The sequence below is a fragment of the Camellia sinensis genome, chromosome 9 (assembly GCF_055761805.1).
Source record: "Camellia sinensis isolate YWXY chromosome 9, ASM5576180v1, whole genome shotgun sequence".
In the NCBI taxonomy this organism is placed as follows: Eukaryota; Viridiplantae; Streptophyta; class Magnoliopsida; order Ericales; family Theaceae; genus Camellia; species Camellia sinensis.
In genome coordinates this window covers 130,853,274-130,925,362 of record NC_138969.1, presented here as the reverse complement: position 1 = coordinate 130,925,362, position 72,089 = coordinate 130,853,274, and the positions used below count along the sequence as shown (strand labels likewise).

The 72,089-nt window shown below is 38.7% G+C and overlaps 1 non-coding gene and 1 pseudogene across 7 annotated transcripts; one reads left to right on the top strand and one right to left on the bottom strand.

The window, feature by feature from the left end:
- Positions 1 to 34,459: 34,459 nt before the first annotated feature.
- LOC114319077 (mediator of RNA polymerase II transcription subunit 4 pseudogene) lies at positions 34,460 to 57,186 on the bottom strand (annotated as a pseudogene). The gene is made up of 2 exons (XR_014340312.1): positions 56,824 to 57,186; positions 34,460 to 36,115 (listed from the first exon to the last, which is right to left on the bottom strand). The product of XR_014340312.1 is annotated as a mediator of RNA polymerase II transcription subunit 4 pseudogene (transcript).
- LOC114319078 (uncharacterized) lies at positions 50,173 to 55,447 on the top strand. Of its 6 annotated transcripts, XR_014340313.1 has the most exons (7): positions 50,192 to 50,427; positions 51,714 to 51,851; positions 51,945 to 52,012; positions 52,739 to 52,834; positions 52,941 to 53,031; positions 53,949 to 54,184; positions 55,036 to 55,447. It is a non-coding gene; the product is annotated as an uncharacterized LOC114319078 (transcript). The 6 variants fall into 6 exon arrangements; XR_014340314.1 differs by lacking the exon at positions 51,945 to 52,012; XR_003649271.2 differs by lacking the exon at positions 55,036 to 55,447 and having other exon boundaries at positions 53,949 to 54,366.
- Positions 57,187 to 72,089: the final 14,903 nt, after the last annotated feature.

Genomic DNA, 72,089 nt, shown 5'->3' with positions numbered 1-72,089 from the left:
TGGGGACCGCCACTCATCATTTGCGTGCAATTGTCGGCTACTTGACAGGGGACGGGGAGGAGGCTAGGGCTGCTGCAAATCCCTTGCTGGGGTTCATTGAGGATGTGGCCATACGAGGGGTTGCTCAAGTCACAGAGGCAGACTTTATGAGAGGGCTCTGTTCGGCGCAAATGGAGGCAGTGACATTGGCGGCCGCGTTATTAAGTAAGGGGTGGAGGCGGAACCACTGAAGGCCCAATTGGAGGAGGCGTGGGCGTAGTTGCAGAATATAAAGGTGGAGATGTCTAGTTGGAGGAAGACAACACGAAGTGCCTGAACGAAGAGGCTGGCCTACGCCCAGAGGGCGAAGAAGATGAAGGTGTTGGCGGTGGTGCAGGGTTACTTGACTGAGCATGCCAAGGTGGACCAAACTGAGGCCAATGTTGAATTGTCAGTCGCTAAGGCGGAGTTGAAAGCGATACGTCGTAAGGCAGTGTCACTGGAGTTTGAATTGGCGAGTGAGCAAGAGATGACTGATGAAGCCCAGCAAGCCTGTACCACTGCCAATGTGAGGTTGGAGGAGGACCTTGTAAACAACGAAGAGTTGCGTGATCTAGCCTTGAAGGATAAGGAGGAGGTAGATACGCGAGTGACTGATTTAGAGAAGGCACTGGCTGCAGCACAAGGGGCTTTAGAAGAGAAGAGAGAGAAGCAGTGAGCTGACCAGGACTTTACAAGCAGAGAGGGCGGCCTACCCAGATATGTATGTCGCAGCTATGGAGCAGTACAAGCAAACCCTAGAGTTCCAAATAGCCATAGATGCGGCGGTGGCCACAAGTCTGGCCAAGGAAGGAGAAAGTGAAGTTGGGCCTTCTAATGTGGCGGCAGGGGAGTTAATAGAAGGGTAGACCAAGGGGGAGATAATACAAAACTTCCAGCATTTCGACTTTTACAAGCACGAGTTGAGCATGTGCTAGGACAGTGGCTGGATGAGCTTTAAGTACAGGGCACAAGAGTTCTTTCCAGACATTGACTTCAACCTTATGAAGCCAAAATAGGGAGCTATTGCCCAGACCCCACTGGATGAGGGTGTGGAGGAGGAAGACTTAGTGTCTAGCGAAGAAGATGAGGGAGGAGCAGACTGAGGACTGGGCCTAATCTGGCTGTTGTTTTGTTTTGTTTTGTTGTTTATTTTTTATTTTTATTTTTTTGTTTGGTTATTGTTTTAGGTTGCTTAAAAGGTTGAAGTTGTGTTTGATAAAAAGTTGTACAGCATTAATGAAATGATAAAAGCTAGCCTTTTAATTCTGGCGAAGTGTTAATAAATTGTCCCTGTGTGTGTTTTGCCTTCAAATTTGCCAGTCAAGAATTCACTTGATTTTGAGTTTGAATGTCTCGCATGTAAATATTGTATTTTATGTTTTATTGTTAAGTGTGGACATACAGAATTGGTCGTGAGCTGTGTTTATTGAGATACTTAAATGGAGTGGTAGACCTAATCGAATTGAAGCTTGCTTGTCTTGATTTGTCTGAGGATTGTTTGACTCAGTCTGGTTGAGCTCTCCAGGCTGAGTCTAGCTGAGGCTTGGAGGGCTCAGTATGGCTGAGGCTTTGCTTGACTCAAGCTAGGTGAGTTCTTCAGGCTCAATCTAGCTGAGGCTTGGAGGGCTCAGTTTAGCTGAGGCTTTGCTTGACTCAGTCTGGCTGAGTTCTTCATGCTCAGTCTGGCTGGGGCTTGAAGGGCTCAGTCTGGCTGAGTTTTTGCTTGACTCAGCTTGGCTGAGTTCTTCAGGCTCAGTCTGGCTGAGGCTTTGAGGACTCAGCCTGGCTGAGTTTTTGCTTGACTCAGTCTGGCTAAGTTCTCTAGGCTCAGTCTGGCTGAGGCTTTAAGGGCTCAGTCTGATTGAGTTCTTCAAGCTCAGTTTGGCTGAGGTTTGGAGGGCTTAGTCCGGCTGAGGTTTTTCTTGACTCACTTGGCTGAGTTCTTCAGGCTCAGTTTGGCTAAGACTGGAAGGGCTCAATCAGCGTGTCACACCACTAATTTGTACAACATACATAAATAGATGGAGGGGAAAGTGTTTTTCATTGATTTGTAGTGGTGCCACTGTCGGCTTATACATTATATTGGAATAGCAAAAATGAACAAGTTGACAAAGTGGTAAAATAAACAAAATAACAAGAAAGGACTCCGTCTTATTGGAAATACCACATCAAGTGTTCAACGTTCCATGGGTAAGGGAGATCTCTGCCGTCCATATCTTGTAAACGTTAGGTGCATGGGCGTGGCCTGGATTTGATAATGTAGAGTCATTCACACTTAGCAGCTAGCTTCCCTTCAGTCGAGTTTTTGATAACAACAGTGGCTTCTCGCAGTTTTAAGTCTCCTACTGCGAATTCTCTAGGTCAGACTCGGCGATTGTACTGTTGTCATACTTTCTGCTGGTATGAAGTTGATTGGACAATGGCGGTGTTCTGCAGTTCTTCAATTTGGTCCAAATCGACTTGTTAAAATTCTTCCTTCAGTTGTAGATCAGGACTGGTGATCCGGGCAGTCTGCAAGCCAACTTCAACAAGGATCACTGCCTTAGCGCCGTATGTTAAGCGAAAAGAGGTCTCCCTAGTAGGTGTTTTGGTAGTCGTTCGACAGGCCCAAAGAACGTTCGGCAACTCTTTAGCCCAGAGTCCTTTGGTGGCTTCCAACTTGGTCTTAATTATTTTCAATAAAGAGCGATTGGTGACTTCCACCTGGCTGCTAGCTTGGGGGTGGCCAAGGGAGGAGAAGCGGGGCTTGATGTTGACCTCTTCACAGAATTCTTTGAATTTGGCATTGCCAAATTGCTTGCCATTGTCAGAGATGATGGCTTGGGGAACCCCGAAACGATACACTATGGACTGCCAAATGAACCTGGTGGTGTTCCGCTCGGTAATCTTGGCAACGGACTCGGCTTCCACCCACTTAGTGAAGTAATCAATGGCGACCACGGCAAACTTTACTTGGCCTTTGCCGGTCGGCAAGGGGCCTATGAGATCAATTCCCCACTTGGCGAAAAGGCAAGGAGTATTAAGCGTGATCAGCTCGGTTGGAGGGGCATGAGGGATATTGGCGAAGCGTTGGCACTTGCCATATTTTTGTACAAAGTCGATGACGTCTTGGTTGAGTGTGGGCCAAAAGTAACTTATGCGAAGGATTTTATGAGCCAAAGGTTGTTCCCCAGAGTGGTTCCCACAAACCCCTTCATGAACTTCCCTCATCACATAAGTGGCTTGGTCAGCATTTAGACATCTGAGGTGTGAGATCCCTAACTTTTGTAAACCTTATTAGGTCCCTAAATTTTGAGTTACTATAACAAAGCCCTTAACTCATTGATTGCTCGCAAATTAAACCCTAGAGTCGAAAACGTATCACGGACGAACCTATACAAACCCTAATCGACCCTGGAAACTTAGAATCATAACACTCTAATATTAATTATTTAACTCTCAAATTTTAGATTAATTTCTCTAAACCCTAACTTTCGGTTTTTACAGTCTTCATTCAGTTATTTACCTTTAAATTCAAAGCAAGATAATACAAATCGAATTATTTTTCCTAAACACTAATTTATTAACTCTTCACTTGAAATAGTTATTTTAATTGAGCCCAAGCCCTCACATTTTTATTAAATCACAATTGACCTCAAACAAGTACCATTATATATTTATATATACACTTGTACCCTAAAATCTTTTTTTAACATTATGTTTTACAATTTCTAAGATTTGTACACTAAATAAATAGGAAAATCTCTCCAAATCTCGAGGACATGACTGGCCGTCATCATTATACTTTTGTACAAAGAAATCCCTTGAATCTTGGAGCAATAATGACTTTGGTACCAATAAAGATTTGCTATGAGTATTTAAATTAGCCCTAAACCTAACTAGATCATAAGTAAATACATAAATAAGGTTCCAATAGATGAGTTTAATTCCAAGCCCTCATTTCTTTTATTAATTTCAAGAATTACCCCAAAAATAGTACATGTACCCTAATACTATTAGTACCATCAATCAATTGAAATCTATATATATGCATACATTGAGAAGTGTGCCCCTAATACCTAAAATGATTAAAATAATAACCCCATCACCCTTCCCAAGGCCAGCCACCATAGGGAAAAGAGAAGAGCCAATTTTCAAGGTTTATGATCATGATATTCTAGGAAACTCAAGACCTAGTACCCTACACCTAGGGTGATGTTTTCAAAACTAGTTTTCTTCCAACTAAGCATCAACCAATTGTTGCCTAATCCTATGATTTAACTCCCAAACCACCCCTATCCCACTTGATTCCAAGCAAAATCCTAACCTTTCCATCTATTTCCAACTAGAGGGCTTTTATGTCCTTTTACACCAAATTCTCTATAAATACCAACCTCCCCTAGCTTAGCAAGCACATATAACACACCACACCCACACACACATTTCAGCTAGAGAGAGGGAGGAGAGCAAGAGAGAGAAGTCTAGAGAAGAAGAGGGAGGAAGAAGAGAGCCTTCTTGTGCAAGCTTAGTAGGTAAGCCACTAACACAACCTTCTCTTCATTTCCTTTTCTAATGCATGTTCTAAAGTTTCTGAATAATGTTCCAAATCTGTTATTATCAATTTCTTATGTCAAAAAATGCTAAGGGTTGTGTATTGATTTCATCCCTCTTGTATTTTTCCCATTTTGGCACAAACCATCTTCTTTTTGTACAAATCTCTCAACTTTTCAAGGGCATTCTTTCAAACAAATTTTCTGAGTTAAACATGTGATAGTTAGCATATTTTCTTCACAAAAGAAATGAAACTTTCCCATGGTGGAACCCCTTTTTTATAAATTTTCTTGTTTTGGGCATTCTACCTTAAAACCTGTTTTTGTAGTCAACTTTCAAAAATTCCAGAAAAATGTACAAAAATATTCTGAACCTCTATTTTATTTCAAACCCTTCCTCAAGTAGTTAGATTTCAACTAAAATTGGTTTCATCAAAAAAAATTAAGTGGTTTGCAAGAAAATCAAATTTTCGCAACGGTCGACGGGTCTGGACAGAATCTGGACAGCGCCGGAATGTTTTCTAAATAACTTGAAATCTGGAAAAGCAATCCCATTTCCGAAAAATGTTCTAGAAACTAGATCAAATTCTCTGCGAACCATAGGAAGGCCAAGTCCGGTGAGGGATCTAAAATAGTCCTTTCATTTTAATCTTTATGTGATATTAAAACTGGAAATTTTGTTATGCATGAATGTTTTATGCCTTTGTATTCATGAAAATGTTTAATTGATTATGATCATAACTTGGCATGATATTGTATGTGTTATGTTATGTTCTTCAACTTCTTTACCTTATTGATGCATGCTTGTGTGGATATTTTATCTTGTTAAGTTGTCTAACCTTGATGTAAAACATTTAACTCAACAGGAAACCTAATTGGGAGGGTATTGGGTTTTTGAACACTTGAGAAATGAAAAAGATGAGAATATGTGATATATGTATTTTTGGGATGCGTTCCCTATTTGAAAGTTAAAGTCTTGCGCAAGCAGTTGTCGCGTAAACCCTGGAATGGAACGGACGTATTCGGACTCCTTACGACGGTTTGAATGGTGAGATAAGGTTGGGTCCGGATGGGACATTCAGGATGATAAAACGTTTTCTGGAAGGATGAGGTTGGATTCAGGAGATAAAACTTTTTCTTTTCGCTGTCCCTTTTGAGGCCCTGCGGTTGGGGCTACGCGGTATATAACCGTTGGTAGGCATCCGCGGTTAGTTCTGCAACAAAGCAGCAAAAAGGGGAGTTCCGAGTAGTCTGGTGTCCAATTCTTGTGGTTGGGAGGATGAAATCTCTTTGGGGGATTTCTAGAATACTAACCACTAACATTATAACCTTGTTATCTATTTGAATGACATGCTCCTTTTCTCTTCTATTACTATTCTTGGCTTGGATATCATGCTCCACTACTTGTTTGCCATAAATGTGATGGTGTATTGGATTGGGAAAAAGGGACGGGGTGTGTGTGTGTTTACTGGGCATTCAAAGCTCACGGCATGTTATGCCAGGTGCCGAAGAGGAGCTTATAGCTGGAGACGACAAACCTGAAACCTTCGAAGACTTTTGGCTATCTTAGGAAAGTTAGAAATTCCTTTTGATATTTTGTAAGACTCATATGAAGATTTAAGTTTTCTCTTAGGATGTAATGTAATGGATCAAGCTTTTGAAATTAATGATATTCGTGGTTGTTATGTACTTATATTTTAATATTTATACGTATACACCTTATCGTTGCTTATGAGACCTTGTGTCAATACCTTTTAAGATCTGTCAAAAGGGTAGTGCGCTGCCTAAGAAAGTCGAACTTAGAAGGGAGGCTAATTTGACTCCTCCGGCGATCTGGGATCTTACTTGGTTATTGACCATAGGACTCATTAGTGACTCTCCCTTGACTGCAACCAATAGTGTAGGTTCGGGGCGTCACATGAGGAACGGACGTGAGAATCCTCGTTTGTATAAGATGCCATCAATAATGACATAGTTAGACGACCAAGCTTTGATCTTGTCAGCCTCGTTTTTATTCTCTGGTAGGGCGCCCTCTTCTAAGAATGGGATGATGTCTTGCACCTACGGGATAGGCTCGTTTTGGGGCAGGTGAACCTCCTGTTGAGCTGGTGAAATTACTGGGTAGGTCAAGTATTCAATTTGGACACCGTGGCTGAGGTCGGATTGGTTTGCTAAGGCCAACTATGCCATTTCATATACTCGGGAATTCTCTGACCTGGGGACATGCTTGATATGAAAACTATTAAGAGACAAATGAGGAGAAGAGCGATGTCCCTGTATGATCGCATTATTTTCTCCTTTGCATCGAATTCGCCTGTTATCTGTTCGACGACCAACCGAGAATCACTAGACACACAGAGATGGTCGACCCCAATGTCCCTAGCCAGCCAAAGACCTGCTATTAGGGCCTCATACTCAGCCTCATTGTTACTGGCGGGGAACAGAAATTGGAGAGCACATTTAAAGGATTCACTCTCGGGGTTGGTAAGGATCAAACCAGCTCCACTACCTTCTTTGTAGGATGAACCATCAACGCTGAGAGCCCAGGAATGGGGGTCTTCTATATCAGGAATGACGTTTGCTAGTGTCGGGGGTATGTCAGAAGTGAGGTTAGTGAACTCTAAGATAAAATCTACAACAGCCTGGCCTTTGATGGTTGTTTGGGGTCTGTAAGAGATCTTATACTGGCTTAGCTCAACGGACCTTTGCATGAGTCTGCCTGATGACTCTAGTTGTTGCATAACCTTTTTCAAAGGCTAGTTAGCGAGGACCACTATGGAGTGGGCTTCGAAATAAGGGCGGAGGCATCTGGAGGCAATGACCAAAGCTAAGGCCATTTTTTCTAACAAGGGATAGTTTTGTTTATCCCCCCGAAGTGCACGGCTAATGTAGTAGACTGGGCGTTGGACTGAATCTTCTTCTCTAATGAGGGCAGCATTGACCGCAGTGTTGGAGATAGCTAAGTAGAGGAAGAGGGTCTCTCCTGGCATTGCTTGAGAAAGGAGATGGGGGTTAGCCATACATCGTTTTAGTTGTTGGAAGGCCTCCTTGGATTCAATGTTCCATTCAAAAGCCTGCCGAAGAACTTTGAAGAATGAAAGGCACTTGTCGGTTGCTCGCGAAATGAAGCTGTTAAGGGCGACAACTCTGCCAGTGAGCCGCTGGATTTCTTTTACTGTTTGGGGGAATTGCATTTCGATTAAGGCCTTGATCTTCTTTGGATTGGCCTCAATACCTCTGTGGCTGACCATAAACCCTAAAAACTTATCGGACCTAACACCGAAGGCGCACTTTTCTGGCTTCAGCGTCATCTTATACTTGCGTAGAGCTTGGAAGGTCTCCCGTAGGTCGGCCAGGTGATCGGAAGAGAGTTTGCTTTTGACAAGCATGCCGTCGATGTAGACTTCCATATTTCTACCTATCTGGTCTTTGAAAATGGCATTGACCAGGTGTTGGTAAGTGGCCCCGCATTCTTCAGACCGAATGGCATTACACGGTAATGATAAGTTCCTCTGTCAATAATGAAATAGGTGTGCTCCTGGTCAGCTGCATGCATTAAGATCTGATTATAGCTTGAGAAAGCATCTATGAAGCTGAGCATCTAGTGCCCTACCGTTGCGTCAACCAAGAGATTGATCCTGGGTAGTGGGTAACTATCCTTAGGATAGGCTCAGTTGAGGTTAGAGTAGTTGACGCAAAGTGTCCATTTGCGATTATGTTTGCGAACCAAGACCACATCGGATAGCCATTTGGGATAGTCTATATTTCTAATGAATTGGGCCTTCAATAGCTTGTTTACCTCGGCAGCGATGAGATTGTTGCGCTCTGGATGGAAAATACACTGCCATTGACAGAAGAGCTGGAATTGGGGCTCAATACTGAGGCGATAAGTAATGAGAGAAGGGTCAATACCTGGCATGTCAGAGTTATTCCAAGCAAAGACATCGTTATGCTCCGCTAAAAGGGCTATAAGGTCGGCTTTGGCTAGGGGGCAGCTGGCTGCCAATTTTGGCTAGCTTTGTCAGGTCAGTGGATTCAATGGTTACTTCAACTAGTTCTTCCACAGGTTCCCCTCTGATTAACTCCTCCTCATCTCTAACATCAAGGCCTTCTATGATCATGGTGTCCCTTATTCTAACCTCCTTTAATGAGGCGACATAGCATTCTCTGGCCATCGTCTATTCACCCCTCACCGTGCCGACACCTTGATCAGTCAAAAATTTCATGGCCAAATGGTATGTGGAGGTTATAGCTTGGAGGGCATTAAGAGCTATGTGTCCAAGTATGATGTTGTAGGCAGAAAGGCAGTCGGCGATGAGGAAAGTGAGTAGTTCCGTGGACTATCGTGGATACGCTCCGATGGTGATTGGGAGCTCGATGGAGCCTATGGACGTCACCCAATCTCCAATGAAGCCGAGCAAAGGGGTTAGTAGAGGAGACAGCTTTTCTTTCTTACCTTTGAGTTGTCGGTCAACATTGAGAAAGATAATGTCTGAGGAGCTGCCATTGTCGACAAGTACTCATCTGACTTTGTAGTTCGATAACAGAGCAGAGATGACCAGAGGGTCGTCATGGGAGTATCGAATGCCTATGCAGTCTGCCTCCATAAAGGTGATCGATTCAGACCATTTCTTGGGTTGTTTGTAAAGGCGGTCCACTGTCGTGACGGCCTTATCAGAACCTTGCCTGATTTTGCAGAGCTTAGCTCCCTGTGCCGATCGAGAAGGTCCGCCATACACGAGGCCTTCGGCAATGACTCTGATTTCGCCGATCGGAAGGGCGGGAGCACCTTGCGCGCAGGGTTATTGTGGAGTCTAATCATCATGTTGTCTATGTTGTTCAAGCTATCTAAGGGAAGTGTGTCAGCCATTGTGCCTCGGGAGGTCAGCCCTAAGCCTTTGATGGGGATGGGCTACTGTGAACCGATTGAGGCGCCCTTGGCAGGTCAAACTCTTGACTTGGTCCTTGGGGTTGATACATTCTTCAGTGGTATGGTCGTTGTCACGATGGAAACGGCAGTATCTGGACTGGTCCCGTCTAGTGGATGAGGATTTCAATCGTTGGGGCCACTTGAGGTCGTAGTCATGCTAGATTTGGTGCAAGACCTGCTCTACAGGTGAGTTAAGAGGTATGTATCATTCGAACCAACCAGGTGGTCGGGTAGGAGCTGGTTGGTCTGAGCATGGGGGTTGGTCTGTATGGTGCGAAGATCGGTGAGTGTATTGTGAGTGCTTGGGTTCAGGTTCTTTTCTCTTTTCCCTAGACTGCAAAGCTTTGAATATGGAGTCTTGGCGAGCCACCAGGGAGTCCTCAGCATTTATGTATTTCTAGGCTTTGGCAAGAAGGGTGGCCATAGCGGTCGGGGGGTTTTTGGAGAGGGAAAATAGAAAATCCAATGGGCACAAACCGGCCATAAAGGTTATAAGAATGACCTTGTCATCATTTCCCTCCATTTGTAAGGCCTCTACATTGAAACGGGTGACAAAACTGCGCAGTGACTCCCCATCGGTCCGCCAGATGTTTAGCAGTTGAGTCGCCGGGTGTTGTTGGCGCTGCACACCGATGAAATGGCTCAGGAAAGACTTGTTGAGCTAGTGAAATGAAGTGACAGAGTCTAGGGGAAGTTGGTTGAACCAGAGTCACACCGACCCCTTCAACATGACGGGGAAAGCGCAACACATGATTTCATCTAGAAAGACATGAAAGATCATAAGTGTCCGATATGCTTCCCCGTGGTCGATCGGAATGGTGGTACCATCGAAAGTGCCAATCGATGGCATTTTGAACTTAGAGGGTAAATTTTTATCTCTGATTAAAGCAATAAAAGGGGAGTTGACGGTGGAGGACAGTTTATGCTGCATGTTCTATATGACCCCTTGTAGCTAAAGCTTCATGGCCCATAATTCTTCGTCCTAAACGGGAGCATTATCTTCACAGGCATGAGCTGGGGGTTAAACACTGCTAGCCTTGCCTTCATGGATGGCGGCGTGGTGCAGTGGTGGGTGGTTATGGAAGAGCGGTGGTCCCTCCTAACGGGGCTACGAGCCTAGAGGAGGGGCACGCAGATCGTCAAGGTTCAACAGTTAAGGCTGTGGGACAAATGGAAGAAGTATTCCTTGGGACACATGTGGTGGGAACTGGTGATGATTGTGGGTTTGTTCTTGGTTAGAGGGGACTATTTACGATAGTGAAGGATGGATGGGTAAGTTGTGCTGGAATGTTGATTAGGGCTTGGTTTTGTTCGGTCAACCGGTTGATGCTTTTGGTGAGTTCTACGAAATATGGAGGTGGGTTATTTGGGTTAGAGGACTCGACTTCTAGGTTACTAGCATTGTGTTGTGAAGCCATGGACTTGGTCATGACTATCCATCCTAACGTAGGAGATGGGTGTTAACGGGGTTCCCTCCGGCGACAATGAACACAACTGTCGACCAGAAGAGAATTCCCACAAATGGCGTCAACTGATAATGCCATAACTATTAATGGAAGATGGGTTGGACTGATCCACGCTTCCAACGGATCTACTGGTCTTAGTGTCCTCAAAGCGTGCCTGTAAAAAGGTCCAACGTGGGAAATTAACCCCCAACGGACACTCCGATGATCAAGTTAGGTTAGGATAGGTTAATTTTGGAGAGAGCGAGAAAGAGAGAGAAGCGAGAAGGTGAAGACTTAACCTCTAACGTATCTCAAAAGCTTCCTTATATCATTTGCTCATCATTTCCTTGTCTATTCTAAGTTGTCTTGTTGGCCGAAAGTCTATGGCCTAGTTAACATCGTTCATGGTGATTCCGCATACACCGGTGTGAGGGGTCTTACCGCATTTAATGCTACAGTGGCCTCATTAAATGGCTAATGTATGGGTGCAATAACTTTGCAGGATCTTTGTTTGCTTTACGTGGCTGATTCCTTGCTTGACAAGTGTTTAGATGCTATTGGTCTTGAGCCAGCATTGGTTTCTCAAAGTTATTGAGCTTTAACACATGGGCCGTGAGCTGGGCCCTGAGCCGTGGGTTGGGCCCCCTTGGGTGCCCATCAGTATCAATTAGGCACTTACGTCAGATATCAATTTTTTGAAATTTTTAGGCCAATAAATTCAAGCTTAAATTTTTTTGGGTTAAAATGACATTAATCTATTCAAAAGGACACTTATCTGTTCAAAACTTATCTATTTGTCTCTCTATCTAAATATCATCTATCTATACACGTGTCACTATCTGTCCAAATGTTACTTATTTATTCACATATTTGTTCAATATCACATATCTGTGCACCTCACCGCCACCAACAGCTGCCGATCATCGTCTACTGGCCACTGATGACTTTTCGACGACTTTTTCAATGTTGTAGACTTTTTCAACGACTATTCAACATTGTCCTTATCAAAGAATAAGATTAAACCTTGAACCAAATAATATATGGCCCTATTGGTGTGGACTTTTCACTAATTAACCCTTGCTTATTTGTGATTTTAAGAAATTTAAATTATCTTTGTCAAATTATTAAAAATAGATATAAGAGTGAAAAACTTTCTTTATAGAATTATGTAAATTATTTTATAGGTGGCACTCATAGCCCCCACATTTTTTCCTAAGGACCTCTCATTTCTTTGAACCCCCACTTATGAAATTTAAACATTAATGAAAATTTTAAGGACCTCTCAAATTAATACCAAAACTATCTCTCATCCAAAATATTACACACCCACGTAAACTATATATCCACCCATGCTGCCATTACAACCTCATACTAGTTTTTCCTTCAATATATCATCAGCATAGAGCCCATAAACAAATGAGAGTGAAGAAAAGGAAAAGAAAATCTTGAGAGATTGAAACCCAAATAATGAAACTGAGGCTTCTTGACAGAGAGATGGGAAGTTTCTGAAGGTGGTTTTCCCTTTCTATATATAAAAAAAGAAAAAGAAGAAAAGAAGCCTATGATTTCATCTTTATCTCCAAAAATCAACAACCCTTTGAATGTGTGTATTTTGTATGTACGCAGGCCCCATTTGAGAATAGACTATTTTAGTTGATTATTTGATTTTTAATAAAAAGGCGTGCAAAAAAGTAGAGAGAGTAATGTGATGGAATGTTTTGTTAGATTGACTATTTTAGCCTGAGATGTGCTATTTCAGTCCATCTTAAACACATTTTCAGTACTCTGTACTGTGTATCTATATATATATACACATATATGCATAGCTCTGTTTGGTTTTGAGTTGGGTTGGGTTTGGTTCATCAAATTCGAATCCTCCACCATGACAATCATTGTGTATAAATCATCATTACCCTAACCTAAGAAAACTGACCAAAAATCACGACAAGATTCATCAAAATGTTCAAAATACAAGTACGTTTGGTTGAGTCTACAAAATTTGTTAGGAAGAATATGGATTATGGATTTAACGATTCTAGTTTAGACCCAACCCATTTGTTTCTTTTGGATCTATGAACCCGTGTGTTCAACTGTTGTTCAGCTCATTTCCATTTTTTTGTTTGTTGAGTTTGCCTATTGGAGTTTTGGTTATGATTGAAACAAGTTTGGAAGTTAGTTTTTCAAAGAGTTGTTACTCAGAATTTTCCTTTTTCGCTCGAGCGACCATTCCTACGTTCAAGCAGTCTTTTGCAGTTTGCAAAGTTGAACGAACTTTTGGTCGCTCGAGTGGTGTCTTTTTTTTGTGTCTATCACTCAAGCGACCATTCCTTCACTTGAGTGGTCTGTGCGTATAACAATCCGAGAGATAGCCTTTTTCATCTCTTTCTCTCTCTCTAAACATTCCAAAACCCTAGATCTATTCTCTCTCTCTCTCTCTCTCTTTAGATCTTGAACTTTAGCTCCAAATACTCTCAATCCGTGAGTTTTTTGTTGGAGAAAAACGTTGAGCACGTCGAGGGTTTCATTTTAATCGAAGCATCTAGTGTTTTTGACATCGTCAAGTTCTACCCATCTCTTCTTCGTGTCTTCTATTTTGAGGTAGGGATTTCTTTGACTCTTTTATATGATTTTTAGCTTTGTTATTTGCTCTTTGAAAATGGTTATTTATTTGGAAATTTTTGGTGAAACCTAGGATTTGGTTTGAAATCAAAAGAGGAGTTTTTAAAATTGATTCTTGAAAATTGTCGTAGGAATATGGTTGTGGATGAGTTTGTGTTGAAATGGTGGAAATCTTTTCTCAAATTTGATTTTGAAAGAAAGGGGTTTTGCCCTAATTTTGGATATTTGAAATTGTGAAAAGGGAAATGGAAAATGATGTTGGATATTGTAGAATTAGAATAACGGTTATGTTGATGATGTTCGTAGAGTTGGATATGTAATATCACTCACATTATAATTGATGGAAATGTAATTTTTTTTATTGAAATTTATCTGATGAATATAAATATTGATTTTGGGCTATCGGTGGAGAATAGTGTAGACACCCCATTTTTGACCGACCTTAAGACTCAGACGTCACCGATTGAGCGCTTGGTGATGTTGCATAGTGTGCTCGTTCAGAAGTTTCAGGGTCGCGGCCGTAAGCCCTGCCTCCGGACTTCCGAACCCTTTTCTGTGCCTTGTCTCGGTTTGCGAACCAGACTCGGTTTTCTCTGTTTCTTTTCCTGAGGGGAGGGAGAGGTCCCGTAGACCATCTCTCAATGTCCGTAGGCTACATTTGGTGGCCGTAGGCCATTTTGCCCATTTCGGAGTCCGGTTCCCGATTTTTGGAGCCGTCAGGCCGTGTGCCTCGGTTCGGGACCGCTTAACCATCTCCTATTGCTCTGATTTTTGGCATACATCTTATTTCATACATTTTGAAGGACACTGGGGGCTGAGAAACCCACTTCGAGGTCGAATACAATTTTCGGTGCTTAACAGCCCATTTCCGGGACCCCGAACTGCGTGTTTTTGCTCCGGAACATTCGTTTTGCAACGGTTTTCGCTCATTTTTGGCAGGTACCTCTGTTTTATCACAGGGAAGGTCACTGAAGGGTGGGAGGCCAGCAATTGTTGCAGCAACCAGTTATTTCTCTTCCGGAGCCTCCCGGCGCCCGTTTTTCGCACTTCCGGGCTAATGTTGAATACCTTAGAGCTAGCGTTGCCAACTTTCGACCACATATCTGTGATCTACACATCTGGGAGGCCACTAAAAGTTGGTGGCCGGCCATTAAGGTCACCTGACCCTTTTGACCCCTTTCTTCCGGGCTAATGTTGAACCCCTTGGACCTTTTTTCTCGAACTTTGAACCACATATCTATGATGTACACACCTGAGAGGCCCCTAAAAGTTCATGGCCGGCTAGTAAGTCAACTTGACCCTTTTGACCCCCTCTTTCCGAGCCATTGTTGAACCCCTTGGGCCCACTTTCTTGGAATTTCAATTACACGGTTGTGTTGTGCACACATAGGCCTACCTCCCCAATACCTGGCCGGCCAGAAAAGCTGGTTGACCCTTTTGACCCCTAGTCGGCCGGCTAGGGGGTGTGGCCGGCCGGCCACCTCCAGCAAAAGTGAGCGGCCGGCCGTGCTCTCCTCACTGTGCCCCTTCCAGCTGTAGGGCAATATCCCCCAGATATTTTCTGTATCCGGGGGATATTTTGGGAGAGAGAATTCCTCTCCATTTCACCCCCCTTTTACACCCCCTTTCTTGACCTTATAACCAGCTGAGGGTCTTCTTCTTCTAGGTTAGAAAAATTCATCTCCAAGGCTCAACCCTAAACTCCATTGTTATAACTCCCAAAACTTCAAAAAACCCTAACTCCTTAACCTTCATTTCTTCTACACCACCAAGCCCTACCACCACTATCTCATTTCCAGCAACAAAGAAGGGTTCTTGAAGGCCAAAGGAGCAGCAAATCCATCCAAGAAGCAACCAAAGTCTAGATCTTCAAGGGTAAGTTACACTTTTACCCTTTTGACCCTTTTTCTTAATCAATATGTAAGCCATGCATGCTTTTTTTGTTGAGCTTCGGCCCTAACTGAAAAGGGCCATATTTTGAGCTCATCTTCACTTCTCATCAAGGGCTCAACCCTGTTTGAGCCCTCCATAATACACTTGCTTCATTGACCATCTTGTATGTCACAATTTTGCATGCTATTTTTGACCTATGAGCAATTTATTTTCGAGCATGTTGTAAACTGATTTGAGGCATATTTTGAGCCCCTCTTCAACATTGGAGAAGGGCTCAACATTGTTTGGTATTTCCATATGTCACTTGTAGTTATATCCTCTATTTGGCCCAATTTTTGCATAAATTAGTAGCCCTCTTTACTTCTGTTTTTGGACCTTGGTCCGAACTGAAAGTGGCCTTGTTTTGACCTATACTTCATGTTTCATTCACACTTTTTTCTGTTTGGTGGTTATTTTGTATACTTCATGTTTTAGCACCTTTTGAGCTTCATTTTACATCACATTTTTAGCATATTTGTATACTGATTTTGAGACTGCCATATACTGTAAATGTTCATTTTTTTGGTCCATCTTCAGTGTTGTAGAAGGAAATTTTTCAGTTTGGGTTTTGCTTATACCACTTGCTTCTTTACCCCTCTTTTGGCCCCTATTCTTGCATGCTATGTTTCCCTTATCTATGCTTGCTGTTTGGCCATGTTTATAACTGTGAAAGTGCATCTCTTGGGACTGTCTAGCTTCTTTCTTTGCATTGCATGTCCATATTGTGCATGTTTGGTATGGCTATAGGCCATTTCGGGTGCTTAATGTTGCATTTCGGGACTTTTCCTTGCATTTCATGTCATTTCGCTTCATTCTGGGACTGTTTTCCCCCATATTTCGTTGCTGAAATTCCATTGGCATGCTTGCATATCATTTTGGCCATGTTTCATCGCATTTCATCATCGCCTCGGTTTGCGTGCCCGTGTGCACGCATTTCGAGGCACTCCTTTTTTATCCGACGGCATTCGATGTGAGTGTGGCTGAGGCTCACTCATGTCGGTATAAGCCCATTTGTCATTTCCATGTCATTTTAGCATCGCCTCGGTTTGCGTGCCCGTGTGCACGCATTTCGAGGCACTCCTTTTTTATCCGACGGCATCCGATGTGAGTGTGGCTGAGGCTCACTCATGTTGGTATAAGCCCATTTGTCATTTCCATGTCATTTTAGCATTGCCTCGGTTTGCGTGCCCGTGTGCACGCATTTCGAGGCACTCCTTTTTTATCCGACGGCATCCGATGTGAGTGTGGCTGAGGCTCACTCATGTTGGTATAAGCCCATTTGTCATTTCCATGTCATTTTAGCATCGCCTCGGTTTGCGTGCCCGTGTGCACGCATTTCGAGGCACTCCTTTTTTATCCGACGGCATCCGATGTGAGTGTGGCAGAGGCTCACTCATGTCGGTATAAGCCCATTTGTCATTTCCATGTCATTTTAGCATCGCCTCGGTTTGCGTGCCCGTGTGCACGCATTTCGAGGCACTCCTTTTTTTTATCCGACGACGTCCGGTGTGAGTGTGGCTGAGGCTCACTCATGTTGGTATAAGCCCATTTGTCATTTCCATCTCATTTCATCATATTCTGCCACTGCCTCGGTTTGCGTGCCCGTGTGCACGTACTTCGAGGTATCTCATTTCTATTGCATCTGTCATCGCCTCAGTTTGCGTGCCCGTGCGCACGTACTTCGAGGCACCTCATTTTTCATCGTATCTATCATCGCCTCGGTTTGCGTGCCCGTGTGCACGTACTTCGAGGTATCTCATTTCCATTGCATCTGTCATCGCCTCGGTTTGCGTGCCCGTGCGCACGTACTTCGAGGCACCTCATTTTTCATCGTATATATCATCGCCTCGGTTTGCGTGCCCGTGTGCACGTACTTCGAGGCACCTCATTTTCATCGTATCTATCATCGCCTCGGTTTGCGTGCCCGTGTGCACGTACTTCAAGGCATCTCATTTTCGGCATTCCGTCATTTTCTCGGTTTGCGTGCCCGTGTGCACGCATTTCGAGGCATGTCATTTTCATAGCATTGTATTGTTAGGATCATATATTAGTTGCATTTCATGCATATCATGCATATTGCATCGTGTCCGGAATAAGAGTTAGCCCGGACACGGGAAACGAGGTACATTTCGTACTCCAAGTGACGGAATGTGTCTCAATTCCCCCAGTCGCCGACACTCCGGATTATCCATGATGGAGTTAGGTTTTAGTTGTAGTTTCATGTGCATTCATCCTATATTGAGTTGTGCATTTCGACTCTTCGGCCATCATGCCTCGGTATGCGTGATTGATGGCACGAAGATCGAGACATGCATATATCTGTGCAGATACATTGCTATGCCCCTTTCCTGCTCTCTGTTGCAGCAAAACAAAGAATCAACAACCTTTTGGGACTTGGGCGCATTTCAAGAACAGGTGTAAACAGAGGCTAATTGGGGCATTCCGGTGGATTTCCGCGCAAGACAACCCGGATATGCATCATCCATCAGAAGCAAGGCAGTCCCTGGCTTGCACGCCAGTTTTATTTGCTTTCTTAGCTAATTCATTAATTAATTAGAACTTTGTAATATTTCGGACTGTAATATTCTTTTATTCGGGACTGTAATATTCGGACTGTATATTTATTCGGACCCTCTGAGTGAGGGCACAACTGTAATAAGTGTGGGTGAGTGTGATGTATGTCTTCCAACCCCACGTCTTTCTCCCTTTTATTTATCCGCTTATGATGGTTAGATTAGGGCATATTTAAATTAGCATACAGTATGACAGCATGTTTGCATCATTCATCTGTATTGCATACACCGGGCTCGGCGCACCATACTAACTGCATCGTACTTTCAATTCCGAGTTGAATACATGGTAGTTGCAGCATTTCATATATCATCTTAGAATAGCCGAGCCTGCCATAGTTGCATTTTTGCATGTGTTGCATTAGGCATTTCTGTATACTTAGGATTCATGCATGATTTCTAATGTAATTCTCTGTTTTGGCTTGGAGTACTCGGTAAGCTTTATGCTTTAGCATCCTTGCATGTGTGTGAGTGTTGCCATGAATAGCATGCTTACTATGAGGCTATGTGCTTATCTGATATATCTGCCTGAATGCCTGTGGGTGAAGGTTGGGTTATCTGAATTGGAATGAATCATCAAAATGTTTCAAAGCCTACCTGCGGGTAGCAAACCATTTTCAAAAACAAGCATAAAATGTTTTGTTCCAATTCGGGCGACCCGGTCTATATTTATATGCTGTGAGCATCATGTAGTAACCTGGGCTAATAAACCGGAATAAAGAACTCGCAATGTTTTCAAAGATTGATATCATGGTTAGTAGAGGCCGGTCTATGACCGGGCGAGCGGGGGTGCTCACGAAGTGACCTTCCCCAATCGTACCCAAGTTCCCGAGCTGAGGCAACTTTGGTGATGACGGACACGTGGCCTTTTGGCACCGAGTCAGGGTTTCCTAAATTTCCCAAAATAAAATATTTAGGTGGCGACTCTGTATCTGGCAAAGCAGTCCATGTTTGGCACTTCTTTCAAAAATCTATTTTTCTCAAAACGATTTGCCGGATTTGGACTCTTTGGTTTAGACTTAGAACCGTGACATTTTGAGAGTCCGAGCTGTAGTGACCCTAAATGAACAGAACGGGACCTAAACCCTCCCGGGGCGTTCGGGGGACGTCTACAAATAGTCTTGCGTGTTATAAACATTGCATGAGGATTAGGTTGAATTGAAACTGATTTCTCATCCATTGTGTATTGTGCATCATTATACATTGTAAATGTATTGGCTTTGAGAAAAAATGGTGAATACCTTGGTGAATCTAGTTAGGGTTGTGGTTGTGGTAGGTTTTTTTGATCGGCAAAAAAAAGCTTTATTGATGAAACACATACAGAGTATGATAAAGACATCAGTAAAGAGGAGCTTGGAGCTAGAAGAAACTCCAACCTTCAAGTTGGTGAGAGACCAACAAACATAACAAAGGCAAAGAAAAAAGAATAGAACAACAACCAGCTGAGCAACATACCAGCTAAACAACCACAAGAGCTGACACCAGTCCTCAAGTTGCATCTCTGATAATCAATCCAATCCTACACAATTCAGCAAAAAACCAGCACATACCAGCCTAAAAGATGCAGCCACACAACACATTAGCAGCACATTGAAGCAGCAAATAAACCTCAGCTGTTATCTCAAAAGAACCAGTAGCAACACATCAGCAGAACCAGCCACAGAACACTCCAGCAAAGATAGATTAGTAGCAGCACATCACCACAGAGGTGTGGTTGTGGTTATGATGTTGGCCTGTGTATCATTGGTGAAAGTCTAGAAACCCGGGAGGTTAGGTGTCGATCCTTCTGGTTAGTATCGATAAAATGGTTTTGGTAGTGCTTGTATAGCCTATTGGAAGACACTACCTAGAGATTCCCAGCGTGTTGTATCCACTACCCTATTTTCTGTATAAAAGGATTATTTTCATGAATTGATATATAATCTGGCATTGCATTGTTTTGAGATGGAAAACGAGAAATGTTTGGAAAATGGCATGTATTGTGCATTCACCTTATGATTTTGCTAAGATTCATATATTGTGTTAGAGTATTCCTACTTGGCTTTGACTCACTCTATGTGGAAAACAACTTTCAGGTGCTGATGATATGACTAGCTTGGGAGGACTCAGAGCTTAAGGCTTCCCTTTTTGTTTTTTGATGTAAATACTTTTGTTCAAGCCTCAGACTTTACTTATATTGAGTTTAAACTCATTTTGTTGTAATCAAGCATCGTCTTGGAAAGTTGTAAGCCATTATAGCATTTCTTTATTTGATTTTAACTTCTTTTATACTCTTTTATCCATGTCATATGCTATAGATTCAAAATCTATGATTTATGAATATATATTACATATGTCATTTTTTGTAATGATTAAAGATAAAATGAATGGAAGATATGAGATTATTGATCAATCATGTCACTATTATGAGTTGGGTTAATGTTAATTATTTCGGGGTGTTACAATGGAGGATGTAGGTGCTCAAGAACACAATGAGAATGAATAAGAATGATAAACCATGACGGTTGGGTGTTCAATTTGGTTTGATAGGCTTGGGTGTTCAAATCTAAGTGTTCTTTTCGTGAGAGTGGGTGCTTCATTTCAATTTGTGTCCATTATAGTAATTTTAATTGAGGTTATAATTATCACTAAAACAAATATATCAATAGGCATGAGTCCTTAAAGGGGGGGGGGCTATTAGTGCCACTCTATTTTATTAATCCGACATTAAAAAAAATAAAAATAAATTTCCAAAAGCAGCCAATAGATTCATGTGTATACAGTTGTTGAGAATTCCATTTCATCATCATACATTGTTTTTTCGCTTCATTTGTTTCGATACAAAATATTTTACATTAAAAAAAAATGGCACACAAAAACTATTTTTGTTTTTGTTTTTCAGCATTTGGTTTGTCACTTGAAACAAAAATGTTTTATTACATAAAAGAAAAATTTTGATTCAATAAAGTGTCATTTATGACTTATATATATTTATATAAATAGGCAAAATGTGTTAAAAAGGTAATGAGTGAGAGTCAACCTTGTAAATATTGACTTATGAAATCTTTGAAGATAAGTTATTTTTTAGAAAATGATGCAAAAATATTTTCCTTAAAAATTATTTTACTTATTACTTTTTGTTCAACCAAATAACAAAAAATGAGTGAAATAATTTTGATAAAAATATTTTACGTCAAAACAAACAAAGCCTCAATCTCGTTTTGGCTTTTCATAACTAGCTTATTGTTTGTACTTTATTAAAAAAAAAAAAAAAGGATTAAACAAATAAAAATAATATAATAATAACAAATAAGCAGATTGGTGCTTAAAAAAGGGCTGTCTACAGTTGGGTTTCGCCAAGTCTTGGTTAATCTGTCGAAACCCTTAATCTATGTAGGCCTAATATTCTTCAAGAGTTATGGTCCTTTCTTATGTCTTTAATTATTCAAAAATCACCTCAACTAGTCCTAAATTTTCTTCATATAGTGCTCCTTCTATGTTATGGACATCTGTCACAAAAATATTAGCATAAGCCTTGTAGACTTCCATGCCATCCTTTTCACATTGCTTGCCTCCTTCTTGACTAGTTAAGAAGATGAGAGCCTAATGTAATGAAGATGGCACACATCCATTCAGGTGAATCCAGTCCCTCCCAAGCAATAAATTGTAGTTGGAAGTGGAGTACCCTACAAAGAAAGTTGTGTTCATAGCTCTTGTCCCAATTGGCAACTTGAGTACTATTGCCCCTTTGGCATAGAAGACCCTCTTGCAAAATTACTGATAGAAATGTCAGTAGGCATCAAGTCATCCAATGTCTTTCCTTTCATCTTCAATGTTTTAGAAAGGAAAATATTAACAATAGCTCCATTATCGACCAGGACTCTGTTAATAGGAACCCCATCTAGGTGCACTTGCACATATAAAGGCTTGAGATACTTAATTAACTCTTCTCCAGGCTTTTGCAGCACCACCTGCTCCCCTATCAACAAACTTAACTACTTTTATTGTTCTTATTGCTTTGGCCTTAGATTTTATTATTTGTGCCACTGCCTCTATCAAATCCTCTACATCCCTAACCAGGTGTGCTGGCTGATCTAGTTTGGCCTAAAACGTTTTAGGGATAGCTATGACCACATTACAATCAGTGAGAGCAAAGCTACCAAACTGAATTGCAATCTTTTCCTCAAAATCTCCAGAGCTTTCAGACTTAACTTCATCTTTGTCCATGTCAATAGGTTCTGCCATTTTTAATTCTAGAGCCACTTCTTGGCTGCTTTTCATGGTTTCATCATCCACCTATAGTTCTTTTTCTAACTCTCTAATCATCTATCTTAGCAAAACCTCCTCTGTTATGGGTATTGGCTCTTCCCTTTGTGCCAAACCTCTAATGTTATTTCCAGGGGTCAACACTACTACATCCCTTGGTGCATATGTCTCTTCACCTCCTTTTCCTATAGACCAAGTCATGCTTTGAACCCTTAGTGGTTTCATTCCTTGGCTCTCAAGCCTAAACATCATTGCATGGAACTTCTTTTGCTCTCTTCTCTTTTGAGTTCTTATCTCTCCCATAGGTCTCCAACCACCCTTGGGGAACTTTGGGTGTACCACTCTTGCCATCCATAATGTGGTGGCACTAGAGGCTTGACCATTTTAGGTTATTCTATCTCTGGTTCTCTTGTTATTGTTTTGGGATCCTGCGAATGTGCTAGGTCACTATACGGTTTGGCACTAACACCTTCTTCTGGCCTCTTTTCCAGGCCATATGGATATGTTTTCACCTCTTGATTTCTTACATATCTTGGCTTATTGAAAAACTTTTGTGGTCTAAAATTCTTAGCCTAGCCACCTTGCTTTTGTTGCTTGTACTACCTCAAATATGCTCTAATAGCACTGGCTTCTTCCAAACAAGGATTCATTAGCAACCTTTGATAAAGAAAAGGCTCATCTTGCTCCCCATAATCTACCACATTTGTTCCATAAATACCTAGATCCACTGCATAATATAACAACTCTACTCCATTGAATATTTGTAGATCATTTTGGCCTTTGGTGTTAAACCTCAAGCCACAATCTTTCATCTATTTCTGCACCTTGTCAACCATAATAACATGTGTCTTCTCTCTTTTAGTCTGACATCTGAAACAAACAAATTGGTCCTAATGGATGACTGGTTTTTTTCCTTCAGCTAGCATCTCTTTCCTTAGGTTATGAACTCTCTCCAACTTACTCAACAGCACACTTGGTAAACACCATATTTATGTCCACCACCTCTGGGAAAGGATTTCCATCGACAACCATGACTTCCTTGTCTTTCTCAACATATTTTAGCATTCCCTTCTGGATAAGGTCTTGCACGCAATTGCGAAAAGTTACACAATTATTAATTGGATGCTTGAATGAATTATGCTATTTACAGTATTCTTTGCCAACTCTATCCTTTTCCTTTGGGATATTGTGGCCTGGGGACAAGGTTAAAACTTTTCCAGCCAACAACTCATCAAACAAATCATCTACCATTGAAAGATCAAAGGAATACCATCGATGGGTTATTGACACATTTTTTCTAGCTGGCGGAATAGAAAGCATGTTTACTAGTTTTTCTGCCTTTCTTAAAGTCTCACGGGTCATTAGTGTTTTACCAATTATCTGGGAAATATCTATGTCCATCTCTGTTTCAAATTCAATATCTTGTTTAGGTTCCTAAGGAAGCATCTCTCTTTTGTTGTTCTTCCCTAGGAATAGACTCTTAATTGGTTGCCCTAGATGAGAGTTCAAATAGATTCCTAAATTCCATTCCCTCAAACTTTTTTCTTAGTTCAAAGTCAAGGCTATTTTCAGCCAACCTTATTACGTCTATTTCAAGCATATAAACACGTCACCTATTTCTAACTTTTTTAAACCTGTCGATATACTGTTATGCTGATTCAACTTGTTTTTGTATAAACTTAGCTAAATCCACCATACTTATATCAAGTTTAGTTCTATAAAATTATGCATGAAATTTGCTTTCCATGTCCTACCATGTAGGTATTGAATTTTCTAGCAGGTTGATGAACACCATTTTTTGACAGTGAGTACGGAAAAGTTTGGCTTTGTTTGGTTTAGGGTTGGAATCATGATTCTACCCTATGATTATAGCCCACTGTTTGGATACAGTTTTCAAAAATTGATTCCAACCTTACATTTGAAAACATGTTTGGTAACTAGAGAGCTTTTGAATTTTTGGGTCTACCCGATCATTCGCCCGGACATCCTCTCAGACATTCGGCCGGTTGACTGGAACAGTGTTTTTTTTTTTAATATTTTTTCTTTTGTGCAATTGCCACCTATTCAATTCAAAAATAAATTTATATTTGTTTTTTATATTTTTTAAATATAGAAATTATTTTTTAAAACCAAAATCTTAGATTATTATTTGGCCATTTATTTAAAATTAACAAAAATAAATAAATAAAAATTAATTTGCTACAGTAATTTGTTTTTTAAAAAAAAACATTTTTAAACAAAACAATTAAAAAAATTCCAATCAAATATACAATCAAAAGTAATTTTAAAGCACTACCTGAATATTTTTTTTAACAAAAAATAATATATATTTTTTAATATTTTAAATAAAAAATATTTTCAGAATTTTTTGAATTTTTTAAATAAAAAACTTATTTTTTTCAGTATTTATTTTTTTGAATTGAATTTTAAAAAGAGTTTTGAGTTCTATGTTTGGTTATGAGTTATAAGTTTTTCAATTAAGTTTAAAAAACTATTTTCAAAACTCATAACCAAACAACTTATCTTATTTCAAAACTCATTTCAAAAATTTTAAATTCAATTCAAAACTCTTTTCAAAACTCATAACCAAACAAATTTTCTTTTTTCAAATTATAATTCCAAAACTCATAAACTCAAAACGCAACTCCACACTCAAATCATAATTCTAACACTAAACCAAGCGCTACCTTTAAGTTTTAAGTTGTGTAAATTAGTCTCTTCACATTGCAGGGTAAACGTCCCTATATGCTCTATGGTAGACTGCCTCTCTTCTACTGTAAATAAGGAAAATTCAAGCATTTTAAATTTCTAGGAACGGGGGTTTGATCCACCCTATAAAGGTATGGTTTTCTAAACATTAGCCTATTAAGCCTCCTTAGGCCTACGCTATACATCTCTTAAATTACCTCTATTATTTGATGCCTATTAATCTGTGCAGACTCAAGGTTTGGTTCCTCATTGTAGGCACCATATCCCATTCCTTCATTTATTTGTGGTTGGGGATTTAGGGCAACAAACCCCTCATAAGGTTGAAAGTACTAATGTTGAGGAGGTTGATAACATAACCTCCCTCTTTAAAATGTTGAGGGGGTGGCCCAGGCCCTCTTGGCCTTGGCTTTGAATACTAACGCTCATAATTCCTGAAGCCTTGTTCCTAATAGTTCTACTGTCGAGGCCTTTGGTTAACCCATGGCCTAGGGTTCTCATAGTTTGGTTGTCTGAACCTTTCGTCAGCAAAGTTATAATTTCCTAGTCTTGGTCTATCGATGGTAGGTTCCTTATATCTTGGGGTCCTAAACTGCCCTTTGCCATATGCCTGGTCTATCGATGGTTCTTCATACCCTGAAGGCCCGTTTTTCCCCCAATGTATTGGTTTGTTTCTTTCTTCATTACTTAGTTCAAAAGTTGGGTTGTAGTGTGATTTCCCTTATATGGCCTCTCTGTGAACAAAAGGCCTAGAAGGGCCACATTGCCCTCTATAGTTATTCTTAGTTTTAGTCTCTTTATATGTCTGGTTTGGGTTCATTTGAAACCTCTCATGCTCTTCTTCGTGAAGAATTGGAGTTCTGTAATAGGAAGTGTTCCCTTGATGAAACTTGCTTATTTTAAAATTTTGAAATTATACCTTAGTCACCTGTGCCTCCAACTTGGTTGGGTGTAGGGGACTATGAATAGGGCTAAATCCCCCAAGCATCCTGAACTTGGCCTTCACACTTTCTGTGAACTGTTCAAGCCTCATTTCAAAGGTATGACCAAACTGAGCAATCATTTCCTCCACTTGCTCAGATGTCAAGTCATGATGTTGGCCTCCATTGGTTGCATCTTGTCCATCTTTCAAACCTTCTCCATAACTAGCTGCCATTGACTGGCTATCCCCAATGACTTCCATATCATCTCCAAACTCAAGAAAACCTATGTCTTCAACAGGCTTCTTACTTGGATCTCCAAGAAGGCTCGACTCATCAACAAATTTCTTGTTGGTGTTAGTATTCTTAACTTTATTCTTCACCATTACTCCAAGTTAGAGTGGTCCTACGAGGCATGCCAATTTATGTGAGCAAAAATTTTGTTTAACCCCAATCGATAGTTGATTGATTCGACAGACTTAAATTAATTTTTATAAACACAAAGAAGATCAGACTTTGTGGTTGAATTCTATGCCCTAAACAAATTAAGGACTTCCCTAGAAGTAATTAAATAAAGAAACAATGGAATAGAACTGAATATGTATTTATTTAATTAGATTGTCACTTGCTACTAGTTACAAAAACTTAAACAAGAATAAAAAAACTGAAAAGTATAGGTGTCGTTTGGTAACACTTACGCTTTCAATTTTCTGATTATATTTACAAAAATTTTAAAAACTCAAATAAAAACTTGTTTGGTAAAATTTTTGATTTATAAACCAGTGGTCTCAGTTTATAAATTTGGCAAAAAAATGAAAACACAAAAAATGTGTTTCCGTTTTGAGTTTTGAGTTTTTTTTTTTTTTACCACCCAACACTAGCCACCACCCGCTACTATTTTCCATCACCGTCTTCCGCCACCACCACCACTCACCACCCACGTGCCACCACCAGCTGCCACCCACCTACCACCCACTCGCTACCACCATCCACCATCCACCCCTCGCCACCACCACCACCACCACCCACCACCCACTTGCCATCCACCCGCCACTACCATCCACTGCCCGCCACTACCACTCGCCACCTACTTGCCACCACCACTCACCACCCACCATCCACCACCTACCACTACCAGCCACCTACCACCACCAGCCACCTGCCACCCACCCGCCACTACCACCCACCATCACTACCACCCACCCGCCACCCACCTGCCACCACCACCCACCTGCTACCACTTACCACCCGCCACCGTCACCCATCCACCTACAACCACCACCACCACCCGCCACCACCACCCACCCGCTACGACCTACCACCCGCCACCGTCACCTACCCACCCGCTACCACCTACCACCCGCCACCGTCACCCATCCACCCACCACCACCACCACCACCCGTCATCCGCCACCCACTTGCCACCACCACCCGCCACCACCACCACCACCCGTCATCCGCCACCCACTTGCCACCACCACCCGCCACCACCACCACCACCACCACTACCACCACTCACTCACTACCACCCACCACCCGCCATCGTCACCCACCCACCCATCTACCATCACCACCCACCACCCACCCGCCTGCCACCACCACCTGCCACCCACCACTACCACCACCCACTCGCTACCACCCACCAACCACCACCGTCACCCACCCATCCACCACCACCACCCGCCACCACCACCCACTCACCACCATCCGCCATCCGCTACCCACCTGCCAACAACACCCACCACCTGCCACCACCACCACCACCACCCACTCGCTACCACTCACCACCCGCCACCGTCACCCACCCACCCACCCACCCACCCACCGTCACCCACCATCCAACATCACCACCACCACCACTCGCCACCCACCTGCCACTACCACCCACCACCCGCCACCACCACCACCCACCCGCTACCACCCACCCACTACCACCCACCACCACCACCACCACCACCACCACCAGCTACCCACCACCCACTGTCACCACTTTCCACCACCGTCTTCCGCGGCAACTTGTCACCACTTGCCATTTCTCACTCTTTTTTATATTTTAAATTTTTTTAAACATTTTGTCAATTACCAAACGCGTTTGTAGTTTATGTTTTTTTAAAAATAAACAAAAAACAGTTTATAAAATTTTTGTAAATATAAATTGAAAACGTAAACGTTACCAAACACACCCTAACAATCGACAAAAAAAAAAAAAATTGAAATGAGAGTTGGAAAAACTGTCACTTTAATCTACTCTTAAAAATGGCTAACTTAACTACCCTTAAATAATCTTCATGATTTGTGAATGGTTGATGATTCATCTTCTTCCTTTCGTCCAGTCCTCTTTTATACTTGCTCAGCCTGACATTCAATTCTGATCTTCCCTGATCTTTTATCCTTTTCATCTTTATCCCAACATTTTAAGAATTGCCTTCATTTTTGAATTCTGATCCCCCTTGATTTTCTACAACCACTTTATTCAAAACTTTCCTTTTGAGCTCTTATCTTCTAACAAAAGAACCACGTCGCATACCTCTTTATTATGCCCCATCAGCAATTCATGTCACGCCAACAACTCTGCCACGTCATCAACTTGTCCGATGGAAGGTCTTCAAAATTTGGCACCAACAAATATCAAGGCCATTGCTTGCTTCATGAGCAAGCTCTGCTGGGTGCTTAATTGGCCCTTGGATCCCCTCCTTAACTCCCTACTTACAGGATTATTAAGCTCACTTTTGGGCTCAATTTTGATGATCTGAATCGTTCACATTTTAAGATTTGTTGAGTATATTATACCTGTAAAAAATTAAGTTGATCGGATATCAGAAAGTATGTATTCGGAAAACTGTTTATTAAATTTTTTTTTAAAAATAGTTTCCAGTTTGATGATCCAAACTAGTTTCTGATATCCGATCAACTTGTTTTTTTACAGTTATAATATACTCAATAAATTTTAAAATATGCACAGTTTAAATCATCAAAATTAAGCCCAAAAATAAGCACAATGACCCAAACAATAAGAAATCCAGGAAAAAGATCAAAGAGGAAATCCTCATTCGCTTAATTGTCCCAGCAGAGTGCCAGCTGACACAAAACAATACACATGACAATCAAGCAATCAACGATCATCAATCAGTCCCAATAAAAAGAACCAGTTCAAATAGACAAATAAAAAGTAGTAGATGTATATATATAGACACGCATTAGAGCATCTACAACCTTTTATCAAATTTTTCAACAAATTCAAATTTAATAAATAAATAACTTAAAAGTGAGTTTCAATTATTTCATCAAACTTATATCAAATGAAGGGATAGGCAAAATTCTCACCAAAATTTCCAACAATCATATTTTTACTCAAATTTAATGAAATAAAAAAAGAGTAAGAATTGGAGATAATTTTCTCTCATAAAAAAATGGTTAAAAGAAAATTTAGGACAAGTTTGGAATTTTTCAAAAGGATTTGATGAACAAAAAGAGTAAGGATTAGAGTGTTTAATACTAGATCAAGCTTTCAATCAAATTTGATGGAAAAAAAAAAAAAAAAAGAAAGTAATATTGTGTTTAATTGAAAGATTTGAAAAGAGATTTAAAAAAAAAAATGAAAAGATATATAAAACTAAATGAAATATTTCTTTTATTTTTCATTTCCCTTTTCAAATCCTCCAACCAAACCACCAAACACAGTGTAACAATAACGACTAGAACAAGAAGAGAAACAGAGAGTTCTTTTTTCCCTTACTTGTTCATGTGAATTAAGGATGTGTGTGTAAGAGAAAGAAACCAACAAACAATCACTCAATCCTCAGTTCAACACTCAAAATCTAAAGGTAATCACAACATTATAAACTCATATACACATACACACATTACATAAATATATATATATATATATATAGATAGAGAGATATACTACGCTAATCGGAGGATCAAAGAAGCACAATTCTTCTCAACGATGAGTCCTCTTAGCTTCGTCTTGCATTTCTCAACTGCCTTCTTTTAATCCTCGCTAACAACTGGATAGCACTTTCCCATGGCGACGATTTCCTGATCCATCCCAATCCAAAACACAAATTCAAAATCTAATCCAATCCAATCCAATCAAAATGCCTCCAGCAAATAAAATTAAGTTTAAGAAATCGAATCAACAAGTAATTTTATTAAGTAGTACTTATGAAGCAGAGAGAGGAAAGGGATCTTTTGGGAAGAAAAAAAAAGAAAAAAAAGTTAAAAACTAGTTTTTAATTTATTTTAAATCATATCATATCTCATATTTTTTACACATTTTTTTTAAAAAAAAAAGATTAAAAAATTTTAAAAATTAATTTTTAATTATCTTCTCAAAATAGGCCAAAGAAAGATTTATATGTGTATGAAAAGTTGCTATTTTAGTAGGATATTTTAATTTTTTACTATTTTAGTAAGTTAAAATTTTTATATTTGAAAAAATAGTCAAATTTTTTTTGTAGTTAAATGTGATATTTGTGTGAGAAAAAATAAAATGATTATGAATTTAATTTGATCTTTTGTCGTATTAATTATTTTAACCTATTTTATTATTTTGTAAATTTTAATCTAAAAAATTAAAAAAAAAACATTTGCCAAACACTTCCATAATAGGTGTGTAGAACAAAAAATGTTCTATTGGATGATCGATTTTTAGAGTAGTGACACACGGCTTACATCATGCTTAGGCCGTTGGATTGGGGGTTGGAGGTATGGATGAATGAAATGGGATGGAGCCCATTAGATGTTGACACTCGTTGTAAGAGGATTAGATTTTATATAATTAAGTATATGAGAAATTAAAATTTGACATGTATTATTATTATAGATCAAGTTGTGAGAGGTTTTTTTTTTTTTTTTTTGTGAATCTTAAATATTTTTATTGTTAAAATTTTCACAAGAAAAATTGACATGGGACTAATATATATTTATGTGAATAATTTGAATTATTCATCTTATATGATAAGTTGAAGAGAATATGAATGTAAAAATTAGGATGATAAGATATAAGTAATCACATATATATTCTTAAAAGGGAGAATTACACTGATAGTCCCTATAGTTTAGGACTTGTATCATTTTGGTCCCTGACTTTTCAATTGTGACACATTTGATCTTGAATTTTAAATTTTGTTTCAAATAATGATAATTGAAGATACCATTGGATTCTTCAGGGGTAAAATTGTCAATTTGATATAATATAAACTAATTTGACCAAAATAAATGTCAAACAAATATTTTTGAATTTTTAAAAATTATTTTTACCCACTAAAAATAAAATTATGTAAAATTGATAAATCTTTTAAACATTTATTTATTTTTCACCAAATTAATTTTTATTATGTGATTGGATGATGATCATGTAAAATTAATTTTAAAAAATTAATCATTTAATTTTTATTAATTTTTATCAATTTTACATAATTTTATCATTTGTGGATAAAAATAATTTTTAAAAAATTAAAAATATTTTTTTGACATTTTTTTTGTCAAATTAGTATATATTTTATTAAATTGCCGATTTTGCCCTTGAAATTAAATAATGGTATCTTCAATTGTCCTTATTTGAAATAAGATTCAAAATTCAGGGTCAAATATGCCACAATTGAAAAATCAGAGACCAAAATGACACAAGTCTCAAACTATAGGGACTATTTGTGTAGTTTTCCCTTCTTAAAAGCATATAGGCCATATAAATAAAAAATAATTTAATAGTAATGACTGTTGGATCAATTTGATTGTTTGTGTAGGTAATTTTGTTAGTTAGTTGTATAAAACGTATAATTTAAAGAGAATGGTTTCTATCCAGTCCTTAATCAGATTGGACTGTATTGTTAGGTTTGTGGGGATTCACCACAAGTCCCGTTTTGATAATCTGAACCGTTCAATGTGTAGAACTTGTCGAGTACTATATGCCTGTAAAAAATCACGTTGATCGGATATCGATAGCAATGTAATCAAAACAGATTTTTGTCAACCGTTAATTTATTCACCGTCCATTTTTTTTTAATACAAAATTGATTTGATCGCATAGCTATCGATATCCGATTAACGTGATTTTTTACAAACATATAGTACGCGACGAGTTTTACACATTAAACAATTCAGATTATCAAAACGGAACCCGTGATGAGCCCCCACGAGCTCAACAACACGGTCCAGTCCGATTAAGGACGAGACAGAAGCGATACCCTAATTTAAAACGCCAAAACAAGCCCAAATTAATTCGATAATGGATTAACTTCGCTATGATGTTGTGATTTTTAAACTTTAGCAAATCTAAACTTGGTTGTGAGCGTGGCATGAGATGTCAGGCTCCATTCAAATTATGGGAAAAGTTTTGGGAAATTATTAAGGAAGTTGTATGGAATAGTGACAATTTTAATTAAAAAGTCAAAATATTATTATCAAAAAGGTAATTAGTATGTTTGATTTTAGTTTTTTTAATTTCATTTTTTGAAAATTAAATTTTTTTTTTTCATTTTTTTTAGTGAATATTTTTAAAGTTTTAAACATTTTTTTTTTCTCTTTTAGATGTATCTTTCTTAGATATATCTAAATAGTAACATATTTGTAAAAAAATATTTTAAAAAATTAATAAATACACAAAAATATGAAAAATGTACTAAATTTTCGTATTTCTTTTGTATTTGATATTTAGTGAATTTTTTAAAGATTCTTTTCACAAATTTTATAATTTTTAAGTGTATTTATGTTAAGTGTATCTACAAATTTAAAAGTTTGTTTAAAATATTAAAAAAAATCAATGAAAACAAAAAAAAAAATACGAAAAATTAAAAATTAAAATTTTCTGAAAAGTAAATTATGAAAACTGAAACCAAACTGAATAAATTTACTATTTGAGAGAGTTTTTCTTAATTCTTATATATTGGGCAAAATTTCAAAAGGAATCTTGTTATATTTGATAATAAGGATTTTTATTTTAGTGGGTTGAAGGACACAAAAATAAAAACTGCTAAATGTTCAGATAAGGTGAATTATTATTATTATTTTGTTCACTTTTTAAAGTTCTATTAATTATTAATGAAATGAACAAAATTTCTTTAATTAAATAAAACAAGAAAACAAGTAAAAATATGAAATCAACAAAACAATATTTTTGTTGAAAAGTGTTGCGTTTTTATTTTATCTTTCCTTATGCCTGGTTGACCGGCCGAAAGTTCCATCCTTCATCCGCCTCCCCTGGCATCCCCTCCCTCAATGAGCACTTAATTTTTGAACATATTCCAAATGACAAAGTAACAAAGGCCCTGTTTGGCAGGTCTTATTTTCAGTTTATTTCAGCTTTTAGCTTAATTTAAATTATTTTGATGTGTTTGGTTCAGCTTAACAATACAGATTATACCTTTTTGTAAGTCAAAAATCAACTTATTCTTTGAATGGGGGAGGAGAAACTTAATTTATAAGTAAAAAATCAATTTATATTCACAGCTATAAGTTATAAGCTGTTAGGCTATAAGTTATAATCACTTTCTCATAACTCTACCAAACATGGCTAAAGTTGTTAGGGTCGGATGCGGATTAGAATTTTCTTATTTTTTGCGAGTTGCAGGCGGATCACGAGTTTTATCCGCATCCGCACTCACCCGTCCGTATCTTTATATATATTTTTTCAAATCTGGACCGTTAAATTTTTTTATAAGTTTTGTAGAAGGGAAAGATAAAATTGGTGACAGGTTTTTTCTATCTCAGAATCCTTCTCAACATTTGAATTCTCTGTTGTCTTTGGGCAAAGTTTCAAGATTTGTTTCACAAATTATTTTCTTAGCTTTGTAGACAACAAAACAGGGTATAAAACTTTTTTTCTTTTTCTTTTTCTCCTAAAGAAAATTCTGAGAAAGAGCATTGAGATTTTTTATGAAGATTGAAGATTAAGTTATATAATTTTCATTTTCTATGCAGTTTGTTATTTTATTTAACAAGTTTGGATAAAGTTTGACAACAATTTATTTTGATTCCCAACTAATTATTATTGCATTTTGATTTTTGAATGAATATAAAAGTTAATAAATAATTACTTTTAAATAAGTTTAGGATGATGAATGATTTTACTTTGATTGTGTTATTGGGTATTAGATAGTGAATAAATTTTGAAATAAAAAAATCTAAACCGCAAACCACCCATACATCCACGAACCATTTCCACACAAGCTGCAACCTGCACTACAGGCGGTTAGGAATTCATTTTTTCCCAAATCACAAACATACGAGTAGATCCAAACTGCAAACCAAACCATCAAAAACCGATTCGCGAACAGCTCTCCATATAAGCATGAATGGTGTAAAATTATTCTAGTAGTCAAAATGTTTATCAACTGTTCATAACAGAAACAGAAATCAATAGATATACACCATAAGGCCTCAGATTCTGTTGCACTTCAAAAATGCAGCACATAACTTTAGGACTTCTAGGACAACTTTTTAGGGCTGAAAGAAATATATTGTGCTCCCATTCAACAGCACTGGTTGGTCGGGTTATGTCCCACTTAGACACTACTGGTTTTCATAGAACTAAAAAACAGAAACCCCAAATCCATTTTCACTGATATTAAGCTTGAAAGCCATATGTATTTGCAACATTTCTGCATACCCTCTCCTACCACAAGTATATGGATGCATATCTCTATAAATTCAAAAACTTTCAGCACACAACTCATAAGAAGACTTCTCAAGTGAGGATGAGAACTTCAACACAACTCATAGTTTAGGCGTTCAAGTAATGTAGCTCAAAATTCAAATGAAAACTCTAATTCTAGAATCCCAGTAAGATACAAAATATTTTAACGAGCAAATTGATCTATAAAAATGCGAAAATTGCACATTTAGATACACCTCGTAAGGGTAGAATGAGTCCAACTTCTGAGTGTGCCTACCTCAAGTACTTCAAAGAGATCGGAAAAATCAAAAGTAGACCTGGTCAACTGTCAATCTTCATCATCAGAGCTTCCCATGTCACTACTATCATCATCAATATCAAGCTCAACATGCCGAACATGTATTGGTTCAGGTACTTTGGGTATTCCTTGAGCAGGAATAGGCCGTGGTGGTTGCTCCTCAATTCTACCAGCAACAGGGAGAGTATCCAACAGAGGCAACGGAACTGGGTCACCAGGCTTCCATCCAAGTGGGGGCATCATCGGTAAATCAGTAGGCAATTCCACAAGCATCTCAGGCCTCCATCCAGATGGAATCACAAAATTTGGAGGAATCAAACCCTGAATTCCAGTGAGATTAGCAATTGGATTCGAGTCTGGCTGTTGTGCAGGACAAGCTTCAATGAATGGCTCAATTGTTTTCTCCTTGCTTTCTGCTGATTTAGGTAAACCAACATTGAGATCAGCAAATGCATACAACTAAGAAGCACGCAGTTGCTCCTCCTGTGGGGTAGGTGGGAGTGCCCCACGCCAAGGACCTTGCCCAACACCAAATTCCAGCGGTGCAAATGTTGTGAAGCTTATCCTGTGTGGGAATATGATAAAATGTCAGACAAATTTGGCTGAGTAGAAATAGTTGTGGTACAAGAATCATCCATATCATCTTCTGATTTTGATCTTTTGGGGCGGCGATAATCAAAATAATCATCGACCAGAATGTCAAGAATCCGTTCAGCTTCTTTAAGTTTGTTAGAAAAGGAAAGCATTGCAGAATCTTTTGACCTGATTTCACGAGCAACTTTCTGCTTAGCATCTTGAAGATCAAGAATTTCTGGAAGTTCTGCTACAGCTTCGAAGAGCTGAGTTTGAAGGGTAGTAAAAAGGGAGAGGAATTCTTTGGTGGTGGAAGGCGAGAAGTCTGGTTGAACTGGTGTTGTGGATTGGGTTTGGGATGATAGAAACGTAGGGAGGGAGCCATGGAAGGCCCTAAGCCAATGAGATCGATTGGGTAAGACCTAAAGGAGCCGAGATGCAAGGGAAGCCATTTGAAGGAGAAGACATTGGGGCTCTAGAGAGAGGTGCAAGTAGAGGAAGAAGGGTTGAGGAGGTGGTCGTGGCTTTTGACAAATTCGATTGTTGATTGGGAAGCTGAGATTGTGGGACTTGGGAGGAGGATTTAGGAGGGGAAGGGTTTTGCAAAGAGGGTGAATTTGGGTTTGGCAGGACTGGTCTGGCTGGTGATTGTACAATTTGATGTGGGACATTTTGCAGCATTTTGAACTTCCACTCCCTTTCAGAGAAACCTAAAACAACAATTAAGAAGGAAGGATGGTCAATGCAACCTGAAAATATTAATGAAAAACATCAAAATGTTCCGCAAAAACAATGATAATTGTAGAAAAGACAAATGAAAATTTTCTGTCAGACATTCCCCAGCAACATAAAAGACAGATACAATTCCTATACACATGGAACATAAAAAAATAATCATTACATACAAGGCTTAATTTGTAAGAAATATACTAATCACCCAGTAAGATGAAATTATCCACACACACAACACACTAAAAAAAAAAGAAAAAAAAGATGATAATAGAGCTACAAGCCCATAGTATACTCCGTTACTTCAGACTGAATAGAATTATCTTCAAATTCATCCAACTAATATGTTCTTTAACTGTTACTACATTTGAATAATTAGCACAATAAAACTATCTATATAGGTTGAAAAGATTGATCAGGAGGTCATGACAAAATGGCCCAACAAGAATGCAGGCAACATAATTGTTTTTAAAATGTAAACATAAAGAAGGTAAAATGAGGAAGAAAATACAACAGCACTGTTTATTTTCTACGAAAATGTGATAAAAACATTTAGATTCATGACCATGAAGCAGTAATAGAAACAAGGTCGGCTACTACCAGCCTACTAAATAATAAGTACAAAGGTTGACATAAATCTTTTTCATGATAAATAATAAAAAAAAGCCCTAGAGAGGAACTTCCATAAATTAGTTTATTTTTTCAACCAAAAAATCTTCAGTGCAATAATGGAGTGAAAATATCTTGAAAGTTGTACGGATTAGTGATTCTTGTGGTGCAAGTTTAACCCCTTGAAAGCAAACACTTCATTTCAAACCAAAAAGGGAGACAAATAATTATGTTTGCTTTATTTTCACAATATGTTTTCAATTTTTATTTTTAATTATTTAAATAAAAACTAGTTCGACCAAAATAGATAGCAAAAATATATTTTCACCCCAAAACTGAGAAAACCATATGAAAATAATGATTGTTTTATTTTTTTCATTTTTTTCACCAAACTAGTTTTTTTTTTTCCTCTCTCTCAACAAACATATATTGAAAACAAAACCAAACAAAGATAAGATGTTCCCTTTTTTTTTTTTTGACATTATACATGGTCTTGTAATAAAATGCAATCTTGACCAATTCAGACAAGCTAAAAATCCAAGCAATCCGAATTGAAACTAACCTATATTTCATTTTGAAATAGCGGCAATAACAACAAATGTTGCAGTCTATAGTGACAACGAAATTTATAGAGTCAAAATTTTAAAAAATTTCAAGATGACAATGAGACATGAAAAACCATATATGAAGTTACAAAAAACAACGCGCTCTAGCAAACAAAAGGCACTAAGCCATCAAATTACATTCAGTCCTATCAAAGCAAAGCAAGCCAGTCAATCACAAATGGGTATAAAAAATTACAATCTTTAAAAAGCACCATCACATTGTGAGAATAATATTAGCATAGTATATATTATGTGAATATTGTTTCCTATTTAGGATTGGTTTAGGTTTATTCTTATTTCCTATTTAGGATTAGTATTCTATATCTATTAGAATTCTATATTAGTGATGTATTTGTTTAGGATTAAAATTTAGTGTTCTATATAAGTGATGTATTCTTTGTTCAGTAGATACAATTTGAATATAAAAAAATTCTTCAGAATTCTTGCATGGTATCAGAGCTGTGTTCGAAACCCTAACCTCTTATTTTTGGTTTGTCGTTTCCCTCTTTGGTTCACGATCGATCGAAGCTCCTTACTTCGTGGGTCGTATGGTTCTCTCTTCTTTCTGGTCAACCCATCTGTTCGACGTGGAAGTTATGCTTCGATTCCTCATCTATTCGTGACTTCTTCTCTCTGACTCCCTCTGATCGTGGTTTTTTCTGGTTCACTAATTCGTCCTCTCTGGTTCGCAACTCGCGTCACTCTGTGCTCGTCACATCTGCTAGTTGCCTCAGTGCTTCTTGTTCTCTGCATGTGACTCACGAGTGATTGATCTCTTGTTAGAGTTACGACATTAGTTCTTTGACTTCATCTTTGTCAGTTACTGGAATTGCGACATCAGTCGCACCTGTCCGAGTCACGACCTACATCGTGACACCTCTCTCTCTATTGTTCTGAGTCTGGTGGACCTGGGTGTTTTTCTTTGGTTGACCACTGTTCTCTTTTATTCTTATTTGGACCAAACAAGTTTATTGATATTACATTGTTGCCCTATCAACTTTCAGTTTATTACGGTTCGCTATTGTTTTTTGTGGTTCATTATGATGATGACGGGTTCAGCTTCTGTAAAGCCTAAGAAGGGGCTCCTTGCTTCAGATAAGTGTGCATTCTGCCATCAGAGAGACCATTGGAAGTATCACTATCCCAAGAAGGGATGTTTGTCTAGCTCATATTCTCAGCAGTCTCGGACCCAGTTTTTCTCTTCTTTTATGAGTAATTTTCAGGCTTCCGCCAATTCTACTGCATTTGCTCCAGCTCCTGATCCTGACTTGGCTTCCTTGAGTGCTCAGATTAGTCAGCTTTAGCATATACTGTCTACCTCTCAGCCATCTTCGTCTACCTCCATTGTTTCCTCTTTTATTCAGGTTTGCTTAGGTCTTCTCTAGGTATCTTTTCGTCTATTTGGCTTTTTGACTCTAGTACCTCTCATCATATGACTCCTCATCTCTCCTTACTTCAGAATTGTAAACCCTCGCTTCAGAAGTCTTTTCTATTTGGGACATTCCAAATTAGGGCACTTGTCTGCTGACCGCTTACGGTCTTTAGCTCAGTCAAGTATATTAGGTAAAGTTTCTCCTAGTCAACTCAAGGGTGTAAACTTGCCAAAATGACAGCCTTACCTTTTCGTAATAGTACTTCTATATCTGCTACACTGTTTTCTTTAGTTCATACTGATGTCTAGAGCCCTTCTCCTGTTCTCACCAAAGGGGGTTCTGCATACTATGTGTCATTTGTTGATGACTGCACCCGTTACACTTGGGTTTATCTTATGACACATAAGTCCGATTTTTATCAGATATACTGTACCTTTCAATTTATGATTACTACTCAGTTTAAGTCTACAATTAAAGTGTTACGGTCTGACTTAGGTGGGAAATCTTTTAAAAATAAGTTATGTGAGTATTTGGCCAATTTGGGTACCATTCACCAAACTTCTTGTATAGATACACCTGCCCAAAATGGTCGAGCCGAGCGTAAACACCATCATCTCCTTGAGGCTTTGTTCTCCCAAATTCCTAACTACTCCCTTCTTCGTGTGTTTGGGTCTGCCTGTTTTGTCCTTCCCCGCAAAGATAGGACTAAACTTAGTGTCCGGTCTATCCTCTATGTCTTTTTGGGTTATAGTCCTACTAAGAAAGGCTATCGATGTTACGACCCTGTTTCCCATCGTCTTTATGTCTCCTATCATGTTTCTTTTCTCAAACGTCTACCTTACTTTCAGCTTTCTCCTCTCACCGCCCCAGTTTCCAAAGAGGATTTGGTTCATATTAATCCGTTTCCTTCTGAGGTCCCGTCTGATGAGTACATCTCCACAGTTCCTCCTGAGCTTGTTCCATCTTCTCCTCCTTGTAGACGTCCCCGAACGCCCCGGGAGGATGAGGTCCCGTTCTGTTCATTTGGGCTCACTACAAGTTTGGACTCTCAAATTGTCACGGTTCTAAATCTGAACCAAAGAGTCTAAATCCGGCAAATCGTTTTGAGAAAACAGATTTTGAAAGAAGTGCCAAACATGGACTGCTTTGCCAGATACAGAGTCGCCACCTAAATGTTTTATTTTGGAAAAATTTAGGAAACCCTAACTCGTTGCCTAAGGCCACGTGTCTGTCATCACCAAAATTGCCTCAGCTCGGGAACTTGGGTACGATTGGGGAAGGTCACTTCGTGAGCACCCCCGCTCGCCCGATCAAAGATCGGCCTCTACTAACCATGATATCTAGTTTTGAAAACTTTATGCGTTCTTATTCCAGTTATTAGCCTAGATTTACTATGTGATGCGCACAGCATACAAGTATAGACTGGATCGTCTTAATTGGAACAAAACATTTCATGTTTATTTTTGAAAGTGGTTTGATGGTGCTACCCGCAAGTAGGCTAAGACGTGGATTTGCCACCCTCGGGTGGGCTTAGAAAACATGATTTTGCCACTATCTAGTGGGCTTAAAAAAAACTCACAATTGATGAATTGTTCCAATTCAAATAACCCTTCACCCACAGGCATTCAGGCAGTTATATCACATAAGCATATAACATCATGGTAAGCATGCTATCATGGCAGTCACTCACACACATGCAAGGATGCTAAAGCATAAACACTTACCAAGTACTCCAAGCCAAAACAAAAGCTATGTTAGAAATCCATGCATGATCCTAACTATACAGAAATGTCTAATGCAACACATGCAAAATGCAACTAAGATAGACTCGGCTATTCTAAAGATGGCATGTGAAATGCTACAACTAACATGTATTCAACTTGGAATTGAGATACAAATGCAGTTAGTATGATGCGCCGAACCCGGTGCATGCAAGACAGATGAATGAATGCAAACATGCTATCATACTGTATGCCAATTGAAGCATGCCCTAATCTAATCATCATAAGTTGATAAATAAAATGGAGAAAGACGTGAGGTTAGAAGACATACATCACACACACGCACACTTATTACAACATTGCCCTCGCGCAGTGGGTCCGAATACATAATACAGTCCCAAATGAATAAATAATACAGTCCCGAATAAATACAGAATCCTAATTAATTAACAAATTAATCTAGGAAAGCAGTAAATTGGCACGCAAATCCATGAACCGCCTCAGCTCTGTTCCAAATGATGAATGATGCATGCTGGGTTGCCTTGTGCGGAGAATCCCTTGCGATGCCCCGGTTTGCCTCTATTTGCAATTATTCTTGGGATGCGTGCTGGGCTCCGGAAGGTTGCTGATTTCTGATTTGCTGCAACAGAGAGCAACAAAGGAGCATGGCAAAGTATTTTCACATATGTATGCATGAATACTCGTCAGGGAGTGTAGTCCTCGATCCTCGTACCACCAATCACGCATCTCGATGCATAATGGCCGAGGAGTCTATTTGCATGACTCAATATGGAATGAATGCACATGAAAACACAATAGGGCCTAGACTCCATCATGGATAATCCGGAGTGTCGGCGACCGGGAATTGAGACACGTTCCGTCACTCGGAGTACGAAACGTCCCTTGTTTCCCGTGCTTGGGCTAACTCCTATCCCAAGCACAATGCAATATGCATGACATGCATGAATGCAATCCTAACATGCGACCTAGCATACACAATGCTATGAAGTGGCATACACAATGCATGATGTAACGAGGCATATACAATGCTCTAACATACAACCTAGCATACACAATGCTATGAAATGAAATGGCATACACAATGCACGATGGACTTACACCAACATGAGTGGACCTCAGCCACACTTACATCAGTAGCCATTAGGTGAAAATGGGACTATCGAAATGCGTGCACACATGCATGCAAATCGAGGACCGATCCTAAGGCACAACATGCAACTCTAACAAGGCATGGCAAGGGATGCAAGATGGCATGCAAACTCACAAATTCCAGCACTGAAATATGATGCTAAACAGCCCCGAAACATGGAAAAATGGCACCCAATGCATGAGATGAAACCCGAAACTCGAAACTAGGCACATGGAATGACTTATAGCTATACAAAGCATGCATTATTTGATCATGAAGCATGAAGACAGAGCCAAGGCAGTCCCAAAACATGAACATTTCCAGTTCAAAGCATGGCCAAAAGATGCTAGCATGGTGGACAAAATAGCATGCAATCTTGACTAGCAATCATGGTTTACATGGCAAGTATATGAAGCAAATGTAATCTCACCAAACCAGCAAAAATCAGTGAATAAATCATGTGAAAATAGGCCCAAATAACCACTGATATGCAACCATAGTATGCAAAAATAATGAGTTACTTTTGAGGGCCATGCAAGGAGTTATTAAGCACATGCAAAGTAGACATTTAGCATGGCATAAACAACTATGAAAATCAAATATGGTAGTCCTAAAACTCACCAAATTGACCCTGGAAAGTGACTTCAAAGCATGCAAGATAGGGTCTCTTTGGAAGGCCAAAATGACCACCAAACAAGTCAAGGAGAGAGAGGGTCAACCCCCTCTGATTTGGAGGCACAAAACAGTGTGCTAGCCACTGAAAATCCACTGGATTTCAGTGGCTAGAAGGCCAAACAAAGCATGCAACAAGAGCTTAGGTGTAAGGCTCAAAACAAGGGACAATCAAGCATAAAAGGAAGCATGAGACCTCAAATAAGAAAATTCCCTTAATAAAACATGAAGATGATGTCAAAACAAGCCTTTTTCCAGTTTATAACAAATCTCAAAAATGAACACAAATAGGGCTAATCTATCATGCAAAAATGGCCCTAAAAGAGAGATTAGAGACAAGGGACAGCAGCTGGCCCCAAATAGCAAAGAACCCTTCAACAAAGTTGAAGAGGGGCTCAAAACAAGGGACTTTACAGTTTATATCAAGTCTCGAAAATAAACACAAGTGAGGCTAAAACAACATGCAAGAAAAAGGCCTAAAAGAGGGATAAAGGGACAAGTGGTAGAAGCTGGCCTCAAACAGATGAGAGCCCTTCAGCAAAGTTGAAGAGGGGCTCAAAATAAGACATTTTACAGCTTATGACCAAGTCCAAAACAGCTCACAAATAAGACTAAAATACCATGCAAAAATAGGCCTAAAAGAGAGATAAAGAGGCAAGTGGCAGTAGGAGACCTCAAACAGTAAGAGGTCCTTGATCAAACATGAAAAGGAGCTCAAAATATGACTATTTCCAGTTTGGGTCGGAGCCCAAAAATGCAAGCAACAAAGGCTAAGAAAGCATGCAAAATAGAGCTAAAAGAGAGGGAAAAGAGACTTACCCTTGTAGCCTAAGTCTTCAACAACTTTTGGTCCAAGAAATGGTGCTCCTAGCCTCTGGAAATCAGCTTCAAAGGGCTAGAATGGAGGGTGGAGGTGTGGTGCTATGAGTGGTAGTGTAAAGGGGCAAGAACCTTAGGGTTTGAAAGGGTTTGAAGGGCTTGGAAGAGAGAGAGAGGGAGTTGTATGCAATGCCCCAGCTGGTTTTGTAACCCTTAGAAATGGAGGAAAGGTGCTGGTTTTATAGAGGGAGAGAGTGGAGGAATGGGGGGGAAAATCAAATTCAAATTTCTCCCCCAAAGACAGCCCCCCCGGATACAAAATCTGGGGGAAAACAGAGGGTAGCTGGAATGTATTTGGAGAGAGGATCATGGCCGGCCAAGTTCAAAAGGTTCAGGTGGCCGGCCGGCCGCCCCCCATGGCCGGCCGCCCGGCCAGGGGTCAAAAGGGTTAATGAAGACTGCTGGCCAGCCACCTCAAAAAGGTGGCCTCCCATGTGTGCACAACACAATTATGTGGTTAAAACCCAGAAAATATGAACCAAGAGAGAGAAAAGCCAACTTTATAGAGGGGTTCAAAAGAGTCAGAGACAATTACTGGCTGGCCTATCAATATTGGTGGCCTCCCAGGTATGTACAACACAAATATGGGGTTTAGGGCTAAAGAAAGTGGCCCCGGGGTGGTCAACATTAGCTTTTTAGTGAGGAAAACGGGCGACGGAGAGCGATGAAGAAATAAAGCTGGCTTTTCAGAACAATTGCTGGCCTCCCACCCTCCTACAAGCTTCCTAACAATGAAAATAAGGTCTCCACCAAAAATGAACCAAAGTGGATGCCAAACGGAGGTTCGGGGACCGAAACGCGCGGCCTGGGGCCTCGAAAATGGGCTGTTAAGCACCGGAGGTGACATTCGACCACTAAGTTGGTCTCTCGGGCCACAGTGTTCCCCAAAAGGGAGGAAACAAGGTGTGTGCCAAAAACCGGAGCAAACAGAGGTGGTTAGGCGGTCCCGAACCGAGGCACACGGCCGTCGGCTCCGAAAACCGAAAATCGGGCTCCAAACGGGCAAAATGGCCTACGACCACGAAACGTAGCCTACGGCCACTGAGAGATGATCTACGAGACCTCTCCCTCCCTTCGGAAAGAGAAAACAGAGAAAACGGGACTTGGTTCGCAAACCGAGGCAAAACACGAAAGAGCCCGGAAGTCCGGAGGCAAGGCTTGCAGCCGAGACTCCGTAACCTCAGAACGAGCACAATATGCGACATCATCAAGCGCTCAATCGCTGACGTCTGGGTCTTAAGGTCGATCAAAAATGGGGTGTCTACACTCCTACTTCACCTCTGGCTGCTACTCCTCGTTCGGTTTATTCTTCTTCTCCATTGCTAGTTTATTCTCGTCGCAAGGCTCCTCCTCTACCAGTTGTCTCTGTCTCTGCTGCTAATCCTCCTGCTTCTAACAACTCTAATTATGTTGCACACCGATATCCTACTCGAGCACGTCATCCTCCAAACAGGTTGGGTTAGTCTAACACATGTTTTTTCTGCTTCCTATCATACTTTTTTGTCTACTATTCACTCTTTTTCAGAACCTCAGTCTTACAAGGAGGCCTGTCAGGATCCTCATTGGGTTCAAGCAATGGAGGATGAGTTGTCTGCTTTACAGAAAACTAGTACTTGGGAGTTGGTTCATTTGCCTGTTGGTAAGAATCTGGTTGGTTGCAAATAGATTAACAAAGTCAAGACTCATTCTGATAGTTCTCTTGAGCGCTACAAAGCTCGTCTGGTTGCTAAAGGTTTCTTACAGGAGTATAGTATTGATTATGAGGAGATCTTTGCTTCTGTTGCCAAGATGACTACTGTCCGTGCTTTGATCTCTGTCGCTGCTGTTTGTTCTTGGCCTCTTTATCAAATGGATATTAAGAATGCTTTTCTTAATGGCCATCTCACTGAGGAGGTTTACATGCGTCCTCCTCCTAGCCTTTCCCATTACTCTGGATAGGTTTGTCGCCTTCGACGTGCTCTGTATGGTCTGAAGCAGTCTCCTCATGCTTGGTATAATCGCTTTCAGACTGCTATTACTAAGCTTGGGTTTTATCCTTGTGCCCAGGACTCTGCTTTATTTCTTCTCCATACCTCTACTGGATTTGTTGCGTTATTACTATATGTGGATGATATGATTATCACTGGTTCTAATTCTTCTATTATATTTGAGGTCAAACAGCATCTTTTTCGCACTTTTGAAATGAAGGATCTGGGCCTAATGCGGTATTTTCTTAGCATTGAGGTAGCTTCTTCTCCCAAGGGCTACTTTCTCTCTCAGGCTAAGTATGCCAATGAGGTTATTCATCGTGCCGGTCTTCTGATGGTGTTCTTCGGGATGATCCTACTCTATATCGAAAGCTCATGAGTTTCTTAGTCTATCTGACAGTTATTCATCCTGATCTTGCCTATGTTGTTCATGTGGTTAACCAGTTTGTCTCTGCTCCTCACTCCACACATTGGGCTGCCTTGGTTCGGATTCTTCGCTATCTCCGAGGTACTATCTTTCAGGGTTTACTATTATCCTCTACTTCCTCTCCGGATTTGGTGGCCTATGTTGATTCTGATTGGGTTAGTGATGTTACTGATCCCAAGTCCACGTCTAGTTTCTGTATGTTTCTTAGTGATTCCTTGATCTCTTGGAAAAGCAAGAAACAAACTGTTGTTGCTCGCTCTACTGTCGAAGGTAAGTATCGTACTATGGCTCATGCTACTGCTGAAGTTATCTGGCTCTGTTGTCTTCTTTTTGACTTGGGCATCCCTCAGTCTTCCCTGACCTCCCTTTATTGCGACAACCGCAGTGCTATTCAGATTGCATATAGCACTATCTTCCATGAGCGAACCAAGCACATTGAGATTGATTGTCACTTTGTTCGTCAGCATCTGCAATCTGGCTCTATCTCGCTTCTTTTCGTCTCTTCGACTCTGCAGCTTGCTAACTTTTTTTACCAAGACTCACACCACTGCTCGGTTTCGGTTTCTTCTTAGCAAACTGTTAGTGTTTTCTGCCCAAACACCTTGAGTTTGAGCGGGGGTGTGAGAATAATATTAGTACAGTATATATTATGTGAATATTGTTCCCTATTTAGGATTGGTTTAGGTTTATTCTTATTTCCTATTTAAGATTAGTATTCTATATCAGTGATGTATTCGTTTAGGATTAGGGTTTAGTGTTCTATATAAGTGATGTATTCTTTGTTCAGTAAATACAATTTGAATATACAAAAATTCTTCAGAATTCTTACACGTATCCCACTAATGCTTGCACAAATCCAACATTCAGCTCACCATATTTTTTTACTTAAATACAATTATAGGTGGTGCAATTACTCTTCAAATTCTAGGGTTTCCTCAAGTGGGGTCTCTGAATTTTGAGTGCAAAATCTTCCCCACATTTCTAGCATTTGTTCCTCAACTTTAGACAGTTTCTCAGGTGGGTCATTGAATTTTGTTTAAAATCCTTTTGTACAGCTCTATGTAATACAAGAATTTCTCAAAAATCAGGATTTTTAGAGCATCCACAGTGGGCTGCCAAAGGAGCTGCCATTGCCAGCAAAAACTCCCACAAACAAAAAATAATATTTTTAACAAAATTCACCAAAAAAAAAAATAATAACGAACAAACTAAAAACAACAATAATCAAACAATTTCAAACAAATTTCAAGCAAATCTCAAACAAATTTCGAGCAATCTCAACTAATCTCAAGCAATTCTCAGCAATTCTCCATCATGAGAAACAATTTCATAAAAATAAAGATCTAAATTTGAAGATGCGTGATGGATTTTCAGCAATCTGAAGCTTCATCTTGTTCATCTGCTTGCTTCATCTTAGGGTTCGTGTAAGGGGATTCGGCTTCATCTGCTTCGATTTAGGGTTTGCTTGTGCTTCATCTTCATATTCTCCATCAGAAAGATGATTTGAAGGAGTCGATTTCAAGGGCTTCGGGTTTCTCGCTTTTTTTTGAAGAACTTGTGTTCTATCTTGAGCTCGGGTAGAGTCTCGAATTAGGGCCCAATTCTTATCTCATATTGAAAAATTTAGAAATCCCCTAGATGTTGATTTGTGATTATGTATCAATTTTAAACAGTAAACAACAATCCCAATCAAACAATCAAGACAAATCGACACAACGATTTTACGTGGAAAAACCATAATTGGACACCTCCAATTGTGATAAAAAAAATCACGGGCAAAAGTCACAAAACAATCCATTAAAAAGATATAAAAGATTTACACAGGTATACTCTCAGTTACCTAGCGAATCTACGCCCGAATTGAACCAACCCCTATGTGCCTCTTCCAACCCGGTCTTCACTTCGGAATTGTCTTGACGATGAGCCACTCCAGAATCCACCAAAGCTTCAGGCTCGAATTCTTCAGAATCCACCGAAGAACAACTCTCTCTTTTGTGTAGAACAAACAAATAATCCTTTGATGTACATTCTTTAAACCATGAATTGAATACTCAATCAAAACATCAAAGAAAACTAGCAAAACATCTCCAGATATAAACCCTAGAACCCAAGAAGAAGATCTGGAGAAGTAATCCTAGATTTGGAGCAACTTGCGAATTTATAGAATCTAAAATCACAAGATCCGCTCGAGCGTGGGAATTGACGCTTGAGCGGGAACACTATATGAAGTGTTCCAAACCAAGATGTACGCTCGAGCGGAAATTTCAACGCTTGACCGTGAAAACACGAATCACAGTATTTTTGCAGACTCACCAAACTTTTAGAACTCAGCATTCTCCGCTCGAACAAGGGAATGGACAGTTGAGCGAGGAGGCAACTTTGAATGCATTTTTGCATTTTGCTTCGAGGGCGCTGCCCCTCGACCCCGCGAGCTGACCGGGCAGCTCGACCCCCGTCATAAATAGTGAAGTGGCAATCTTGAAAGCATTAGCATCACAAACTTCTCTGCAAGGTACAATTCGGGTTGGATTCGCATCTAAAAACTCATAGCTTCACTGAAATAAAAAGTGCAAAAACAAATACAACTGAAATGAGTTTTGTCAACTGGGATTGCCAAGAATAAAAACCTAACACCTATCATTTGCATCCTTAACTAATTTTCTTCTTAGTCATATATATAGGGTTCGAGCTGATAGATCAACGATGGCCCCTTTAAATTGTAACCTAACTTTATTAACATACTAACATTCTATTTTTGATTAACAAAAAATTAAAAATAAATAAATAAAAATAGGACACTCAGTTCATAAATTCATATTTGGATTTTGTTTGGCCAAAGATTTAGACGCTAAAATACTTTACCCATAAAGATAAGCTTAGGCAAAGTGACCAAATTACCCATCTATATATATATGGTATACAGAGTGGAAACCAAACCCTAAACCAAACCTCCTATCTCTCTTCTCTCTCATCTTCTTCATTTTCCACTGTCGTCCCTCTCTCTCTATAGATTATCTTTGATCAGCGGACTCAATGGCCGCAGCAGACTCCCACTCATCCAGTTCCCAACACGACTTATACAGTGCCGCGTTGATCACGTTACCTGAATGGCTTTCTCATCGGAATCAATGGCACCGCCGCGGCCAAGCTTGATGTCTCCATCATCGACAGCAGGAGCTGGTGGTCTCTCTCTCTAAAACCTAGCTTACTTCACCACCGATCTCCACTGCCATTCATTACGGCGACTTCTGATCTCCGCTGCTTCAGATCTCTAATCTCCAAATTTGGATCTCTGTGTGTGTGTGTGTGTGTGTTCTGAAATGGATTCACCGGAATGTCACAATCCTCTCTCTCTCTCTCTCTCTCTCTCTCTCTCTCTCTCTCGACAAAACCCTAGCCTACTTCACCACCGATTGCCACCGCCATTCATTACGGCGACTTCTAATCTTCGCCGCTTTAGATCTCTAATCTCCAAATTTGGATCTCTCTCGATTTTCTAAAATGTGTTTTCGAGATTTTTTTTATTTTTTACATTTTCCATGTTTGAACACAGTTATTCGATTTTCCAAATTCGAACACAGTTCTTCATGGAGAGAGTGAGCTTCAATTCGAATGAGGATCTCATGCTCAACTTCACTCATTTGATTTGTTTCGTGAACTTGAATGGTCTCATGGCGAAGAATATTAATATTTTTGTTGTTTTTATATATTGTTTCTAATTTGAGACTCATGAAATGATAAAGTTGTTTTGTTCTTGAAAACTCTTTGCTTAGCCACATGGGCTCCAAATTGTTGATGTTGATTGCTTGGTTTATTGGTTTGAACCATGGGTTCCAAATTGAGCAAGTACACAGATCTGAACTGCCTTAACACATATTTGTTTGTGTTGGATTTAAATAGATAAAAAAATTTTTGAACAAACCACTCTATCCTCTCTCCAAAAGGCTCATATTTGTTTAGAGATCTGAAGCAGCAGAGATCAGAAGTCGCCATAATGAATGGCAGTGCTGCAGCGGTGGTGAAGTAGGCTAGGATTTTAACGAGAGAGAGAGAGAGGACTGTGACATTTCAATGAATCCACTTTGGAATAGAGAGAGAGACCAGTAGCTTCGCCGCCACCGACAATGGAGACATCAAGCTCGGCCATGGTGGTGCCATTGATTCCGACAAGAAAACCATTCCGGTAACGTGATCAACGCGGCAGTGCATAAGCATTGTTGGGAGTTAGATGAATGGGAGTCCGCTGCGGCCAATGAGTCTGGTGATCGAAGATAATTTACAAAGAGAGAGGAACGTCAATGGAAAATATGGGTATTTTGCTCACTTTGCCTAAGCTTGTCTTTATGGGCAAAGTATTTTAGCTCCAATATCTTTCACTACAAGAAATTAGTGCTTGAGGGACTAATATTTAGGGACCAAGTAAATTTGGTCCCTAAAAATAATTTTTTAGAGACAAATTCAAATTTGCAGTAAGAATGCAAAAATAGTTGTTAGTATTATCACTTTTTCACTTGTATGCTTAGTTTAATATTCCCATATTTTTTTGAGACAAATTAATTTAGTAATAAATATACAATTGACACTTTTAGAGACTAAATATTTGTCATTAACATTTAGGGACCAAATATTTCTACTCTTTCCCTATTAAAAAGTCGGGCGGCAATAGAACAGAACACACACACATACAAAAAGTCGAGCCTCTCTCTGTTCAACCCTAATTTCCCAAATTCATTCTGTCTAGGACTCTAGCTTCAATCGATCTGAGATCTTCAGCTATAATCGATCTCATTTTCAGGATTGATCTAGTTCTCCTCTTGTCCTAACTTGCCATGATCGATCTCATTTTCATGGCTCCAATGCAAACCTGAGTTCTTTGGCTTCAATTTGAAGGTAAATCAACAATTTTCACGGCTGCTAAGATCTTCATCTTCACGCACACACATTCTTATATATATATAGTAGATATCTATAAATTTTTTGAGATCTTCTATCGCTTTTTCTGAGCTTCACACACACACACACACACGTATGTATATATATATATATATATGTACATATATATACACAGATTCTAATTCTGAGATCTTCTATCATTTATTCTTCATTTTTTTTTTTTCCAGATATATACAAGTTTGAGGAAATCGATTTGGTTTTTTACGGAGATCATAACCTCTCTTTCTCTCTCTCTTTCTCTCTCTCTCTCTCTCTTCACATACACAGCATATATACATGTACATATCTATCTCTATATATACTCCTCTGCATTCATCTGTATTCATTCAATTCTCATTCTGTTTTTCGAATTCATCGTTGCATTGATGAGTTGTTGATGAATTTTTATTTTTTTCTTTTCCTTAAATATGGAACAATTTTTGGTTGATTCATGCGTGAGTCACATCACAGATGAATTTCTCTGTTTTTTAATAACATCCATGTTTGAATCTATGATCATTTTGGTGTTTGATGTTTTTTTTCTCGTTCTTGTTCAATTTTCTGATTATTTGATTTTTTTTTTTTTTTAATGGGGAGGCTTTGGGCTCATTTTTTTTTTTTTTTTTTTCCAATTTTGTGAACCACGACAGTCTTTCTAAATGATACTAATGGATTCATTGCACATGGCCAAACCATTTTAGTTTGAGTGAGCCAAATAATATATTTGAAAAGTTTGGTGAAATTAGAGAACAATGGACCTATTACTTTAAAAAAAAATTAAAAAAATAAAAAATCACCTTAGATTAAGGATACTGGAATTTAAGGATATGTCTTTGTTCACTTTGTAATAGGGATAGGGCTTTCGGGATGGAAAGGAGTTGGATGCAACTTCATAGGAGTTTTGTTGAATTTTTCCTGTACCTGTGTTATAGATAGTATTTTATTAATCACCTTAGATTAAAGAGTTTCCTTGCAAATGTTATCTAAATTGAATTGATTGAAGTAATCCTTTTGAGATGTACAATGATTATTGAAGAAGATCGATCTTAGAAAACTTAATGCGTGGTGAGTATTATTTATGGTGATTTGGATAAGTGGACCGCTACTAGTTTTTGCTGGTTTATTGTTTCTCATTTCTGGCCCATATGAACTAAAAAATTTATTGTTCTTTTTATGTGTTCGGTAATTGTATATTTTTTATATCAATCGCAATTGATCATGTACTGATTTGATTGTTCTTTTAGTTTGATAAATGATTTGTTAAGCCTCGAGGAGATTACATAGAGCTTCACAAGAGACATGGCTATCGCCCCGATCACTTCGAGCACAAACGCAAGAAAGAGGCTCGCGAGGTTCATAAGCGATCTCAGATTGCTCAGAAGGTTCAATTTCTCTACTTTTCTCTCTTCTCATTTATATATTTATGGAATTTTGCGTGGAAGTTCCAATTTTGTGCTTCAATTTGAATTGAGCAGTCTTTGGGTATCAAGGGTAAGATGTTTGCTAAGAAACACTACGCTGAAAATGCCCAAATGAAGAAAACGTGAGTGTCATTCTTACATTTACATTGGTTTTCATTTTATTTGAATAATTCTATACTCACGAATCCTGACTTTGAATATTTTTGATAGATGAATGTGTAACTATTGGTTCATGCTCCCTCTTCTCTCAACATGCCTTTGCATTTTTTGCAAAAATTTGATGTGTAATCTTATATCTGTTGCTTATGCTAATTGCCAACTACTTAAGACTAGCATGTCCTGTTTGATGCGCTGCAGCATATTCTCTATACGAAGAAAGATCATTTATGATGTTGGCTACATAATAATGATATAACCACAAGTTAACTAGCATAGGTTGTGTCCCCTACTTAATTGAGGAAAGCTACACAGCTTCAATATTTTGTGAGATTTGTAGAATGAACCATTGAATAGTTGAAGCTCTTGTTTAAGTAGAACTATCAACTCTGTTTTTAAGTGTATGAAACTTGTGGCCTAGTATGTGGACTTTCAGAAATTTATTGCGCCTTAATTGGTTCCTTGCCATTTGGACGAGACTTTCTAAAATATGAACATGTTTTCTATTTTGTAAACATTTCCATTGTACTTTTATGCTTTATCCTTATATGTAAAATTTAAATTCAGGTTATTCATTTTTTGTGTATTTTATCTTCTTCATGAGTAATTTTAATTGTTGTAAACTATTTGTTTTTAAAACATCTAAAGAACCCACTTATCTGTCTAAGTTGCATTAATTATTGTCTTAAAAGGCATACCTTCTCATCCATTCTCGGGTGTTCCTTTCAAATTTGTTTGAGAGACTTTTGTGCATTGGAGTTGTTTGGAGCCTTTTATGTACGTACAAGGTAATTAATGGTTCCTATCTCCTGGTTAGTTATTTGTTCTTTTTCTATTATTCAAGCAATTACACATGGGCATTGAATTCATTTCTAAACTTTTACTAAATTTCAGTGACTAGTGTTTAACTTTCGGAACTGCTACAGAATGCCAGAATCTAGTCACTGAGATGCTTGGCACCACAGATGAAAATGAGCCCTTTCAGGTTAGTCAATTTGCAATCCTAGAATATTTTCAAACTTGTGGACACATTTACTAGGAGTTCCTTGAAATCCAAGAAAAAGGAATAAAATGAACTATATAATTTTACACAAACTAAGTTAAATGTGAGGCATTTGGCATTACAGCCATTTATGGTGCATATATATTAGAAGTAAAAATATTAATAATATGATACATGAGTGGGGTGACAAACACAAAAACTGCTTTGGATGGGGAAACTATAGCCTCAACATTCCTGATCTTGTCACTGTTGCTCACAGAAGTAGCTAGAGATCCTTATCCTTGAATGTTGTCTAGATATTTTAGAGTAGAAAAAATTAGGTTACTGTAAAAAAAAGAAGAAAAAAAAAAAGAACAGAAAAAAAGTAGGAGGTTCATGGGTTTAGCTTCATCTTAAGCTAATGATCTAGGCTCCCTAAACTTGAAGATTCAACAATTAGTATGAGGCTGTGTATTTTAAACAATTTGACAATGTATTTGTCAAAACTACTATTCTGGTTGAAGCATTGGACAAAATATGATTTCAAAATTAGTAATGAGGTTGTGTATTTTTGTCCATAATATGGGAATTCTCAGATGGCATTGTAGGATACTAGGATCAGGTAATATATAATATGCAGAAAATATCTTATACATATGGTTTTTTGTTTTTCTTTTATTCCATGTCACTCATAGGGGCTTCTCTGTCGTAGATTTGCACATTTACTAGTAAATTTATATTTTGCAGTTACAAATTTATTTATAGATGTTTAGTGATGCTTTGTTGTGCTTGAAGTTAAGGGGAATAGGTTAATGATATATTCTGCATATTTAATTGTGAATCTCTGCACTATACTGATTGAATCTTTGCACCATACTGATTGAACTTCGGCATTTCATTTTTCTTATTCTTTCTAACAGAATCTCAGGGATATGGCAATGACCAAGTTAGGTGAAGGCTGTCACTTGCTCAAGGATATAGTGCTGTCACACTGCCGAGATCTCGGTCTAACCCATCTTGTTAACAAATGCACCATGCTCAAATCCTGCCACATGGTTTATTGTCCAGGTATTAGCTGTGATTTCTAATTGTATCGGGATAAAGAAGATCCTGGTTGAGAAGTGGAAGGTTAGCCAGAGGACCAAACGGAGGGCAGGTTCCATCATCTCTCCCCTACCTCTATGTTGGCCTTTAGACCCCAAATTACTTTGAAGTGATAGCTTCTAATCAAGTTTGGGAATTGGACCTATTTTGAGTTTTTAACTCGTATAAGGAACAACTATGTTGAAGTGAATTTGGAAACTTCGAGTTTTAATTTTTGCAAAAGTTTACTTTCTACTCAGTACGGTTTGGGAATCGCCTTTGATGTGTGGATGTCAAATATAAATTTTTTTTTTTTAAATGATTGAATGGCCTTTAATTTTTGTGTTTTTTTAGCTATGAAATTAAATGGGTACAAAATATTTCCCAAACTGACTTTTAGCGACGAAAATGTGTGGTGGAAAAAGTCATTTGTCCTTTAGCGGCCAAATATAATTGTGACTGAAGTACCATTATTTTGTTTTTTGCAACCAAATTGGGACATTTTGTGACAAAATATTAGTGACCAAATGTTTAGTTCTGCAAAATCAAACATTTTGTTACGATATAAATTTCATTGCCAATTGCCTTTTTCAACGACAATTTTGAAATTTCGTCGCTAAAAGTCGTTTTTGACTTCTTTGGACGCACTTTTAGCGACGTTTTTGGTGACCAATTTATTTTTGTCACTAAAAGCATTTAGAAACCAAAATAATAGTTTCAGGGACCAAAATAATTGATCGCAAAAAGTCTTAAATGTTGTAGTGTTTGGCCAAACAAAATCCAAATTTGAATTTATGAACCAAGTGCCCTATTTTTTTTTTTTTTTTTTTAACATCAAAAATAGAATGTTAGTATGTTAGTACAGTCAAGTTACAACTTAAAGAGGTCGCCGCTAATCCATCAACTTGAATCCTATATATGCAGATGGTATGAGGTATCTATAATAGAATTGGGCCCTAATTCAAGACTCTACCCGTGCTCAAGAGAGAACACAATTTCTTCAAGAGAAAGCGAGAAACCCGAAACCCTTGAAATCGACTCCTTCAAATCGTCTTTCTGATGGAGAACACAAAGACGAAGCACAAACCCTAAGTCGAAACAGATGAAGCTGAAACCCCCTAAACCCCACACACGAACCCTAAGAGGAAGCAAGCAAATGAACAAGATGAAGCTTTAGATTGCTGAAAATTAATCACGTATCTTCAAATCCAGGTCTTTATTTTTATGAAATCATTTTTCTCATGATAGAGAATTACTTCAAATTGTTTGAGATTAGTTGAGATTGCCCGAAATTTGTTTGAGATTTGTTTGAAATCTATTTAAACTTGTTAAATTATTGTTGTTTTTGGTCTGTTTGTTATTTTTATTTTTTATTTTTTTTGGGTGAATTTTGTTAAAAATGTTAGCAATGGCAGCTCCTTTGGCAACCCACTGTGGATGCTCTAAAAACCATGATTTTTGAAGAACTCTTGTATTACATAGAGCTATACAGAAAGATTGTAAACAAAATTCAATGACCCACTTGAGAAACCGTCAAAAGTTGAGGAACAACATAGAACGCTAGAACTGTAAGGAAGATTTTGCACTCAAAATTCAGAGACCCCACTTGAGGAAACCCTAAAATTTGAAGAGTAATTGCACCACCTATAATTAAGTAAGAAAATATGGTGAGATGGATTTGTGCAAGCACTAGTGGGATGTGACGGTGCTTTTTAAAGATTGTAAATTTTTATCCCCCATTTGTGATTTACTGGCTTGCTTTGCTTTGATATGACTGAATAATGTAATTTGATGGCTTAGCGTCTATTTTGTTCGCTAGAGCGAATTGTTTACTGTAACTTCATATATGATTTTTCATGTCCTATTGTCATCCGGAGAATTTTTAAAATTTTGATTCTATATTAAATTTAGTTGTCACTATGGATTGCAGCATTTGTTGTTATTGCCGCTATTCTAGAATGAAATATAGGTCTGTTTCAATTCAGATAGCTTGGATTTTCATCTTGGCTGAATAGGTCAAGATCACATTTTATTACAAGACAATTTATAATGTCCTAAAAAAAGGTACATCTTATCTTTGTTTGGTTTTGTTTTCAATGTGTTTTGTGAGGGGGGAAAAAATTAATTTGTTGAAAAATTGAGAAAAATAAAACAATAATTATTTTCATATAGTTTGCTATGTTTTAGGGGAAAATATATTTTTGTTATTTATGTTCATCAAACTTTGGGCAACCAAAAAATAATATGTAAACAAGATAAGTATGGTTGAGATGAGGATGTTAAGGTGGATGTGTGGTAAAATTAGACTAGACTAGACTAGACAAGACAAACTTAAGAATGAGTATATTCGGAAATGGGCAGGCGTAGCAATGATAGAAGATAAGTTAAAAGAGAATCGATTAAGATGGTTTGGTCATATTCAATAGAGACCAGGTAGCAATGAAGAGATGTGATGCTGTAAGATAGCCTTTAATAAACCCGCATGGAGAAGACATATTTATGTAATCGACCCCATTTGATCAAGGGTTGGTTTGGTTTGGTTTAGGTTCATTAAACTAGTTTTTATTAAATTAAATAAATAAATAAATAAAAACAGAAAATGTATATCTGCACCGAATAATCAGCCAAAATCAGTATTAAAAAAAAAAAAAGAAGCAGAAATTAGTTAAGTAATGGAGAAAAGGCGGTTGTCACGAGATCTGTCAACAATACCTTGGTAAATCTGAAGAAAAATGAACCTCGATTCGATTGAACAAATCTTCAGAAATTGAAAGAACTATACAAGATCACGAACAAACCAGTTGATGGAAGGAGACGATCTCGCCAGCGTTCTGCTTCTTCTCCTCGACGAAGCGGCTCCAGAGTTTGTATGGGTTCGACTTATCGAGTAAGTTTTGGTAGAGCTGCGTCACGGCGAAGGTCCACCGTGACACGGCGGCCGCCGGAGACGAAGACGAGAGATCGGAAATTGGCGATTGCTGTTGGCGTTGGGGTGTAGCGGAGATGGATCATTCATATCATCAACAGCGGACGTGGTGGATCCACTGTGGGCTGCCAAAGGGGCTCATAACATTATTGTATTTGTCGTAGGGGGTGTTTGGTAAACTTAAATCAACTTTTGGCTTAAAAGTTATGTTTGTGTGTTTGATACAACTTATAAGGCACAAATTATGGGGGTTATTTGAGGTGTCTTAAATAAATACACTTTTTATCTTTTTGAACTAAAAAATTGAGAAAAAAAATATGAATGTTTGGGTTAACTTTTTGTCTTTTTACGAAAAAATATGTAATAAAAAATTATATAAATAAAGTGTATAATGGAAGAAAATTAATAGATTGTACGGCTCTCCTGCGGGTGCGATGCATGTCTCCATAGAAATAATTGCCTCATTCGGGGCAAATAACTTTGGACAGTGATGGTTGGTCCGTGGGGACCATCATGGATCCCATTTTAATAATCTAATATGTACAACTCGTTGAGTATTATATACCTGTAAAAAATCACATCAATCGGATATTGATACCTATATGATCGGATTAGTTTTGCTCAACAGTTAACTATCACACCATCTGTTTTGTTTATACAAAACTAATTTAATCATATAGTTAACAACATCCGATCAATGTGATTTTTTATAGGCATATATTAGTCGACGAGTTCTACATATTGAACGGTTCAGATTATTAAAATGGGACCTATGGTGGACCCTACATACCAACCATCACTGTCCAAAAGTTATTTGCCCCAAGGGGGCAAAAAAATTTTTGCCCCAAGAGAAGTGTATAATGGCCTACTTAACGGCTGTGACGTTGTCAGTAAATTTATATTATAAAAATATATAAAATATTTTTTTAATATATTTTTATTTGTGAATAGTAATACCTTTTTTACTTTTTATATAATTTTTTGGCTTTTTGGATTATATTTGACTTGCCAAACTTGACCTATGGCTTAATTTAAGCCATTTTCGGCTTAAATGTAAAAGATGCTCCAAGGGTGCTTAATTTTACGGCTTAAGCGCGCAGTTGTTTTTGGAGGGGCAAAATAACTTAAATGCCCCTCCAAAACTTAAGGAATAACGAAAATATCACTATATAACCATACTTCTTCGTCTCATACCTCACCAAGGATCCTCTAGAGTGAAATTTCCCTAAAGTTTTCTAGAGTGCTCCATTGTGTGGTTGAGATTCACTGGCAAGTCACATCAGAAAAATTGATGTGACTTGTCAATAAATCTCAACCACACAATGGAGCACTTTAGGAAACTTTAGGAAAAAATCACTCTAGAGGATCCTTGCTCCTCATACCTAACTCTTCTCTTCTCCTCTCCTCTCAAACGGCGCTCTCCTCTTCTCCTCTCCTCTCGTTGCGTGCGATTGCTCCACACATCGAAATCGCCGGCGATCGTCCCTATTTTCCGTTAATCTCTACCAAAAAGTAAGATTTGAAACCCTAAACCCTATGTTTTGTTATATATAGATATACATATATCAGATATACACATCGATTTAGGGTTTTTTTGGTTTTTCGTTGCTCTGTATTCAAATCCATTAAGATTTGTGTTTGTTTGTGGTTCCTGGTTGCTCTCTCTCTCTCTCTCTCTCATCGATTTTGGTTTCTGGTTCATGTAGGCTTAGGATTTATGGGTTGATGAAGAGAAGTGGGTGGGGGGCCTTAACAGATTTTAAACGTTTTTTTTTTTTTAATACTGTTTTTAGGTTTATGTTTTTAAAACTATTTTTGGTCCTTTTTTGTTGCTTCATTGGTTAGTTTTGATTGTAATATCATACATTAATCAAAGAAAAATGAAAAGAATGAAAAAAGTGATTACTGGTTAATTATAGGAAACATATTACATTAGTAGAATCTTTAAAAAACAATTAAAAATCAATGATAAATGATTTGAGTTACCATTTTTGCCATTTCCATTCAAAGATAAATGAATTGTATAGTCCATATTCCTTTTTTTTTTAGGTACATTGGAAAGATACAGTCCATATTCAAATGTTGCTTGATGTGGGTACACTTAAAAAAATGAACTTGAGAAGAAGAAAAAAAATTGAGTTACCATTTCATTTTTTGTTCGCTTCCCCCCCTTCCCTAGTTTTGGGGTATTGGTGTAGAATGTTTGTTAAATGTTTGCTGGATTCTCTGATTGAATCTTCACTTTGTTGGAACTATAATAATTGTGGGAATCCAACCAATACCCATTTGTTAAAAACTCAGTTTGTAACAAATACTCAGTTTTTAACAAATACTGAATCTCAATCTTCACTTTGTTAGAACTATAATCTTCACTTTGTTACAATATTTTGGTCCAAGAATGAATTTCAATCGACAAATTTCTAATGTGGCAAATATACTTCACTCCAAATGAAAATGAACACATATATACACACAAACATATATATGAAAAGGTTAAGGACGTGGTTCAAGCCTTTTAAGGCTGATAAAGTGAATGGGAATGAATGATTTGGGAGAGTCTGGGGGTGATGATAGCAATACATGGTAAAAAGGAAAGGAAAATGGAGGAGTGGCGTGCTTAGGGAATGGAATGAAAGGCATAGTGTCGCTTTGGGGGGGTCAATACTCAATGTTCTAATTGTGTTTGATAACATGCCTCCCACTCCCAATTGTGTTTGATAGCATGCAACTACTTTTTTGTGGGTCTTATGTTGTTTGTTTGCTATTTCTAGCAGTGGCATTCCCTTCAAAATTGTTTGCTCTTTGAAGGGTCCCCCATATTCTCACATGTGTTGGGATCATCCATATCCAGAGTAGATGAGAGAAAGCAACTGGCAAGCCTTGGATTGTTAAAGTCAACAATGACAATAAATAAATGAAATGAAAAAGTAAAATAACATTTGTTAGGAATGAATTTCGCTAGTAAATTTATATACACAATGAATCTTATATTTACACATGACATATGTTTTGGTGGATTCCCAGAATGAAATGGTATTGGTCACTGATTCTCTTAAAAATTGTAGATTCATTTATTATATTTTGGGGTATTGGTCACTGATTCTGTGAATGTTTGTTGGAACTATAATGATTGTTCGAGTCACTAATTTCTGCCTGATTATGTTTCTTTTCTTTTTTGAAGATTCAATTTTACCTATCCTAATGGATTTCATGTTTTTAAAACTATTTTTGGACCAAATTATGGGCTTGAAGGGCATTGGATTATCTCAAACTTCTTAGTGCTTAGGTGTGAATGCCTTCATTAATTTTAACTTAGATTCCTCTTTTGGCTCTTTTTTTTTGATTGCGGATATTGTTATCTAGCTGAGACTGCTGCTAAAGTCCTAGAGGGAGAAATGTTGAGAGTGACACTATCAAAACCAAAGAATGGTAACGAACAGCATCAACGAGTTGTAGTTGTTGTGTCCTTTGCGCTCTGGTTTCCGACCTGCAATTGAGACCTTGAGGGAATTGTATGGAGTAACAGTTGGTTTATAACCATGTTATTATTCAAATTGTATGCTGCAATGTAGTTCTAACAGACTTTATTTTTTTAAGCTTTTTCGACATAATATCGTAAAGAGTTTTGAGTAAAAAAAAAAAAACCTTAAACATTATGTCCAGATTATTGACTCTGGAAATGCAGAATTGAATGACATTGGAACCATTGGAACCAAGTGACCAGCATTATATGCCTGATTGATGTTGCAACAAAGAAATTTGTCAAAAGTTGGAATTTGGGAGAGAGAGAGAGAGAGAGAGACCTTGAGGAAAGTTAGGGGGCCACAGCTTTGCATGACTCCTTCCTGTACACCATCAACTAAAAAGAAAGCAATGGGAGCATTTGTGCAGTTTTTCTGACCAGACCATTGTATGGCAGTAACCCATTTGTAATTCCCTACCCAATCCAAAACACACCATGATTGCAAATGCAGCCAAACAGACTACCCCATGGTTTCAAAAACAACTACCCCATGGTTTCCAAAAAACCATACATGAACAATCAAACATTAAAAAAACATTCAACTATAGTACCGATACATGAACCATATATTCAAAACAAACATTAAAAAAGTCGCACATCAACTAACAAACATTAAAAAAAACTACCGCAATCTGTTTGAAAATAATAAAAGACAAAATAGTACAACATAATTAGTACTGATGGTTGAGCTACCATAATAAAACAACAAGTACAAGCATTGTGGCAACCACAGTTACTGGCATCCTACTTAAGTACAACGACAAACAAAAGTACCAACAAAAGGATCATAATAGTAAAACAAAGAAAAACGTTGCATCCACAACAAACCTAAAACAACCACTTCCCACCAGTACGAGGCACTTGTGCAGGTGTAAGATGCTGTACCCCACCATCATAGTCATCTACCCAGAATAAGGAGCCCCTATGATTATCCCAATTAGGACAACGGAAAAAATAACGACCATTGTTTGCTTCTGTGCAAGCCATAATCACCAACATTGGACTAGCGCCTGTAGACGTCCCCGAACGTCCCGGAAAAATCCCGTTTTGTCTGTTGGGCTCACTACAGTTCAGACTCAATGTCACGATTCTTGATCTGATCTCGCAAAGTGCAATGCGAGATTAATAAATCACCAAAGAGTCCAAATCCGGCAAATCGTTTTGAAAAACTGATTTTTAGAAAGAAGTGCCAAACATGGATTGTTTTGGCAGATGCAGAGTCGCTACCTAAATATTTTATTTTGGGAGAATTTAGGAAACCCTGACTCGTGCCTAAGGCCACGTGTCCGTCGTCACCAAAGTTACCTCGACTCAGGAACTTGGGTACGATTGGGGAAGGTTATGCAATGAGCACCCCCGCTTACCCGATCAAAGATCGGCCACTACTAAACATGATATCTTGTTTTTGAAAACCTATGTGCTCCTATTCCGGTTTATTAGCCTAGAATTGCTACGTGATGCGCACAGCATACAAGTATAGACTGGATCGTCTAAGTTGGAACAAAACATCTCATGTTTGTTTTTTAAAGCGGTTTGCTACTCGCAAGTAGGCTAAAATGCGGATTTTGCCACCCTCAAGTGGGCTTAGAAAACATGGTGATTTGCCACTCTCAAGTGGGTTTAAAACTCGCAATCAATGAATTGTTCCAATTTAAATAACCCAACCTTCACCCACAGGCATTCAGGCAGGTATATCACATAAGCAGTTAGCCTCATGACAAGCATGCTATCATGCAGTCACTCACACACATGCAAGGATGCTAAAGCATAAGCACTCACCGAGTACTCCAAGCCAAAACAGAAACTAGTTAGTAATCAATGCATGATCCTAGTTCATGTTAAGATGGCTAATGCAACACAAGCAAAATGCAACTAAGATAGGCTCGACTATTCTAAGATGGCATATGAGATGCTACAGATAACATGTATTCAACTTGGAATGGAAATACAATGCAGTTAGTATGATATGCCGAGCCCGGTGCATACAAGACAGATGAATGGATGCAAACATGTGAGCATAAGGATGCTAATTGAAACATGCCCTAAAACTAACCATCGTAAGGTGGTAAATAAAATGGAGAAAGAAATGGGGGTTGAAAGACATGCATCACACGCACGCACACTTATTACAAAATTTGCCCTCCGTCCTCTCGACGAAGGGTCAGAATGAATAATACAGAACCAATTGGCTAATCTAAGCTAATCTAATTAAACTAGTTATTACGCAATGAAATGAATAACAAGTTACAACTACTTATTACACAACATTAACTAAGTAAGCAATCTAAATGAGCATGCAAACTAAATGAATGTGGGCTGCCCTAGCTCTGCTTTGAATGACAAAGGATGCATGCACGCTTGAATTGTCTTGTTCGGAAATTCCTCGTGACGCCCCGACTTGCCTCTGTTTGCAATTGATCGCAGAACACTGCACAAAGCTCCAGAAGGCTGAAACTCCACCCTGGGAATCTGTGGGAAGGCTGCCAACCAGCTATTGACCTTGGAGACCACCTGCCGACCACTTTTGTGGTGAAAAATCGGAAAAAGTGGTCGGCCAGCCACTAAATCTGATCGGCCGACCAATTTCTGCCCTTGGTTTCTGGTTTTCTGCCCCTGGTTTCTGGTTTTCTGCAATAGAAGGCAAGAAAGAGAGATGACAAAGTATTCGTAACACATGTGTGCACAACCACTCTGCCCATCATTGCATAAGCTCAAGGGAGTATGGTTCTCGACCCTCGGGCCACCAATCACGCATCTCGATGCATGATGGCCGAGGAGCCCAAGTGCACCATTCGATATGAAAATGAATGCACACACAAATACATATAGCCTAAAACTCCATTATGTATAGTCAAGAGTGTCGGCGACCGAAAATTGAGGCACGTTTCATCACTTCAAGTATGAAATGTCCCTCTTTTTCCTTGTTTGGACTAACACCTATTCCAAACACAAATGCAAAGCAAGCATGGCATACATAATGCGACTCAAGTATGCAACTCAATGCAATATGACTTAGACATGCAAACATGTAAGGGATAAGCATACAAACATGCAATTAACATACTAGCATACACAATGCTATGAATTACATGGCATACACAAATGCTCATGACAACTAGCATACACAATGCAAATAGTAACTAGCATACGCAATGCAACGAATGTGGCATGCGCAAATGCAATGATCAATCATGCGACAACATGGCATACTCAGTGCTATGAACTACATGGCATACACAATGCACAATGGACTTAAACCAAAATGGATAGGCCCCAGCCATGTCCAAATCAGTGGCCATAACACCAAGATAAAAGCACTGAAATGCAAAGCAGCCAATGAGCACAACTCTCAAGAGTTCTCAATGAGTGATAAAAGTGGAAGTGTAACAACGCTAAGTGCACTGAAATGAACTAAGAAATGATGCTAAATCATTCAAACAACGCAAGTATGACATGCTAGGACCCTAAGGCATAGAAGCTAGCAAAGAGGACTACAAAGGAGGCATGCAATGCATGGCACAAATGCATGAACTAAGCATGGACAGAGCTCAAGTAGGTCAAAATAAGGACCCAAACATGCTGAGATGATGGCTCAAATACCTAGGCATGCAAGCATACAAGCTAAGCCATAAACTAGGCAATAATGCACAACACTTAAAGGCATTCAAAGCATGAATGAAGTGCGGACATGGAAAGTACATATGCTCTGAAATCAAGTATTAAATGATGCCAAATCATCCAAAAAGCTCAAAGATAGCATGCGTGAAGCATCGAAACACAAAGCTAGCAAGGCCAATTGCACTATAGTTATACAAAGCATGAGGCATATGACAAAGGCAACCCAAAACAGTCCTAGAACATGTTAAAATGAGTCTAAAACTTGTATGGATGGAAGCCAATTTGTGCTAGCATGAAGGGCATAAGGCATGGTGTATGTAAGGCAAATAGGGTGAATTACACTACACCTATTCGGACCAAACATGATATGACTTAAGTACCAAAAATCAGAGTTATATTATGGCAAAATAACCCCAAATAATCACTAAAATGATGGCTCGCAAGCTATGGCATGAATGCATACACAATGGCTCACAATAAGGCATAAAGGACCAACCCTCCAACGCATTGATTGGGTGACAAATGTGAATGTATGGCCATGAAAAATGGACTGAAATCACATTATGAATGATGCCAAATCATTGAAATAAATCAAGTAGAGCATGCTAGATGACTTAATACACAAAGCTTACAAGCAAGATTGAACCAAAGCTATGCAAAACAAGTCATGGATGACCAAGACAACTAAAATCAGACCTCAATCATACCAAAACATGGATAAAAGCTTCTTGAAGTCAAGCCAAAAGCATGCTAAAATGACATGTCACAATATGACGCATGTTAGGCTATTTCATGGGATTGCATGGCAAGTGTATGGAGCATGCAAAGGCTAACCAAACCAAACCTAAATAGAGGTATGACATGATAAAATTAGTCCAAGAACATGCTGAAATGGACATAACATAGGCTAAAATGACATGCCACTTCGAGGAGCATACAAGGCTAGTGTGTGTGATTTACACTACAAGTGTATAAGGCATGCAAGAGCCAAACAAACCAAGCAAAAATAGATCTAAGGCATGTTAAAACTACACCAAAAATCTACTGAGATGGCCCAAAAACAAGCTAGAAACACATGCTCAAACATGAGGCATACAAGACTAGATTGTGTGATTTACACTACAAGTGTTTTAACCATGCAAGGGGTGACCAAACTAAGCAAAAACAGTGGCATGCCTCAGCAAAATAACCACAAATACAAGCTAATACATGGCCAACACACACTTACCAAAGGTGCTCAAACATGAGACAAATAAAGCATGTATTGAAGACACAAAGGAGAGGGGATGGCCCTCTCCTTCTTAGGACCTTAAAACACCATCCCCACCATTGAAATCCAGAGGGATTTCACTGGTGAGAAGGCCAATACAAGGTGGTCCCGAAGCTCACAAAAGAGGCACAAAAACAAGGCCAAACAAGGCCTAAAAGGGGGTAAACAACCCCAAACGAAAAAGTGACCTTAAACAAACTTTTTAAGCATGAAAAAATAGAACTTTTTCCAGTTAAGAGCTAAGCTTAAAACAGTATGAAAATAAGGCTAAAAGCTTAAGGAAAAACGAGGATTTAAGGGTTGGAAACTCACCCTTGATGACCCTCTTCAAAGCTGCAACTCCAGCAACCTCTTTGAACCTAAACCAGTCCAAAAACTCCAGAAACAACTCCTAGGTGCCTCAGCAACACAATGATGATGTTTGGATAGGAGGTTGTGTGCATAAAAGTGTGAAGAATGGTCACTTTAAGGTACAAAACAAGAGGGAAATGGAGGATTATAAATATAGATGATATGTATAGCTCAAGACCAAAATTCTGAACCCTAAGAAGGAAGAGAGGCCTCCCCTCTTGTAGAGAAATAACTCTCAAGCTTCTTGGACAAGCTAAGAGCTTGTTTAAATCCCTCCATACAGTCTGTGCCCTCCAGCTGGCACAGCTGGCATCTACAGACTTTGCAAAATCTGCAGGAAGGCCGTCGACCAGAAAAAGTGGTCGGCCTACTACTTTTACTGGTCGAACGACTAGTTTTTCTAGTTTCCCAAAAAAAAGTGGTCGGCCAGGGTACTTGGTGGTCTCCACACTGAAAGAAAGCTAGTGGTGTGGTGGGAAACTAGAAAATGTGGCCCAAAGACCCAGAAAACCAGTTTCCCGACCAAAAAACCGGCCTGGCGGGGAGAAAATTGGTCTCCAAGGATAAAAGCTAGTTTCCAGGGGTAATTGGTGGTCTCTACATTGAAAGAAAGCCAGTGGTGTGGTGGGAAACCAGAAAATGTGGCCCAAAGACCCAAAAAACTAGTTTCCTAACCAGAAAATCGGCTGGCGGGAAGAAAAGTGGTCTCCAAGGATAAAAGCTGGTTGTCAACCCTTGTACCACTTCCCAAACATGGAAAGTAAGGTTTGTACCCAAGACAAACCAAAGCGGATGTGAGACGAGGTTTCGGGAGGCAAAATGCGCGGCCGGGTGCCTCGAAAACTAGCTGTCGAGCACCAAAAGTGGCGTACGACCACAAAAGTGGTCTCCTGGACCACAGTGTCCCTCTAGACAGAGGAAACAAGGTATGTTCCAAAAATCGTGCCAAACGGAGAATGTTAACCAGTCCCGAGATAAGGCGCACGACCAAAGGCTCCAAAAATCGGAAACTAGTCTCCAAACGGGAAAAGTGGCCTACGACCACGAAAAGTAGTCTACGACCACAGAGAGATGGTCTACGAGACCTCTCCCTCCCTTTGGGAAGGGAAACGAGGCTTGGTCCACAAACCGAGCCGAAGCACAAAGAGTTCGGAGACCTAGAGGCAAGGCTCCCATCCAAAGCTCCGAAGCTCGAAATGAGCACAACACGCACTATCACCGAGCGCTCAATCGATGACGTCTGAGTCTTAAGGTCGGTCAAAAATTGGGTGTCTACAACGCCACATGAACAATTTGGTGTCACCTTCATCTGCATATGATGTCAAATTAGCAATCCCATTTTGAAATATATAAAATAAAACAATTTATAATGTGAAGTTTAGATACATAAAAAATGTTTATTGTACAACCACATTGATTAACCTACTTTGATTATATGGTCCATTTTTTTCAATTACCAAAAAGCATCTACCTAGTTGTAATCTACCTATTATTGTATGCTTCCCACATAGATGCTGCAACCTCATCTCGTTATTGTCCTATCTGCAGTAGTTGTTCACATGACATGTTGACATGGTTGTATTGTTGCATAGCTGGTACTCCATCTTCATTTCCATGGACATTTTCAACTCCAACTTCACCCTGAACTTCACTTGCACCTTCACCTCCACCTTCACCTTCATCTTCATCTTCGTCTTCATCGTCATCTTCATCTTCATCGTCATCTTCATCTTCTTCACTTGATTCTTCTAGATCGAAAAATTCATCTTGCTCTTGCACCGTATGGATCCAATTGTGGAGAACACAACATGCCATAACAATTGGCCCTTGCCGTACCATATCATACTGTGACATGTGTTTCAATAATGGAAACCGTTGTTTCAACACTCCAAAGGTTCTTTCTATAACATTCCTCAAAGAAGAATATCTATGGTTGAGCAACTCCTTTGGACCATAATAGCGACACCGCTTATTGAACTCCTGCAAATGGTATTTTTGGCCACGATATGAGGCTACGTACCCGGGCATATGTGTATACCCGACATCAACGAGATAATACTTGTCTATAGTAAAACACTTACAGTAAGAACAAATAATGGCATATTTGGTGATCACAAAAATAGAATAAAAAAAAATTAAAAAAAAACTACACTTACTAGGTGGCGGGTGTGGAAAATCAACGGTAGTTGTGGTAAGTGCTTGTAAAAAAATTCTCGAATCATGTGCATTACCTTCCCAACCAGTGTATACAAATGTAAACTTCATATCAAATGAACATGCAGCCATCACATTTTGAGTATTCACTTTTCTACCTCGATATGGCATTTGGTCAGCTTCTGGTGCCACAACAGCAATATGCGTGCCATCTATGGCTCCTATACAGTCCTACATGACATAAATTTTGAATGCTTTTAAGGAACCAAAATTTTGGCCAACCTTTTGATCCTTTGGTATATTCATGCATGTAATGTACTGTACTTATTGTCACAACTACATTAGATCATGAACATATTCATTTCATCATAACTTTGAATTAATTTATCAATTTAATCTTCAAGCCATGTAAAATAATTCAAATCAACTGGCATTTATGTTACCTTAAACCATGGCCAGTAGCGTTTGTCATTCCAAATTTTAGGAGGGGTTACAGCCATGTTCGGTGGTTGGATTACAAATGGCGCAAGATTTCCCAACGCTCACATCATAAGTACGAAATGTCGATGAATTGTATCATTTGAGTGCTAAAATCGATCTCCAGCATTTCTTGTGCCTAAACTTTGACCACAGATAAATAAAAACATAGCCAACGACTCTTCTAGTGACAATTTCATGTTTGACCAGTCTACAACATTTTTATGACCAATCTGTTTAACCAATTCCATAAATGTCGTGACTTCCATACGCAATTGGTTACGGATTGATTTCAGATTTCCACTCGAGTAAGAATTTTATGTACTGATCACCAATGTATGGACAATTACGTTGCGGTTGTCTCGTAGGAATGTCACTTGTTAGTTGACAAACCATGTGTAAGTCCATCACATCATCGTCATCCTCACTATACGGGTCGTACATATTGTTTGGTTGCCCTCCATTGGGTCGTGATGACGACATCTAAATCGGAAAGTGTAAAACAATCAAGGTATTAACTTTAATGATATGAGTATAGCACTAAAATTTTAACAAACACATGTAAAAGAGCATGGTCGGAATAATACGAAATAAGAAACATTGGCATGCGCAATTAATGATAGTATTGCAACAACAAAGAATGGGGGGAAATAAATTAGGACAACATAGTGCTCAGTCTAAATCGAAACCACATAGAAAGCAGGAAATAACAAATTGGGGCAACACCCAACATAGTCTAAACCGAAAGGAAAACAAAAAAAAAAATGAAAAAAAAAACAAAACAAAAGCAAGTTATAAAAAAAAAATAAACCCAAACAATTTTGCAAGCATCTTCATTTCCTTGTCACAAAGTATGTCGACCTTCACCTCCAACCGAACTATGGGATGACCAAGCTTCTCATAAACTGAGGATCCAAAGGTACCTCATTTCCGGTTCCATGGTCATAAACATGGTTTGCCATTCTAGTGATATGAACATGTTCATGGTCTTCAAAATCAAGCTCGAATCCAGGGCCATTGATTTTAGGATGGCCATACATGCTGAAACGGAGTACGCATTAGCTGCCCCAGCATTTGCCTCTGCTTGAAGGTAAAATCGTTCATGTGCGTCACATGAACGTTGCCATGATTGCAGTGTATCATCCATTCTTGGGTTCTTGCTGGACTGACCTTGCCCACTAGACTTACGCTTACTTCCGAAAAGTGCAAGATTCATCTACTACGCCTTTCCCCAACGTATATGCATGAAAGCGTTCATCAATTTCTCGCTCGTCATCAGATGTGGGTGCACCCTGACGAGAAGAATGGGCAAAAGCGCCAGTGGCAAATGACTTGGAAATATTTCTAACATTAGTTCATAATGTTCAAGGCCTTTGGTTTGGAATTGTTTTGCATTTGGGTGTGCCTACAAGTTGTAAACATTAATTAATCATTTAAAAAAATATTTCTCTATACACATGGTTGTGGTAAATGTATGCGCCAAAATAATTACCTGAACATAATTTTCCCAAACATCATCTAGGGTTGTCACTGTTTGAGTTATTGGATCCCAGCCCAAACTCGTGTGGTTTTTTAGAGCAACAAACTCTTTGTAGTTCGCCTTCAAACGCGCGAACTTACCCTTCAATTTTTTTAGCCCAAAATTTTTTCTAACCTTTTTAGTCATCTCCTCATCAATTGTTTGCCACTGCTTTGGGTAAAAACTTCTATCTTTCTTTGACATGCAATGACCCTTTTTCTTAATTTCGTCCAACAATATTTCTAAAAATATCTTCACATTTTCGGATCCCCGCATCTTAAAGTCGTCAATATCGTTAGCCATTCTAGCCTAATACAAGTGCAACAAATGAATGATTATAGTTAGTTGGAAAGTTAGCAAGTTCAATTCAGTTATACACCTTAAACCATTTGCAACACAATTAAGAAAATAAGAAATTAATAGCACAGCAAAGTTGCAGGTGTTGACCAGCCCACATACCACTAACTTAATGAGTAAGTGAATTATAGTATGTGAACAACTTAAGTTTAACAAAATCTGGTGCAGTTAATAAAAACATAGCATTGTGTTTGGCGGTAAGTGAAATTAAGTATATGCATAAGAAAAGGGAATACATCTGTGGCAGTTTTATGTCCATGAACAAAAATTAGTAAGCCATTATTAGCAAAATCCACAACTGCTAAGCATCACTATACGGGCCATTACGAATATTTAATATGAGATTCAGCGTGCAAAAGTTTACCGGATAAGGACAATCGTTTTCAGCAGTGGAGGAATTGACCGATGGTTGAGGTGATCTTTTCCTCTTATTTTTTGGTGTATTGAACAATGATTGAGGAGTACGTAGTTGGCCTGAAACATTGCAGAGAAATAGTTAAATAGAAAACAAATCAAAATCTTGGTCCTTAACTAAAAGTCACATTAGCTTGCCCTTTGAACATTTTGACATCTTGGTCCTCAACTAATATATTTTATATATAAATAAATAAGTTCAAAATTCAAAATTCACTTACTTTGATACTGGTTTAAAATCAAAATTCAAAATTTAGTTACTAATATATTTGCCTTTGATACTAGTTTAAAATAAAAATTCACTAACTTTTAATTCTATAAAACTACTTGTTTATCAAATTGAGATCATGTGGCCTTACAACTACCTTAATTTTTGCCTGTTTATCAAATTTTCCTTAATTTGCCTTAATTTTGTTCCCTTACAACTACCTCGGGCAACAGGAACTGGAAATGCAATTCAAGATGAACAGAATAGTAGCTCAGTGCAGGCAGAAATGCGAGACAATGCAAGAAAAGTTCACAGAAAAACTGGAGCATGTGCACACTGCATACCAGAAAATGGCCAAGAGGTGCCAGATGCTGGAACAAGAGATTGAGAGCTTAACCAAGGATAAGCAAAAGCTCCAAGAAAACTTTTCTGAGAAATCCAGGTTAGTCTTCGACATCACCAATATGTTAAACCTTATTCAGATTTATAGTTTCAATGCATGAACCTTGACATGAGCTATTATTTCCCAATACCAGACAAAAGAGAAAGCTTGACGAAATGTATGATCAATTGAGAAGCGAATATGATACAATGAAACGATCAGCCATCTAACTTGGAAGCAAATTCTATTCAAGAACCGAGTTTGATTTGTTCTCAAATCCACCTAACATGATTGATAATAGAGATCCTATCAGAAAAGGTAATCCCGTTTCTATTAATAGTATTTGAAAGTAGTTGTACAGCCTACTTGGTGTTAGAACATCTAGATGCCTCAATCCTTATCAAGACATCCCTTAAAAGCTCAGGAGGCATATTTGCCCAACCACTCTGCTTCAAAGCATCAACCAGCACCACCGAACTATCCTAAACCACCCGGAGCGACCTCGACTTCAATCCATACCCAAATTTCACATCAAACCCTTTTCTAGAAATGCTTCCCAATTCACCCTTCACGTCCTGAATTGTACTCTTAAAGGACATCTTAATACTTTCTTTCTCAGTCTTTACATTAAACAATTTATCTACAACAAACAGTCTTTACTTTTTTCAGTCTTCACATCAAACAGTTTTTAATTTATTGGCTCATAATCTAAGTTAATTACAACTTCTTCATTTACCTTGATTAGTTGCAACAAAACAAGGACATAACTTAGCTTGAGA